The sequence below is a fragment of the Oncorhynchus clarkii genome, unplaced genomic scaffold, assembly GCF_045791955.1.
Source record: "Oncorhynchus clarkii lewisi isolate Uvic-CL-2024 unplaced genomic scaffold, UVic_Ocla_1.0 unplaced_contig_11735_pilon_pilon, whole genome shotgun sequence".
Lineage (NCBI taxonomy): Eukaryota > Metazoa > Chordata > Actinopteri > Salmoniformes > Salmonidae > Oncorhynchus > Oncorhynchus clarkii.
This window is the reverse complement of record NW_027258513.1, coordinates 5,836-70,019: the sequence shown is the minus strand read 5'-3', so window position 1 is coordinate 70,019 and position 64,184 is coordinate 5,836. Positions and strand designations below refer to the sequence as shown.

Sequence of the window (64,184 nt, the reverse complement as noted above, 5' to 3'; positions counted from 1 at the left end):
AGTTTAATCTTCCGCGTAGGTCATCTATTTTATTTTCCAAAGATTGCACGTTTGCTAGCAGAATGGTAGGCAGTCGGGGTTTATTCGATCGCCTACTAATTCTCAGAAGGCAGCCCACCCTTCCGGCCCCTTTTTCTCAGCCTTCTCTTCACGCAAATGACAGGGATCTGGGCCTGTTCCCGGGAAAGCAGTATGGCATTCACGTCGGGCTCGTCGGACTCGTTAAAGAAAAAAATCTGTCTGCCGTTTCGTGGTGAGTAATCGCAGTTCTGATGTCCAGAAGTTATTTTCGGTCATAAGAGACGGTAGTAGCAACAGTATATACAAAATAAGTTTTAAAAAAAAGTAACAAACAATACAAAGAAACAAACAAAAACACAATTGGATAGAAACACGTAAAATGTCAGCCTTCTTCTCCGGCGTCATCTTAACTCCTTTCCTATAGCATCTTATTCAAACCCCCCTTCCCTTTCTTTAGTCATCAGTGCACCCCAAATGGCACCCTATTCCCTACATGGTGCGCTACTTTTGACCAGGGCCATAGTGGACTATGAAGGGAATAGGGTGCCATTTGGGAGACACACAGATGGTCGGAGCATCTGACGTGCACCTGACCCAACAGCTGAACACGCTGTTCACCCATTTCTGCAGGGCAATCTTTATCTCTGGCAGCTAGTTAGTCTAATGATGGTTGATGTATACAGGAGTAATGATGGTTGATTTATACAGTAGTAATGATGGTTGATTTATACAGTAGTAATGATGATCAGGATGTCAGCTGGACTACTGGAGGTAGAACATTATAGACGTGAGAAATGATAGGGCCTCTATGCACTATGGAAAAGTGTTTTCAAAAGGGTACTAGTTTGATGAAGATTGGCAGAACTACCGTTATTTCCTGTATATTGCTCTATTTTTGACTGGTCAAAAGTAGTTGGGCCCGGGTCAAAAGTAGTTGGGCCCTGGTCAAAAGTAGTGCACTACATAGTGGATAGGGTACAATTTGGGACACAGTGTGGTTGTGAGAGTCCCTGTTACTTCCCCAGGTTAGAAGCCGGATCAGAGCTGCTCACCTGGCCTTTAGCAGAGAATCTAGATGTTACCTAGTGAAGACAATGGAGGAGGCAGTCATGCAGGAGGCAGCAGCAGACACAAGACGTCTCATCTGGTCCATTAACACCATGTCTGTTTCCTGACTATTACCATTGAGATTACGCTACATTAAAAGACCCAGAGGAGATCCTGAGCACTGAGGCGTACACCACGCTGCTCGGTGTGTGAGTGTGTGTGTGTGTGTGTGTGTTTGGGTTGACCTAGGGAACAGGCCTATGGGGGGTTGTTGCGGTGGGGGAAGGGAAGGGCTGGATTAGTTAGAGTGCACCACAGTTATTGGTCACCAGACACAAACAATGGGAGGACTAAAGAGGATTTGGTCTCTGTGGTCCCCCCTCCCCTCCTCTCCTCCCCATACCCCTGCTGTCCCTATAGCGATGGAGCACTGTGTGTGTGTCAGGCACCCTCTGGGGTAAGGACAGCCGTGTGTGTGCAGCTGGAAGATCTGCCATCCTGTCTAGCGAAGTGTCTCCCTGCCCCCCACTGTATGGCAGACCTAGACATTTAATGAACTACTAGCCTAGATGTTGAGCAATGACAACAACTAGCAGCATCAGACTAGCCTAGATGCTAACAGTGGGCTAAGTAGATGCAATCTCTGTTAAAACTGCATGGAGGGCTACTAGACATATGATGATGAACTGCTATGATCTAACACAAGTACGTTGATGCTGCTGCAACTCTTTCAATGACAGCCTCACAACTGCAAGACAAGTTCACACAGTGAAGTGAACACAGTAACTGGCCATTTACTTCTCAGAAGCCCTGTATGTCCTGTGAATTTCTAAACCAATTTAGCGATGCATTGTCATGCAATGTTACATTGGGACATCTTGGCCCACCGTATGAAGCCGGCGGGGCCACAGCGGACGGATGAAAGAGCCGTGTTGGGTTAGTGCTGAGGGTGATACTGACTGGAGCTGTACTAATAGACTTCCAGGCTGCTACGGAGCAGAAAGACTACATTGTTTGTGTTTCTAATGAGCCTCTGATAGACACACACTGTCGTGAGCTGCCTGTCTCCCAAGAGGTCCTCCCAGACACACACACACACACACACACACACACTCATTCAACAAGAGGTGCCATTGTGGAGTGGGATACACTCATAACTCCATATGAAAAAGTGTTTGTGGCATATTTGATCGAGTACTCCAGTCTGAGAAAACGTAGTAGTAGCTCATGCTATAGAATGGCACCAGTGCATCACTGTTGACTGTCCATAATCATGTCTTGCTTGTGTGTATGTTGCTGTGCATCATCCAACATGACAACACACAAAGCTTTCTCTTTCCTATCGCTAACTACTCCATGTCATGTTCTGCAGTGTGTACCATGACAACAGAGGCTAGCGCGGTGGGCGAGGCGGACACAGAGGGCAAGCCGAAGCCCAGTGTAGCAGAGGCAGAGAGAAGACCGGAGAACAAGCAGAGCTCGGAGGCAGAGATACAACTGGAGAACAAGCAGAGCCCAGAGCCAGAAACAGAGAGAGAACCGGAGAACAAGCCTAGCCCAGAGCCAGAAACAGAGAGAGAACCGGAGAACAAGCCGAGCCCAGAGGCAGCAGCACCGGAGCCAGAGAGGGAGAAGCCCAGCCAGAAGACCCAGGAGCAGGACTCAGAGCCTGGCTCCACAGAGAGCCCCATCTTCACCACCACCACTGAGGAGGAGCAGCTAGTGAAGCCCCGCCAGCGCACCTCAGCCAGCCGCGGCCTCTCACGCCTCTTCTCCTCCTTCCTCAAGCGGCGCTCGCAGTGCTCAGACGTAGAGTGGGCTGAGGTCGAGAAGGCGGAGAAGGACAGGAAAGCGAAGGCAGAGGCTGGAACAAAGGAGGAAAAGTTAGAGCAGGCCAAGGGGGAGGAGAAGAAAGAGGCAGAGGAAAGGGGGGAGAAGAAAGAGGAGGAAGAAGCAGCAAAGAAAGCAGAGAAGAAGAAAGAGGAGGAAGAAGCAGCAAAGAAAGCAGAGAAGAAAGAGGAAGAAGCAGCAAAGAAAGCAGAGAAGAAGAAAGAGGAGGAAGAAGAAGCAGCAAAGAAAGCAGAGAAGAAGAAGAAGAAAGAAGAGGAAGAAGCAGCAAAGAAAGAGGCAGTGAAGAAGAAGAAAGAAGAGAAAGAGGCAGCAAAGAAAGCAGAGAAGAAGAAGAAAGAGGAAGAAGAGGCAGCAAAGAAAGCAGAGAAGAAGAAGAAAGAGGAGGAAGAAGCAGCAAGGAAAGCGAAGAAGAAAGAGGAGGAAGAGGCAGCAAAGAAAGCAGAGAAGAAGAAAAAAGAAGAGGAAGGGGTAACGAAGAAAGAGGCAGAGCAGCAGAATCAAGAGGAAGAGGCAGCAAAAAAAGCAGAGGAGGAGGGAGAGGCAGCAAAGAAAGAGGAGAAGAAGAAAGAGGGAGAGGAAGCAAAGAAAGCAGAGGAGAAGAAAGAAGAGGAAGAGGCAGCAAAGAAAGCAGAGAAGAAGAAGAAAGAGGAGGAAGAGGCAGCAAAGAAAGCAGAGAAGAAGGAAGAGGAGGAAGAGGAAGCAAAGAAAGAGGAGGAAGAGGCAGCAAAGAAAGCAGAGAAGAAGAAGAAAGAGGAGGAAGCGAAGAAAGAGGAGAAGAAGAAGAAAGACGAAGAGGAGTCAGCAAAGAAAGAGGAGAAGAAGAAAGGGGAGGAAAAGACAACAAAAAAAACGCAAAAGGGGAAGAAGAAAGAGAAAGAAAATAAAGAGGAGGAGAAGGGGAAGAAGAACGAGGCGAATAAAGAGTTAAAGAAGAAAAAACGGAAGGGCAAAAAGAAAGCAGGGGAGGAGCACAAAGCAGGGGAGCAGTCCACAACAGAGGTGCAGGTGAAAGCCCCCATCGCGGCCCCGGAGCCAGAGCTCAGAGCAGAGGCGGAGGGGGAGGCTGAACAGGAGAGGCAGGAGGAGCCGGTAGAGGCCCAGGACCATCACTCCATCAGCAGTGCAGAGACACAGGTGAGTGAGGGAGACGGACACAGTGAACTTCTCACCTAGGGCATGGGTGCACAACTCTGTTCCTTGGGGAATGCTATCCTGCTGGGTTTTTTTTGTTCTGATTTAGATTGTGGGAGACAGCTTTTGCAGTGCGCAAAAAACAAAAATGCAGAATTATCATACCTACACTGAACAAAAATATAAACGCAACATGTGAAGTGTTGGTCCCATGTTTCATGAGCTGAAATAAAAGCTCCCAGAAATGTTCCATATGCACAGAATGCTTATTTTCTCTCAAATGGTATGCACAAATTGGTTTTACATCCCTGATAGTGAGCATTTCTCCTTTGTCAAGATAATTCATCCACCTGACAGGTGTGGTATAATCAAGAAGTTGATTAAAGAGCATGATCATTACACAGGTGCACCTTGTGCTAGGGACAATAAAAGGCCACTCTAAAATGTACAGTTTTGTCACACAACACAAAGCCACAGATGTCTCACGTGTTGAGGGAGTGTGCTGTTGCCATGCTGAATTGACTTTATTTTAATTGACTTTTTTACTTATATTAACTGTAACTGAAATTGCTGCGTTTATATTTTTGATCAGTATATTATTAAACGTGTCAATGAGTTGCCTTCCCATTTTTTAATATATTTTTTTCCAATGTTGTTATTATTTTGCACATTGAGGGGCTGCATTGCAGCAGACTGAAGATGTAGGCCAATGAGTCTCAAGTGAGAGACTGGAGTAAAAATAAGTGAAGTGAACATCAAGCACAGAAACTGAAGGAACATGTTACCCAGAGTCTGATCAACAACATAGCATTCAGAGAATAGCTACACTGAAGACACTCAGCGTAGAAGGAGAGAGAGGTACAGGACAGAACATCAACTAGTTTGGTGCTTGACTGGGGTGGGCTGCTGACTCAGTAGAACTGACCAGGCTGGTCTGTGCAGGTCTAGAGCCGCCTAGATCTAGTCTGTGTTAGGAAAAGTACCGCTTCAAGTTATTATTTAATAACTGAAGTAACATTGCTGTTACATAGTAATCTAGTACTACTAATCTAGAGGTGCTGAGCGAGGAAAAAAAACTTGATGCTCAGTTTGTGTGACGATGTAGTAGGGAGTTGAAGTTTCCAACAGACCAAAATTCAACATAGTTTACAGCAGAAATGTGGTAATTAACTACAATGAACGTAATCCATTGCTTGTCCGGTCTCGGTCTGTGTGGAGCAGAGAGGAGAGAACAAGAGAGAGGGATAGAGAGCAGTTGCTTCGCGAGGTATCTCTACCTGAAAATACATCATCTAAGTGATTGATAGTTGGTATTAACCATAAAAGTATGCCTTATTTACTTTGAAGAAATACTAAAATAGTGATTTTGTCAGACAGCATAGGCAGCAGCTCTGTACAGATGAGATGATGACTTGGAATGAAATAATAAAGTCATCAAATAAAACAAATATTTTATTAAAGTAAATTACTGTGAAGAAATGGTTAATAAGTGATAAGCAAAGGTCAGTCATTACCATCATGGGACTTTTTATTAATGGTTTGATTCTGTGTTGTTACAACCTTTAACCCACATAATGCATGCTGCATTTATTGTAAAAAAATGTTTTATAGAAACCGAAATCAAAAACTGAGATTATTTTTTAATAATCAAACCAAAACCGGACCGACTTAAAAAACAAAACAATTCTCAGCACTATAATCAAGGACATGAGTTGAAGTGTAGTTGGAAGAGAGAAGAGCATGGCGGTATGAAAGTTGTTTGTTATAACACAGAAGAAGGACTGCAGTGCGTGCCATGCTCTTCTCTCTAACAGCTACACTGAAAGTCACTTGTCCTTATTTCCTGAGGATAATGACTGCATTATATTTTGAGTCACTCTGTCTATTACATAAATGTAACTGTCTTTAATTAGAAATGAAACATCCTGACAACATGTCTGTCAAATGACCTTTCTGTGACCCCCAAGCCAGCACAGGCGGAGCAGAAGGTGAACGCCGAGGTAGAGAAGGAGGTGGTAGAGGGGGAAGAGAAGGAGGCGGGAGTAGAGGAGAAAGAGAAGAAAGAAGAAACAGAGGAAGAGCCAGCCGAGCAGATGGAGGAGGGAGAGGCGAACGGAGGGGAAGGGGAGAACACTAATGGAGAAGACAAGATGGCTTTAGCAGAGGAGGCCAAACCCTCCAAGCGTCTGCGGATCATGCAGTGTAAAGTCACCCTCCTGGACGACACTCTGTTTGAGTGTGAGCTCGGTGTAAGACACTTCTCAAATACACCGTTGTCTTTTCAGCCTTGTTCTAGTCTTTTCTACACTTCAAATAATTGCCCATCAACGCTGTTTCTGACTTAATCTTTTTGAATGCATAGCTGTGATCGTTTGTGAGTACAACCAGTAATATTTCTTCCTTACTGAACGCTTATTTGTGATCGTTTGTGAGTACAACCAGTAATATTTCTTCCTTACTGAATGCTTATTTGTGATCGTTTGTGAGTACCACCAGTAGTATTTCTTTCTTACTGAATGTTTGTGTGATTGGTCTCCTCCCTGTGTAGAAACATGCGACGGGCTCAGATCTGTTTGTGAAGGTGTGTGACCACCTCAACCTGCTGGAGAGAGACTACTGTGGCCTGGCCGTCTGGGATACCCCCACCTCCAGGGTAGAGTACACTTTGCCTGCTTTAAGAATGGGCTGCTCATCTAGGGTGAAGTGGGGAACAGTAATCTTAACCTTCCAAGTGAAAGGAGGGTAGATTGCATCTCATCTGTTGAGATTTCCTTTGGGAGAGAAAGATATATGTTCAGTGAGTGGGTTGTTTTGAGTGTAGTTTGACTGCATGTTCTTGCCCATTAGAGAAATAGTACCTATAGGATGGAAGGTGCAGTTTCACCACATAGGGCAAAATGACTTTCTTACAGTACGATGGCGTTCATTGAGTCTGTTCTCCCGCTGTCATTTACAGACATGGCTGGACGCCTCCAAAGAGATCCGGAAACAGGTGGCAGGTGGGTGATGTCAATACGATGACCTACAGTAAATACATGTTTCTAACTCAAATGACCAACAGTTCTCACACTGTATTTTCATCTCCAGATTATACATACGAGTTCACTTTCAACGTGAAGTTCTACCCTCCTGATCCAGCTCAGCTCACAGAAGACCTCACCAGGTTAATCTACACACACATCTAAATATCTGCCGGTAACTCAATTTCAGGGTGTCAGTGGTTAACTCTCATTCCCCTCCCTCTCTCTCTTCACTCTCTCTCTCTCTCTCTCCACCCTCGCCCCCCTCTCTCTCTCTTTTTCCCTTAACCCCCCCTTCCTCTTTCTCTCTCCCTCACTCCTCCACCCCCTCGCTCTCCCTCCCTCCCCCACCCCCTCGCTCTCCCTCCCTCCCTCCCTCCTCCACCCCCTCGCTCTCCCTCCCTCCCTCCCTCCTCCACCCCCTCGCGCTCCCTCCCTCCCTCCCTCCTCCACCCCCTCGCTCTCCCTCCCTCCCTCCCTCCTCCACCCCCTCGCTCTCCCTCCCTCCCTCCTCCACCCCCTCGCTCTCCCTCCCTCCCTCCTCCACCCCCTCGCTCTCCCTCCCTCCCTCCTCCACCCCCTCGCTCTCCCTCCCTCCCTCCTCCACCCCCTCGCTCTCCCTCCCTCCCTCCTCCACCCCCTCGCTCTCTCTCTCCCTCCCTCCTCGCTCTCTCTCTCCCTCCCTCCTCGCTCTCTCTCCCTCCCTCCTCCACCCCCTCGCTCTCTCTCTCTCCTCCACCCCCTCGCTCTCTCTCTCTCCCTCCTCCACCCCCTCTCTCTCCCTCCTCCACCCCCTCGCTCTCTCTCCCTCCCTCCTCTACCCCTCGCACTCTCTCCTTCCCTCCTCCACCCCCCCCGCTCTCTCTCCCTCCCTCCTCCACCCCCCCCGCTCTCTCTCTCTCCCTCCCTCCTCCACCCCGCTCTCTCTCTCTCTTCCTCCCTCCTCCACCCCCTCGCTCTCTCTCTCTCCCTCCCTCCTCCACCCCCTCGCTCTCTCTCTCTCTCTCCCTCCCTCCTCCACCCCCTCGCTCTCTCTCTCTCCCTCCCTCCTCCACCCCCTCGCTCTCTCTCTCTCCCTCCCTCCTCCACCCCCTCGCTCTCTCTCTCTCCCTCCCTCCTCCAACCCCTCGCTCGCTCTCTCCCTCCCTCCTCCAACCCCTCGCTCGCTCTCTCCCTCCCTCCTCCAACCCCTCGCTCTCTCTCTCTCCCTCTCGCAGGTACTACCTGTGTCTACAGCTGCGTAAAGACATACTGAGTGGCCTGCTGCCATGCTCCTTTGTAACTCTGGCCATGCTAGGCTCCTACACGGCCCAGTCTGAGCTGGGGGAGTATGATCCAGAGGTCCACGGCTCTCACTACACCAAGGAGCTGAGGCTGGCCCCGGGACAGGGCAAAGAGCTGGAGGACAAGGTCATGGAGTTGCACCGCACATACAGGTAAGAACCAAGGGAGGACTGACTATATACTGGAACTATCATGTAGAAAAGACCAGGGAGGACCAGACTCTATACTGGAGTAATGTAGAAATACCAGGGAGGACCAGACTCTATACTGGAACTATCATGTAGAAAAGACCAGGGAGGACCAGACTCTATACTGGAGTAATGTAGAAATACCAGGGAGGACCAGACTCTACTGGAACTATCATGTAGAAAAGACCAGGGAGGACCAGACTCTATACTGGAGTAATGTAGAAATACCAGGGAGGACCAGACTCTATACTGGAGTAATGTAGAAATACCAGGGAGGACCAGACTATATACTGGAACTATCATGTAGAAAAGACCAGGGAGGACCAGACTCTATACTGGAGTAATGTAGAAATACCAGGGAGGACCAGACTCTATACTGGAACTATCATGTAGAAAAGACCAGGGAGGACCAGACTCTATACTGGAGTAATGTAGAAATACCAGGGAGGACCAGACTCTACTGGAACTATCATGTAGAAAAGACCAGGGAGGACCAGACTCTATACTGGAGTAATGTAGAAATACCAGGGAGGACCAGACTCTATACTGGAGTAATGTAGAAATACCAGGGAGGACCAGACTATATACTGGAGTAATGTAGAAATACCAGGGAGGACCAGACTCTACTGGAACTATCATGTAGAAAAGACCAGGGAGGACCAGACTCTATACTGGAGTAATGTAGAAATACCAGGGAGGACCAGACTCTATACTGGAGTAATGTAGAAATACCAGGGAGGACCAGACTCTATACTGGAACTATCATGTAGAAAAGACCAGGGAGGACCAGACTATATACTGGAACTATCATGTAGAAATACCAGGGAGGACCAGACTATATACTGGAGTAATGTAGAAATACCAGGGAGGACCAGACTCTATACTGGAACTATCATGTAGAAAAGACCAGGGAGGACCAGACTCTATACTGGAGTAATGTAGAAATACCAGGGAGGACCAGACTCTATACTGGAACTATCATGTACAAAAGACCAGGGAGGACCAGACTATATACTGGAACTATGATGTACAAAAGACCAGGGAGGACCAGACTATATACTGGAGTAATGTAGAAATACCAGGGAGGACCAGACTCCATACTGGAACTATCATGTACAAAAGACCAGGGATGACCAGACTCTATACTGGAGTAATGTAGAAAATACCAGACTATATACTGGAGTAATGTAGAAAATACCAGACTATATACTGGAGTAATGTAGGAAAGACCAGGGAGGACCAGACTATATACTGGAGTAATGTAGAAAATACCAGACTATATACTGGAGTAATGTAGAAAAGACCAGGGAGGACCAGACTATATACTGGAGTAATGTAGAAAAGACCAGACTAAATACTTGAGCTATGATAAAGAATGGAGCGGCAGAATGTCACATACAGGTCAGATGTGTGGTTTTAGGAGGAAAGAGCAGCAGACTTTGCATATATGCTAGCTTTACACATGGCAAGCCTTGCATATATGCTAGTTTTACACATGGCAAGCCTTGCTGTACACGAGCACTGTATGCACAGATGACACACACCATAAACGTGTTATTATATAGGTGATAACTTGCACTTATGTAGTTGCTAACTTGCATCCTTACATGTTTACTTTTGAGTCATTTAGGAGACGCTCTTATCCAGAGAGACTTACAGTAGTTGTGAGTGCAAACATTATTGTAATTGTCCCCTGTGGGAATCGAACCCACAACCCTGGCGTTGCAAGCGCCATGCTCTACACCGGACCTGTTTACATTACCTCTTCTTCTCTGTAACCTTTATTTAACTAGGCAAGTCAGTTAAGAACAAATTCTTATTTACAATGACGGCCTACTGGGGAACAGTGGGTTAACTGCCTTGTTCAGGGGCAGAACAACAGACAACCTTGTCAGCTCGGGGATTCAATCCAGCAACCTTTCAGTTCCTGGCCCAACGCTCTGACCACTAGGATACCTGCTGTACCCATCTCTGTGTTTGTCTCCAGATCCATGAGTCCAGCCCAGGCAGACATGTTGTTTCTGGAGAATGCCAAGAAGCTGTCTATGTATGGAGTGGATCTGCACCAAGCCAAGGTACACTTTAGAATGTTCTGGAATCTAGGACTGGAACACTTCAATCTACAGAAGGAACATTTTTTATATATATATTTTTAAGAGCGGTCAGAAAAAGTAGAAAACTATCAAATCGAAGTGCATGACTTGGGAATAACAAGGTTAGGCAACTCTAGCAGCCACAGATTTTGAATTTCAAAATCGCTGTCATCATCAAACAAGAGATTAATCTGTGCTGCTGAAAGTGTAGCAGAGGCTGCCTCCTAGTGGCATGTTGAGGTAAATGCAGGAATAACAGTGACAGAAAGATGCCTATAGTGTATATGATGAGGGTGTATAGAACATATTGATCATCTTTACCGAATGTACTTTTTCTACATGCTCACAGGATCTTGAGGGTGTGGACATCACTCTAGGGGTGTGTTCTGGTGGTCTCATGGTATATAAGGACAAGCTGAGGATCAATCGTTTCCCCTGGCCCAAAGTCCTCAAGATCTCCTACAAGCGAAGCAGCTTCTTCATCAAGATCCGTCCCTCTGAACAAGAACAGTATGAGAGCACAATCGGCTTCAAGCTGCCCAACTACAAGGCCTCCAAGAAGCTGTGGAAGGCCTCAGTGGAACACCATACCTTCTTCAGGTGAGAAACTCACTATCCCTCAGTGATACAGTGGTGAATAAATAGCTGGTGGGTAAACTGTGATCGCCGTTCACGGTGAGTCAAATCATTTCCCTATACTTTAAGTTGAAGAAATGAATGGAACTCTATATTGAGACTGTTTAGGGGTTAAATACATGTAAAATAAAGTTTCCTGATCTATCTTCTATCTCTCAGATATAGAACAAACTTCCTTTAGATGTTCTGGGGGGGACTATCTGTTGCTCCATGCATCTGTTATTCTATGCGTTGTATGTGCTAATAGCAGTAAGGCCAAGTACACATTTTCACCAAATCATTCATTCATAATAATAAAAAGATGTATACTTCAAGGGTCTTAAAATTAAAAATCAAATAGCTAAATGATCCTAGGTATGATCTTCTTAAAACAATTCCATATAGCTTAGTAGACCCCCTCCCCCGGGTTAGACAGGGCTTCGACTGTAATGGTCTAATAATATTATCTTTGAGAACTAACAATCAGCAAAACAAAAACTAGATAGTCAGGGAGAATTGAAAAATCCCTAAACAATTCATTTAACAGTAGAGATTTTGTTATGTTTGAGCGAAAGAACACAGCATTAGCCATGGCAAAATGCATAGGATTGCAGGAAGTTAGCCTTACAATTGCAAAAATGTCTCTTAGCTCCATGGAGAAATTTGTATAATTTCAGGAAATTGGCTTATAGATGCAAACGTTTCTCTTCTTCTAAAATGTTCAGTCGAGCCAACGTGCATTTAACCTCCGCTACACCACTGCTCACCCTGCTTCCTACTAACAAGTTACCCTTAACCATAGATCTAGGATCAGATTATCCTACTCCCCAATCCTGACCTTAACCATTAGGACGTTAACAATATCTGATCCCATATCAACTTCTACCTACTCCACTTCCTGGATCATCTGCTCCATAGAGATACAATAAGTGTTCTATTTAATTCTGTCATCTGCCCCCATTACTGCCCGACAACAGGGGGCTATTCTCAGGTTACCAATCCCTTGTGCATTCTAATTGGCCCCTGCAGCATAACCTTTCTGAGAGTAACTCTATTAGCACCGGTGGTAGTTTAACTCTGCTACAGTGCTGTGAAAAATATTTGCCCCCTTACGGATTTTCTCTATTTGTGCATATTTTTGATACTGAATGTTATCAGATCTTCAACCAGATCTGGGGGGGTGGGGGATTGCTGCACAGAGACGTGAGACTGATCAACAACTATAGGAAGCATCTGGTTGGAGTCATTGCAGCTAAAGGTGGAAGAACCAGTTATTGAGTGTAAGGGGGCAATGACTTTTACACACAGACATTGGGTGTTGCATAACTTTGTTCATGAAATAAGTATGTAATTGTTGTGTTATTTGTTCACTCAGGTTACCTTTATCTAATATTATGTTTTGTTTGAAGATATGATACCATTCAGTATTAAAATATACAAAGTAGAGAATTAGGAAGGGGGCAAAACCTTTTCACAGGACTGTATGTGACAAGTCCGTCATACAGGAGGAGCTCTGGATTAAGATGGTTCAGGTAACATGAGGTTGGTCTAAATCACCTGGCCGTATGCCATTGGAGGAACATGACTAAGCTTTTACTAAAGCTGGAGTTCAGCTGGCCCAGTGATGTGATTTATTGATTCATCACATCACTGGGCAAGCTATTATGAACTATGAAACTAAATCATTATAATAAGCATGTCTATAAACTGTGAGTGACTGTGTGATTCTCCTCCCCCAGGGTGTCATCAGTGGAGCCCCCGTCGTCCCGCTCCCGGTTCCTGGCGCTGGGGTCAAAGTTCAGGTACAGTGGCCGTACCCAGGCCCAGACCCGCCAGGCCAGTTCCATGATCGCCCGGCCCGCCCCGCGCTTCACCCGGTCCGCCAGCAAGAGGCTGTCCCGCACCATCGACGAAGGTGTGGGTGTGTGTATGCGTGTATCACAGTATGTGCTTTTTTGTGTGTGGGAATGTGTGTGTTCGTGCCAGCGCGCACGACTTCAGGATCAGTCTCTCACCAACTTGTCCCACTCTTGTAGCTGGAGATGATGATCTCCAAGCCTCGCAGCTCTCTGCTAGTCCAAACAAGACCGAGGATGACGATTGGTTCTTCATTCTGGGATCTGACCAACCCCAGACTTTCTTTTCACCAGGTAGCCAATCAGGAACCATGTGGACCATCATTGAAGTTTTGGCTCAGCTTACAAAGAGCAACCTCAGTTCAGCCTTGCTAGAGAACTACATACTGTAGCTTTGAGTCAGCTTGATCTAACCCTGCGCTCTGTCAGTCCTCTCATCATCTCATTAGCTCCAACCCTTATGCTGAGGCCTAATCTCAGGCCAGCTTGGGTCAACGCTGGTGACTCACCAAGGGCAGCTCAGAATGACCTGCCAATCAATCACAGCTACAGTTACATTGATGCTCCATTCACTTCTAACAGCTTATGACTGACTAACAGCAGCTTCAGAGCTCTTGAGTCTTTGGTCTGTGTTGTGTTGCTTGTTAAAGAGAGCCTTCATTTCTTTGGTCTGTGTTGTGTTGCTTGTTAAAGAGAGCCTTCATTTCTTTGGTCTGTGTTGTGTTGCTTGTTAAAGAGAGCCTTCAGTTCTTTGGTCTGTGTTGTGTTGCTTGTTAAAGAGAGCCTTCAGTTCTTTGGTCTGTGTTGTGTTGCTTGTTAAAGAGAGCCTTCAGTTCTTTGGTCTGTGTTGTGTTGCTTGTTAAAGAGAGCCTTCAGTTCTTTGGTCTGTGTTGTGTTGCTTGCTTGTTAAAGAGAGCCTTCAGTTCTTTGGTCTGTGTTGTGTTGCTTGTTAAAGAGAGCCTTCAGTGCTTTGGTCTGTGTTGTGTTGCTTGTTAAAGAGAGCCTTCAGTTCTTTGGTCCGTGCTTGATGATGGACATCATTGTGTCCAGGCGACTGCCGTTCCTGTGCTTGGAACTAAACGTCTAGCTCTGCAGATCAGAGAATTGTGTGGTAGTCTCGTACTAAATTAATTTGCTATCTGCCTGCCAGATACATTGAATTCCATTTGCTTACTAAATCAGTGAGCTTTGCTCTGAAAGGCCCTGAAATGCAGAGCTGTGGAGGGGAGCTTTGCCTTACTCTCTCCTCCATCTAACTTCACCATTAACTCCTGCAGTAACACCATTACCTCATGTTCTATCAACAGCCAGAGGGGGGGAGACTTTCTCTGTGGAGACTTCTACTCAGAGCTGGGATGATGGCAAGTCTGTCCAGACAGTCAGACAGGCATGGCAGGAGACTGAGACAGGCCAGACGGTCAGTCAGACTGTCAGTCAGACATGGCAGGGACGAGTGTCTGATGAACAGCAGCAGGGGAGACTGGAGGAGGAGAAAGAGGAGGATTGGTCTGTCCTGCTGGGCAGACGACCCTCCCTTCCCTATGTCCCCTACCCCATGATGAAACCGCCAGGTATCTGTTGTTAACCTCATTCTGTACCTGGTGTAGCTGTCGCTGTGTGCATCCTCACTTTGACAATGAATCCTCCGTTGAGGTGTGCTTTAGAAGTTGACAGTGATGGAAGGTGAACCTGCTAAGCTCGCCACCGACCGTGATGACATCTTTAAAGATGTTGCTCTGTCATGTACTGGCTTATTTAATGTTGCTATCTTATCAATGGTGCTTGGCCCTCATTGATGTAGAGCTGTGATACTGTGGTAAGTATGCTTTGCTGATGATCCTCTGTTTGCAGTGTGCTCACGTGCTATGTTATTTTTCCATATGTAAGGGATCCGCTCTGTTCTAAATGTTTCTGTGATGTCCTCAGTCAAATACCGCTCTGCCCAGGTGGCAAAGGTGGCCACGGCCAACATTCTGGAGAGGCTGCTACAGCCAAGGCAGGAAAAAAGTGATGACTGGGTCATGCAGTTGGACCGCAGCTTTGAGTTTGCAGACACACCTCCATGTGAGTCGTCATACTATATACATTCACTAGCGGTTGTTCATTAGCACAGAAATAGAGTTTTGCAGAACAGACATGATTGTCTGTCTGGTAGAACAGGGAATCATCATTTCTGTCTGTAACATTCTGAACGTTTCACCACACTGAATAGGCTACACTCCTGTTCTTCCTATACTGATAACCCCAATCTGCCCCTCCTCAGTCTCTCCCCCAGTCTCCCTGGAGAAGGAGGAGACTAGGCAGGAGAGGAGGGAGGTGATCAAGAGGCTCCAGGAAGGGGTGTTCCTGGTGGAGAAGCTGAGGGAGGTAGAGGTGCTGGATGAGAGACTGAGGGAGGTGAAGGTTTTGGAAGAACGGCTGCAGGAGGTGGATGAGCTGGAGGAGAGGATACAGGAGGAGGTGGAAGCCAGGCAGCAGCAGGAGGAGGAGGAGGGAGGGGTAGAACAAGAGGAGGGGGAGGTAGAGGAGGAGGTGGTAGAGGCAGCGGAAGAGAATGTGGAGGAAGTAGATGAGTTGGAGGAGCAGATAAAGGAGGTGTTTCTCAAAGGATTGCTGCCAGATGAGTCAGGGGAAGATGAGGGACTAAAAGAGGAGAGTATGGAAGAGGCAGAGGAATCTGAAGAAGGGTGGTCAAATGTGGCGAGCACCTCCTCTGTGGTACGGAGAGTAGATTTGAGGACCCAGAATAGTGTGACAACAGTGAAAGAGATGAGGCAACAAGAAGGAGGAATGGAGGAGGAGATGCTGGAACAGGTGGCGGTTTCAGACGAGGGATTGAAAGAGGATGAAGGATGGTTAGAGGAGAGGAAGCATCAGGCTTTGGTGGAAGGGTTGCCAGAGGGGCTTGAGGAAAGGAGAGGAGAGATAAGAGTGGAAAGGAGGAGGAAGAAGGTGACTATAGTGACACAGGATGAGAGTCTTCCAGATGAACTAGAGAAGAAAGCATCTGAGAAGTTGTCAGAGGACCAGATAGGAGGCCATTTTTATAAAGAGGGACAACTTATGGTGAAATTCAATGAACTATTTGCGGCAGAGAAGTTAGGGTTACCGATAGTTACAATTCAGCAGGAGTGGCTCCAAGAACAGGAAAAGGTCAGGGAGGAGAAACAGGAGGAGAGAGTGGAACAGGTGAAGATTTCAGGCGAGGGATTGATAGAGGTGAAAGGAGGTCTAGAGGATAGGATGCGGCAGATGTCGGAGGAAAGGTTGCGAGAGGGAGAGCAGACTGTGGTGAAAACCAAGAAAACAGTGAGAATAGTGGAAGAAATGAGGAGAACACAGAAGACACTCGAGGAAAAGTCATCAGAGGACATTTTATCAGAGGAAAGGCTGGGAGATGGTTTTTATACAGAGGGGGAAGTTTTGGTGAAATTCAGAAAGGATGTGGAGAGGGTTCCACATAGAGTCAGACAAATGGAGAAGCCCCAAGAAGAAGAAGAAGAAGAAGAGGTAGTGGAAGTGAATATGCAGCCATCCCATCCAGAAGACAAGGACGATTGGGTTGTGCTGCTGGACAGCCTCCCACACAAGACTCTTTATAAGCCTCCAGGTACGTCCCATCAACCAATCAGCTTTGCTTCTCCCCTTTGAAACCGTTATGGAAACGCTTGCTTTACCACCACCCACACAATTACCGACAATTCCATCTCGAACATTCCCTCCGCAAAGCTAACCAGCTCTTGTGTGTTTTACAACAATTGCCATTTCAATTGAAAGATAAACCTTTGGTGCAGTATAGATTTGTGTGGCTGAGAGAACTGCTGTCTCTACTTTGTCAGTCATGCCAGCCGACTCCGCTCTGGTGCCTGTGGTCTCCACAAGATTCTCTGTGGTGTTAGTAGACACGGTCGAGCAGAGAGCACCAGAGAGGGAATGCATTGAAGTGGAGGCCACACAGCAACAGCCTGAAAGGGGATTGGTGGAAGGACGGAGATTGTGGCAAATGCAGGAAGATGATTGGTTTATGCTCTTGGACCTGGTTGATCGTGTTCCTTCAGGTGTACCAACCACACCAGTTTCAGGTATGAAGAGCTTTCATCAAGCCCTGCTGCTTGTGCTATGCCTCAATTATTGGTATTTTATGGATTGAAACAACTGGCCTACAATGACTGATTAATCATCGAGCTAGGCTTTGAACTTCATGTCTCTCACGGTTCATGGTGTCTTTATCTATCAGCTTCTTTGCAAGAGCAAGTTCAGGTGTACGTAGATGAAACCATCTCTTCCATGGTTAAAGTGATGACAGTGGTGCAGAGGGAGGAGACCAGGGTGACTGTAGTGGAGAAGATGGAGTTACAGGAAGACCAGAGCCGTCTGGAACAGAAACTGTCACAGAGAGAGATGGAAGATGACTGGTTTGTTCTGCTGGACATTGTTCCCAGAGAACCATCTGTGATTCCGTCAGGTACTTCCATGATTTTCATGCACTGCTTCCCAGTCCCACCACAATATTAACAACATCTCCCCTGAGCCTGTGCTTCATATGCTGCAGAAAACTTTCAAATAAGAATAACTAACAAGACATTTGACTATCCACCAAGAGAAGGGCTTCAGATACATTGCTTTGTGTAGTAATTTCAATTATCTTCCAGTATCTGAGGAATGTGTGTTTGTATCAGCTTCTGTGGAAGAGCGTATTCCGGTATACCCTGAGGAAAGCGTCTCCTCTGTGGTTGAGTTGACGACAGTAGAGCAGAGAGAGGAGAGAAGGGTGACTGTAATGGAAGAGGAGCGACGTCAAGAAGAAGTTATACTTCCACCACAGCCATCAAGAGAAATGGACGATGACTGGTTTGTGCAACTGGATGTCGTGCCCAGAGAAACATCCTATATACCACCAGGTACCCCATACAATTCAAGGCTTTGCGCCTCAGCCCCTGATTCCATCAAAAATATACCCAACTCAACTCACCTCACCAAACTCGCAGACTAACCGTAGTGCTTTTCCCATATGAACTTTGGAATGTTTATCTGGGAATATGATCTTTGATGACATGGCTTTTTGTGAGCCCACACATCTAGCTGAATCTGAAGGGTATGTACTATGTGTGTTTGTATCAGTCGCTCCAGCAGAGCCAACACCGGTTTATCCAGATGTGATCAGCCCTGTGGTTGAGGTAAAGGCTGAACAGCAGAAGCCAGTGGTGGTTCTGGTGGAGGAGACGAGGCCACAACAGGAATGGGAAGTAGAGGAGTGGCAGCGACAACCAGAGAGAGATGATGATTGGTTTACACTGTTTGCTGATGTCCGTGAGGAGCCGATCATTGTACCACCAGGTACCGTTCCTGCTTAATTGCCACAATCTTTGTACAGTTGCAGATGTGTATATTTCCCAGCTTTGACTGAGAATAAACTATGTTTTTTGTAACTTTGGAGAACATGGTAAAGTCCCTAAACTAAAGGACTTTCCCCTGTCTGTATCAGTTGCTCTTGGTGAGCATACTCCGGTATATCCAGATTTAAGCCAGACCACCTCTGTAGTTGATGTGACGACCATAGAAAGAATAATTAAGAAGAGGATGACTATTGTTGAAGAGAGGTGGGGACAGCAAGAGGAGATCCTCCAGTCAGAGATGATCATCCCAGAGCAGAGACCACCAGCAGAGAGAGAGGAGGGAAATGGACGGTTTGTTCTGTTGGATGCCGTCCGTGAAGAACGTGCTGGGGTTCCACCAGGTACCTCAGACATACAGTACTGCCAACAAGCTAACTAACCACCAGGTACCTCGGACATACAGTACTGCCAACAAGCTAACTAACCACCAGGTACCTCAGACGTACAGTACTGCCAACAAGCTAACTAACCACCAGGTACCTCAGACGTACAGTACTGCCAACAAGCTAACTAACCACCAGGTACCTCAGACATACAGTACTGCCAACAAGCTTACTAACCACCAGGTACCTCAGACGTACAGTACAGCCAACAAGCTAACTAACCACCAGGTACCTCAGATGTACAGTACAGCCAACAAGCTAACTAACCACCAGGTACCTCAGATATACAGTACTGCCAACAAGCTAACTAACCACCAGGTACCTCAGACGTACAGTACTGCCAACAAGCTAACTAACCACCAGGTACCTCAGACATACAGTACTGCCAACAAGATAACTAACCACCAGGTACCTCGGACATACAGTACTGCCAACAAGCTAACTAACCACCAGGTACCTCAGACGTACAGTACTGCCAACAAGCTAACTAACCACCAGGTACCTCAGACGTACAGTACTGCCAACAAGCTAACTAACCACCAGGTACCTCAGACGTACAGTACAGCCAACAAGCTAACTAACCACCAGGTACCTCAGATATACAATACTGCCAACAAGCTAACTAACCACCAGGTACCTCAGACATACAGTACTGCCAACAAGCTAACTAACCAAACCTACGCGTTTTTCTTGTGTGAATTAGGAACATGATATCTCTTGGGTTATGACTGGTCAATCATCAACAGGACCCTCAAATAGTAGTTGTGGTATATCAAGCTCTCTGTGTGTCTTTTTGCTCCAGTTTCTCTGGCTGTTAGCGATAGGGTATACCCAGAGGTTGTGCCAGCCAAACATCTGACCATTGAGCCTGAACCAAGAGTGTTTGTGGTGGAAGCAGTCCGATCACTTCCTGAAGACGTTGCCCTGGAGGGTAAGGCAACACAACCGCAGAGAGAGCAGGATGATGATTGGTTTTTGCAGCTGGATGTTGCCCCTAAAGTAGCAGGTACTTTGACCATTCTAAGCTTGCTGTTGGCCACTCGAAATACAAATACCAACCCTTCTCTTGCATCCAAAAGCTCTCAATTGTTGTGTGAGCCTATTGACTATCCACAAAAGCTTTTGGCAAGGATTACACTATTATATTTACATGTTCTAGTAAAAGACTTGATCCCTTGTGGACTGTTGGGCTGTGTTTCTGTCTCTATCAGCTGCACCAGTGGTGGTGATTTACTCTGGTGTGAGCACCACAGCTGTTACGGTGGTGAAGGAGGCAGTGGAACAGAAACCACCAAAGACCGTGAGGATCATGGAAGAGACTGTTAAGATGGAGGAGGGGCCTGTGGTAACACCTAAAGAAGTGGATGATGATTGGTTTGTGCTCTGGGACCGCGCTCCCTCCAAGATACTGACCACACCCAAGGGTATTGCTGCTTGACCACCGTCTGCCCCTTTTTGTTTGGTAAAACGCTGAACCCAGATTGTGTATTACTTGGCATTGATAAGCCTGTTATCCTTGTTTTATTTCAGCGTTCCATGTAGACAGAGAGGTTATAGAGCTGGTACCCCGGAGAACAGTGATTGTGGTGGAGGAAACTAGGAAACCACATAGAGTGGTGGAGGACAGACGTCAACCGGAGGTTGAACTGGTGAAAACACTGCCTCCCCAAGAGAGAGGGGAGGGTGATGATTGGTTCACGCTCTTTGAAGCCTCTCGCCAAGAGCCTGTGAAAATGCCAACAGGTACCCACTGACCGCATCATCCTGAGCTCGGTTGTGCTTCACATTACCCTATATATTTTATAATGATGTGTCGTAAAGGGTCTCTAAGCAGATATGTGCAGCTTTGGCCACAATCAGATTCTGTGTTATAATTTGTGAATGGTAAGAGTATCATAGTCGAGTCTCCTGGGTACTCTGTGTCTGTCTGTATCAGTTGCTGTGGTAACTAGACCTGCCCCTGTGGTTGACGTGATGGTGACGAGCACAGAGCAGAGAACCCAGAAAAGGGTGACGATAGTGGAGGAGAGGTGGAGAGAGGAGAGGACCCTGCAGCAGAGACTGCCTCAGAGACAGAGAGAGGTGGACGATGACTGGTTTGTCCTGCTGGATGCTGCCCCTAAAGAATTAGGTACCCCCCCATCTCTTCATTTCCCTATTACCCCTGCTTTTCCTGCTCATTTTAGCTGCAGACTGAGACTACCAAAAGACTGAAACTACCGAAAACATCAGTTCATTTTGTCCGGCATATCTATTTGGAATTCAATTCAATCGCAGATTGAGATCACTATTGCTTGTTTTGATTTTTTTGAGAATTGCAAAATGGTCTTCTACTGATACTTTAACGATGCATGTAAGCTGTGTCTTAGATAAGAGCTCTGTTTGTGTGTTTGTATCAGTTGCTCTCCGTGAGCGTCTCCAGGTCTATACTGACATAACTGTGGTCAAAGGTCCAGCCGCTCAGCCCAAACCCAGAGTGGTGGTTGAGGAGGAGAAGAGACCAGCACAACCCCAGAGAGATGTGGATGACCATTGGTTTGTGTTGCGGGATAAAAAATCGGTTGCAGGTACTTTGCGTCTTGAGTTTTTGCGTGCTGCCCTAAAACAATATGTTGATCTCACACCCGCTCTCCAACCTCAACTTACCAGAAAAGCTGACTAACATTCGTCCAACACTTTTACAACGTGGTTGTGCTTTGTCATGGGATTTTCCCCTGAAAAATACGTTGTTTGACGAACCAATGGTTGGTTATGCTTTGCTTTATAGAAGAAATACAAATTTAGTTTTCCTTCTAACGGCTTTAGGAATACTATACCACAGTGAGGCGTGAGCTCAGTAACCCCATGAGTCAGGACAACTTCTAACGGCTTTAGGAATACTATACCACAGTGAGGCGTGAGCTCAGTAACCCCATGAGTCAGGACAACTTCTAACGGCTTTAGGAATACTATACCACAGTGAGGCGTGAGCTCAGTAACCCCATGAGTCAGGACAACTTCTAACGGCTTTAGGAATACTATACCACAGTGAGGCGTGAGCTCAGTAACCCCATGAGTCAGGACAACTTCTAACGGCTTTAGGAATACTATACCACAGTGAGGCGTGAGCTCAGTAACCCCATGAGTGAGGACAACTTCTAACGGCTTTAGGAATACTATACCACAGTGAGGCGTGAGCTCAGTAACCCCATGAGTCAGGACAACTTCTGCTATTTACATCGTTGGTTATTAACCCCATGAGTCAGGACAACTTCTGCTGTTTGCATCGTTGGTTATTAACCCCATGAGTCAGGACAACTTCTGCTATTTGCATCATTGGTTATTAACCCCATGAGTCAGGACAACTTCTGCTATTTACATCGTTGGTTATTAACCCCATGAGTCAGGACAACTTCTGCTATTTGCATCGTTGGTTATTAACCCCATGAGTCAGGACAACTTCTGCTATTTACATCGTTGGTTATTAACCCCATGAGTCAGGACAACTTCTGCTATTTGCATCGTTGGTTATTAACCCCATGAGTCAGGACAACTTCTGCTATTTGCATCGTTGGTTATTAACTCAATGAGTCAGGACAACTTCTGCTATTTGCATCGTTGGTTATTAACTCAATGAGTCAGGACAACTTCTGCTATTTGCATCGTTGGTTATTAACCCCATGAGTCAGGACAACTTCTGCTATTTGCATCGTTGGTTATTAACCCCATGAGTCAGGACAACTTCTGCTATTTGCATCGTTGGTTATTAACTCAATGAGTCAGGACAACTTCTGCTATTTGCATCGTTGGTTATTAACTCAATGAGTCAGGACAACTTCTGCTATTTGCATCGTTGGTTATTAACTCAATGAGTCAGGACAACTTCTGCTATTTACATCGTTGGTTATTAACTCAATGAGTCAGGACAACTTCTGCTATTTGCATCGTTGGTTATTAACTCAATGAGTCAGGACAACTTCTGCTATTTGCATCGTTGGTTATTAACTCCATGAGTCAGGACAACTTCTGCTATTTGCATCGTTGGTTATTAACTCAATGAGTCAGGACAACTTCTGCTATTTGCATCGTTGGTTATTAACTCAATGAGTCAGGACAACTTCTGCTATTTGCATCGTTGGCTACGGTTGAGATGTAATGGCCATGCTTTGCTGCCTGTTCTATATTGTGAACAGTTGCTTCCTACAACTCATCCAAGCTTTTCCCCTTGCTAGTCTCATTCTAGGCTAGACTGAGCTGGCTCGTGAAGGTACAGTGTGTACCTGAAGTCTGTGTGTGCCCTGGCCTCTGTGTGTGTGTGTGTGTGTGTGTGTGTGTGTGTGTGTGTGTGTGTGTGTGTGGAGTTGATTATAAGTTTGTTTTGTATATGTGGATGTTCAAGATGTTCTTCTGCGTTCTGTCAGTGTGTTTACCTCTCACTACACCGGGTTTGATGGTCTCAAAGCACGCAGACCGTCTCTCTCCTGCCCTATATACAAAACCACTATCTAAATACTAACACTCCCTCTGTCCTGTCTCTCTCTTGCCAGTGGTGGCCACCCACAAGGCCGCCCGTCCGGTCAGCGCCCCAGTCTTCTCCCAGGCAGCACTGATGGAGGCAGGGATCCCCATGGCCCCCCTGGACCTCCAGCAGCCCCAGACCTCCACCCCCATCAGGCTGCCAGCCCGCCAGGACGACAGGAAGCTGCAGGTCACCGTGGAGGCAGTGGACGAGGGCTCAGCCGAGGTCAAGGTACTGCATCTAGGAACTACAACTCCCACAATCCCCTGCCGTACAGGGATCATCATTCACCCCTCACACACAGATATACTGGTCATAGAAATTACAGATAGACTGGTCTCAGCAGCGATATTGCTATATTCATCACATAGTATTATTTATAAGAGAAGTATAAAATGCTGATTTTTCTATAGTTATAAATAGAATAGCTGTGCATCATCATTTCTGCCCTCCATTGGTCACAGTAATGATAGTGTAACAAAGACACACCTCAGATCACAAGTTCCTCAGATGGCTCTGCTATGGACGGGGACGAGGCTCCTAGTGGAGGATTCTAACGTCATTATGCCTTCTCTCCTCCTCCATGCCTGGGGTAACTCCAGTCTGAGCAGACGGACACTGAGGAGCCGGTTCAAATGAGGAAGGTCAGACCTTTGACCTTGTCCCGACTCCTGCTTGTGCATTATATTAGTATTGTAGTCACACCACTCCCATTCTAACTTACACCACTGCCAAGTCTCCCATCCATAAGACTAACTTCACCCTCTCCTCGTTTTATTCTCCTGGTTTCATTTGAATACTGCTCACAAACTACAAGGTCTTTGAGTTGACCTCATGTTCAAGTCAGACATTGTATTGGTCATGTGCACAGACTGAGATGACGTATATGAGATACATTACATATGCTTTTGGTTTGTACATCAGTCCAGACAGGAAGAAAAGTTAGGGCCTTTGAAGAATGAATGTTGAAAGAAGATTCCTCATTGGCTGCTGCATCTACATGCATGACACAGGACTAGGTTTTCATGATGACTAGTGTTTCTATTGAGTACTGTATCCCTGCCTGACCCTTCACCTTTACCCCCCCACCCCTTCAAGACACCCACTCTAATAGCCCTGTCTTAGGTCCCCTGCTTTGCACATCTGGGATTCCAGGGCCCTTGTGGCCCCCAGAGGCTCCAGGCCACTCTGCATGCAGACCCCTCCCCATGCAACAATGCATGTCCACGTTGTGACGTCTGCTATGATGTCATGTGGAACCTGTGTAACCCACACCTTTCTCCTTTTTTGTTCCTTCACAGAAAAGATCTAAGAGAACTGAGGGTGACTCAATTTATATCAGACATAGTCTTTTAATGTTGGAGGTTTGTTTCCCTGTCTTCTGGAGATCTGTCTCTGTACACTGCTTTCTTGCTCTTTGGCTACTGGCTGCTATAATACAACAGGCTGCTTTGCATGTGACATTACTGATTCACATCTTGTGTATTACATAGGCGTCTTTGCTTTTGCTAGTAGATGATTTTGACTGTGTAACCTCTAATTTGCTTTGTGTGTGGCGATATTAACTCAACACAACTAGCTACTTGTTTCAGGGGAATGTTGTTGAGTACTTGATATCTCCTGATTGCTTCTCGCAAAGTATATGATTGGGATTGTGGTCTCTTCTCCCCAGACATCACACCATTCACGTTCCATGAAAGGGAGCCAGGAGGGTTTCATTTGTGGTGTTTGTAGATACCGTTACTGATCGGCCACGTTATGCAGCTGAGATGTTGTTCCGTCTCCTAGCTCGGCCATTTGAGTGTTAGTAGAAGCATTACCATTACATTCCTGACATTCCTGTTTCAGCTTCGTCTCTCCTCGGTATACAGTAGAAAAGTGCTTCATCTCCATACTCCATATAGGGCAGGCCACCACCAACCTTCCCTCTCTACCACTCTGCCATCTCCATACTCCATATAGGGCAGGCCACCACTCTGCCATCTCCATACTCCATATAGGGCAGGCCACCACCAACCTTGCCACTCTGCCATCTCCATACTCCATATAGGGCAGGCCACCACCAACCTTCCCTCTCCACCACTCTGCCATCTCCATACTCCATATAGGGCAGGCCACCACCAACCTTCCCTCTCCACCACTCTACCATCTCCATACTCCATATAGGGCAGGCCACCACTCTGCCATCTCCATACTCCATATAGGGCAGGCCCCCACCAACCTTCCCTCTCCACCACTGCCATCTCCATACTCCATATAGGGCAGGCCCCCACCAACCTTCCCTCTCTACCACTCTGCCATCTCCATACTCCATATAGGGCAGGCCACTACTCTGCCATCTCCATACTCCATATAGGGCAGGCCACCACTCTGCCATCTCCATACTCCATATAGGGCAGGCCACCACTCTGCCATCTCCATACTCCATATAGGGCAGGCCACCACTCTGCCATCTCCATACTCCATATAGGGCAGGCCACCACTCTGCCATCTCCATACTCCATATAGGGCAGGCCACAACTCTGCCATCTCCATACTCCATATAGGGCAGGCCACCACTCTGCCATCTCCATACTCCATATAGGGCAGGCCACCACTCTGCCATCTCCATACTCCATATAGGGCAGGCCCCCACCAACCTTCCCTCTCTACCACTCTGCCATCTCCATACTCCATATAGGGCAGACCACCACCAACCTTCCCTCTCTACTATCTCCATACTCCATATAGGGCAGGCCCCCACCAACCTTCCCTCTCCACCACTCTGCCATCTCCATACTCCATATAGGGCAGGCCCCCACCAACCTTCCCTCTCCACCACTCTGCCATCTCCATACTCCATATAGGGCAGGCCCCCACCAACCTTCCCTCTCCACCACTCTGCCATCACATATCTTTCCACTCACCAGCTCGTCCACTAGTTTATGATGTATTCCCAGTCATATATTGATGTCATTGTGAATAAATGACATCTAAGAGTTCCACTGCTCTCATCACCATAAGATTCATCCAGCCACAGATACAGGATGCTGCTGTCGCTGCATAGTGACCACCTGCGTCTGTGACCTAAAGTAATGTGTGCTAACATCACCTCGCTCTCATCCGCTGTGATTTGTAACCTGATCAGATTCTATGTAGTGCTGCTCACTAATTGATAAATCAACCCGTTCAATGAGAGCTCAGAGAATCCATTTGATTTTGAATGGATCTGATGAACTGAGTTCCTGCCTGCTTTAACGCTGAAGCTTTGAGTTAAATAGAACAGCAAAAGTCACCTGCTGCTTGGTTGACATTGTTTATGATCTAAACATGTTCATATGAGTGACATTGTTTATTATCTAAACATGTTCATATGAGTGACATTGTTTCTGACACACCTGCTTTCTCTCTCCACCTTCTACACATCTACTCTGTCACTCCTCTTCTCCACACCTATTTTCCAAACCAAATGTTTGTCATTTTCCACTTTACCTCTCTCTCCACCTCTCTCTCTCTCTCTACCTCTCACTCTACCTCTCTCTCTCTCTCTCTCTCTCTACCTCTCACTCTACCTCTCTCTCTCTCTCTCTATACCTCTCACTCTACCTCTCTCTCTCTCTCTCTCTCTCTCTCTCTCTCTCTCTCTCTCTCTCTCTCTCTCACACTCTACCTCTCTCTCTCACACTCTACCTCTCTCTCTCACACTCTACCTCTCTCTCTCTCACTCTACCTCTCTCTTTTTCTCACTCTCTCTCTACCCTCTTCTCCCTCCCTCTCTCTTCTCTCTCTCCCCCCTTCTCCCTCCCTCTCTCTCTCTCTCTCCCTCCCTCTCTCTCTCTCTCTCTCTACCTCTCACTCTACCTCTCTCTCTCTCTCTCTCTCTACCTCTCACTCTACCTCTCTCTCTCTCTATACCTCTCACTCTACCTCTCTCTCTCTCTCTCTCTCTCTCTCTCTCTCTCTCTCTCTCTCTCTCTCTCTCTCACTCTACCTCTCTCACTCTACCTCTCTCTCTCTCACTCTACCTCTCTCTCTCTCACTCTACCTCTCTCTTTTTCTCACTCTCTCTCTCCCCTCTTCTCCCTCCCTCTCTCTTCTCTCTCTCCCCCCTTCTCCCTCCCTCTCTCTTCTCTTCCCCTCCCTTTTCCTCCCTCTCTCTCCTCTCTCCCTACCTCTCTCCCACTCCCCCTCTCCTTCCTCCCTCCCTCTCCACTTCTCCCTCCCTCCAGGACTTTGAGAAGCCCCAGGAGGATCTCATCAGGCATCATACTAGTATCAGTGAGCTGAAGAGGAACTTCATGGCATCTGTCCCAGAGTCCCGGGGGCCCAGCGAATGGGACAAGCGCCTGTCCACTCACTCCCCCTTCCGCAGCCTGGGCATCAACGGACAGCCTTTACCTGATGCCGACGGGGTGAGTACCATCTCAGACCAGACACTGTGCCGTACCCCACCACACACCCCTCCCCTCAGTTCTCTGTAGTTCACGCCAGCTTCCCAGCTCTCCCATTCCACAGAGAAGGAATGGATGTTAGCACACACTGTCGGGGTCAGTTCCATTTCAATGCAAGTCAATTTGGGAGATGAGGAGAAATTGAAATGTGTGAATATATTCCTGAATTGACTGAATGGAAGTAGCCCACCACACGTTTCCCTCTGTATGGCTGTCTGTTGTGTTCTCTGAGTTGATGTGTTGGGGTGGAGAACCACAACACCATCCTGTGGTTTTACTTTTTGTTCCTCTTGGTTTGTGTTGATGCGATGCAAACACTTATTGCATGTCTTTGAACAAGTCTTTTTGTCTTTAACCGGACCCATCTAGTCTATGAAAGGCTTTCTGTCATTACTAACCTACTAAAATGGAACGATTTCTGTTTGCATGGGCCAACTGAAGAACACCTTGTCCAGACTGATTGGAACAGATCAGTCTGTTCACCTTGTGGCCCAGTCTGTCTGAATGTTCAGCTGTTTGTTGTGGGGAAGGGACTTAAGGTTTGGGCATGTGGTGTCTGAGCCTATTGGTCAGGTTTCTAAGCCCAGCTCTGTCTTTACCTCCTCATTCATTGGCTGTCCCTCCCCTCAGTGCATGACAACCAGACCTGATTGGACAGAGAAACTGCATGACCCTGTGACTTGAAGATCATGACCTTGGAGTAGAAGAGTTGACCTGTGTGCTCGTCCTCCTGTCTCCTCTTTCCCTCAGTGATGTGCTTGTTTTCTGCTTCATGTCCTCCATCCTTCCTCCTTCTCCCAAATACTGCCCCTCTTTCCCTAACTCTGCTTTCCCACACTTCCTTTTTCTCACTTTGCTCTGTTATTCCGTGTACTGATACTCCTGTCCCCAAGCCCACAACTGAAGTCTGAAGGCCCACAGGTTACCCATAACCACCTAGTCCAACTCAGACATGCATTCTCCATTCTTCCTCTCTTAGACCATGACACAGCTTTGCATAGCCTTCCTATCCATTACCCTACATCAGACATTTCAACATCCCCTACCTCTCTCATCTCTCTTCCCCTCTCCACCCTCACCCTTCTCCCCTCAGTTCGCCATCCGCCTTCCGCGTGGCCCCCTGCAAGACTTCTACTCTAAACGCAGCTGAGGTGGCATCCTAGGGGCCCCTCGAGCCAGCCCAGAGGGAGAGGACCAGAGAGAGGGATGTGTGTAGGCAGGCCATCAACCTCTAGCTCCTTCTTCTTCTCTTCTTCATCACAGCTCTTCATCATCATCTTCTTCTACTTCAGAAGCTGCTTCCTGTCATGTGACTCTTACTTCCTGTGTATCTTGCTCAGCCCCCCCCTCCCCAACTCTTCCTGACTGTTCCTACAGACTGTTGCTCCTTCCTAAACAGTTTTCTAGACTTGACGATGCCCCCTCTTCTGTTTTTGTACATCTGATTATCTGGACTAGACGAGGTGCGTCTGACAGTAGGAACACTTTTGATATGTGCAGGTTCCACTAATGGAAGGTGTTTTTGTACACATCCAGACAGACATCAATGTTGTCATATGTCATCGTAGGATTAGTTAGTGGCGTGTTGTGGTATTTCATGTATGAAGTCTTCTATAGAAGCACATTAACCCAGCACTAGTGGACAGCTACAGTGTATTTTTGAGTATACAGTGTATACCTCATCACAATTCACTGTTATTTTATCTAACACTGACGAGGTAACTTTGGGGCAGCTTGATCAAATGTTATAGTATACATGACCTACGTTTCGTTCACTGGTATTTGGTAAAACACTTGTCAACTGCAATATATTTTGTCCTGCTGCATGCCCCTTTGACAATCAAAATGCAATAAATTCTTGCTGAACATGTTTGATGGTGGAAAACATTGTTTCATTCCCTGCTGTTGTTCACACAGTGGATATATGTGTGCTGTGTCTTTCCTCTAGAGTGTGTGTATTACTCCTATAAGGGAAGAGCTGGACACTAAGGCAGCGCTACAACAGGACGAGTCCAGCAGCACTGTAAGACCATCGGGGGGGCCCAGCCCCAGCCCTGCTAGCACAGAAACTGGGCCTGATAGGGTTGACTCCAAATCCCATGATGCACCTGGGGTGGCAGGGCCATGTGTTCAGGATGATGAGCATGTTAGCTCTGGGACCACCACTAGCCACGTACCTGTCGTTGAGGTGGAGAGGGCACAGCTGCCCCACTCCTATCAGCTCCAGGGTACAGTGCTGGAGGAGGAGGAGCCGGCAGACCCAGGGTCAAGGGGGGAGCAGTCTGGGAGGATAACTGGAGCCTCCCACACCTCCTATTTCGTGAGCGGTGTTCCCCATGTCATACGCTGTTTCCAGGTAGCCCTCCCTCTGCCCTGACCAGCTCCTGTTGATTGACTCCTCTGCCTGTCCTCTACCTGTACTCTGCCTGTCCTCTGCTCTGTCTGGGTGATTCCATGGGGGACAGTGTACACTCACCCTTCTGCAGCATGGCTACAAGGAATCCAAACTGTAAACACTGAATCTGTACTGTAGTCATACTGGATGGATGGTTGAGTTCTGCTAGAGCTGGCTGCAGAGGTGGTGCACAGTGATGGTGTTTTCTCTGGTGTTTTCTCTGGTGTTGGGGGCGATGGGAAGGACCGTGTCGCTATTCTTCTCTTTCAAGCGCTCTCTCTGACACAAGATGAATTGTCTTTCTCTCTCTGACACAAGATGAATTGTCTTTCTCTCTCTGACACACACTAGATGAATTGTCTTTCTCTCTCTGACACACTAGATGAATTGTCTTTCTCTCTCTGACACAAGATGAATTGTCTTTCTCTCTGACACAAAATTAATTGTCTTTCTCTCTCTGACACAAGATTAATTGTCTTTCTCTCTCTGACACACTAGATGAATTGTCTTTCTCTCTCTGACACACTAGATGAATTGTCTTTCTCTCTCTGACACACTAGATGAATTGTCTTTCTCTCTCTGACACACTAGATTAATTATCTTTCTCTCTCTGACACACTAGATTAATTGTCTTTCTCTCTCTGACACACACTAGACGAATTGTCTTTCTCTTTCTGACACACTAGATGAATCGTCTTTCTCTCTCTGACACACTAGATGAATCGTCTTTCTCTCTGACACACTAGATGAATCATCTTTCTCTCTCTGACACACTAGATGAATCGTCTTTCTCTCTCTGACACACTAGATTAATCGTCTTTCTCTCTCTGACACACTAGATGAATCGTCTTTCTCTCTGACACACTAGATTAATCGTCTTTCTCTCTGACACACTAGATTAATTGTCTTTCTTTCTCTGACACACTAGATGAATTGTCTTTCTCTCTGACACACTAGATGCATTGTCTTTCTCTCTCTGACACACTAGATGAATTGTCTTTCTCTGACACACTAGATTAATTGTCTTTCTCTCTCTGACTCACGCTAGATGAATTGTCTTTCTCTCTGACACACTAGGTGAATCGTCTTTCTTTCTCTGACACACTAGATGCATCGTCTTTCTCTCTCTGACACACTAGATGAATTGTCTTTCTCTTTCTGACACACTAGGTGAATCGTCTTTCTCTCTCTGACCTCGTGGTGGTGGGAAGGACATCTTGGTAAAACTAGGGGAGTGGGAACGAGGGACCCAATCAGTTGTGAATGAAAAGAGGGGTGTGGTTTGAGGGGCGTGGTTGATGAAACATTGGAAAGTTACAGCTGTGCAATGTTCAATTGGGCACAACCAATAATGTATATAAACACTGGACACAACATCATGTAAGGTTCAGATATAATGATGTGATATAGAGCCTATATGTCTGTTTGCCATGTATAGAAGAAAGGAACCATGTCGGCTCTTCTCATGTTGATGTGCAACGTTCAGTCAAACTGACTGGAGTGTGTTCTCCTCCCACCCCAGCCCCCTCTGGTGCAGACCCAGACAGTCACCATCACAGACGTGTCCAACTCCCTCCCTACTGACGTCTCCACTAAGGATGTCCCTATCGTTCAAACCCAGACTATCAGCTACGAGTCTGCAGAGGTAGCCACCCCATGATCATATAGATGATGCTACAGCTGGGGAACTCTTGTGGTTCCACCTCCACAGGGTACAATCAGGGCCGTGTTCAGGGATCTATACATGGCATTTCTTTCTGAAACGTTCAGTACAGTGCACCGATGACTGAGGTGTTACCATGGAGCCATTATTTCTGTTTGTTTCCTCTCAGGTGTCAGTTGGTGGGACAGACGGGGGGAAAGAGGCCACAGCACTGAGCAGCATTCAGTCCATTACCTCAGAGAGCAGCAGGGAAACCAGTGGCACCTCCATTACTACCACCACCACTCACATCTCCAAGGTAAGGGCACACCATAGACCGCACACACACCTCAGCTGTGTCATGGCCTCTGACTATTTCTCTTGTCCCAGGTGGTGAAAGGAGGAGCGTCAGAGACCAGAGTGGAGAAGAGGATCGTCATCACTGCCGACTCAGAGGATGACCAGGTACAGTACGGTGTCTATGACGGCTCCTTCTACACACACCAAGGCCTGGTCAAACACAATGCTTCTCTGTGACACATTTTTGTCATAAGGTGTACAGCCAGCTAGGTGGAGGTTAACTGAAGCTTTGTCTCCTGCAGGGAAGCGACGGCGGAGCAACAGCAATGTGATTCAGCTCAACACACAGTCAGGGAGCCCTATGGATCTGATGCTCAACACACAGTCAGGGAGCCCTATGGATCTGATGCTCAACACACAGTCAGGGAGCCCTATGGATCTGATGCTCAACACACAGTCAGGGAGCCCTATGGATCTGATGCTCAACACACAGTCAGGGAGCCCTATGGATCTGATGCTCAAGACACCAGAGCTTTGTAGTACAGACTAACCTCCCTGTCCCAGAGCCACCCCCACCTCCTCAACCCATACGGACATTGTCCCCTCCAGAACCACTGTGGTTACATCTCTTGACCAGAGTCCTGGTTAAAAGTAGTGCATTATAAAGGGAATACGGTGCCATTTGGGATGCATCCTGGTGTCTCCCTGCCCAGTGGGATATGAACAGGCCAGGGAGAAAGCCTATTGTGTCCTCTCTTTCCATACTGCTGTTCTGACTGTATGTTGGCTTCATTTTGGTCTATTCCACTCAAACCTCATATTTCGCCAAATTACTCTTTTTTTTTTGTATTATGATAGTAGGAAAGATGAACCTTTTCAGTTCTAAGAGCATTTAGGTCATTTGCGTTTAAATGTTTATTTACAACATATTTTTCTGTCGTTTGTATTGCTACTACTGTGTCATTGAGTTTAAGTGTGGACTCAGCAAGAAGTAAACTGCAGAAAGTACTGCAGAAAGTAAACAGTGTAGTGGGTCAATTTCAGCCAAACAACTAAGAACGTTGAAGCGAGAGGCTCGACTTCTCCGCTGTTTTGGTGCCATGGTTCCAACGCTGTGAACAGAGTGATGTGAACCCGTGCACATGCGCAGATACTGTGTGAGAGCCAAGTCTTGCATCTGGCTCATCTCAGTATCTGCGGTGCTGGTCGAGGCAACGGCATTGTACTGAGTCTCCCTTTAACATGCTCATTTTGACAGAAATGCACTGTTTTCAACTGGGCTTTAAGTAATAACATTATCAGACTTTTTCAATCAGATTAAGATGCCGGACAGAAACTAGACATATTTTTGGAAAGGGATAACTCCTTTGAGTTTGTTTATGTTTATAATTGAGGAATATTCTTTTTTTTTGATTGAATATTCAAATTGAAATGACATACCTCACTTAAAAGTATTGAACAAAGATATTGCATACTCCAACAACCATGCCTGTTTTGGATTTGTTCTCTGCTCAGGTAAACTCTCTCTTTCTTAACCAGCCAAGTTAACATGTGTAATACTACTAGGTCAGGCCACGATGACCCTCGGTATAAACTTTGACGTGATGACAACTATCTGTTTTGAAATGTTTACTCTATTTTATAGCATTACTGCTTTTATAGTATTTGTACAAAATGAGGTGTTTAAGTTATTGAAGTTCATATCCTACTCAATGGTAGCTTCTCATATCAATATTGTCTTTTGGTTTTTTTTACAGCTTGAATTTGGGAGTGCCCCCATGTTTCCCAGTACATATTCACCATTGTTTTTCTTCCTCTTTTAACGCACCATTGACCTCTAGGACTGCCCCATGCAGTCTGACGTGAGAGCAATGGACAGTCCCGCTGTGTTTTGTCCCTTAAAATGATTTTAGATAGAAATGTGGTTGATGAAACAATGCTTTAGTCTGTTTCTCAGGTTTTATGTCTTTATCAATACTGCAGGACAAAACCTCTCTGTATATGATTGTATGAAGAATGTTCAGTCTTAATGTACATTCTAGCCCTGCAGATGGGTCCAAATGATTCTCAGCTCTTAAACACAGTAGTACCTGTGCAAGGTGTATTTATCACTATCAAAAGGCAGCTGTCCCAGTGTATGTGGCTTTTCTTTCATACAGGGGAACATATTTAGTCCTTTTGTACATGTTCTACCATCATTTCTTTGTAAAGTAGAGACTGTTTCATGTGATTCTTTGTACTGGGATGTTTTTTAAAACATGAGCCTGTTCGCAGGCTTTTAGACACAGAAGTCACATTCATAATCATCTAGTTTGTAAATCTTTCTTACCACCTGTTTTAGAGTAGATTCCTCTACCAGTTGGTGTACCCTGTCCTTTTGTAGATCAGATAAAGATACTTGTATGAGAACCCCTTTAGAGAATGACAATTGGTAGCAGACCTTTCTTCCCCTCTGAAGAAGTTTGTGAAGGTGGCACAAACTATTAGCTAGAAGGATCTTGAGGGCATAAACTAGAATCTCAGCGGAACCCTTCGTTTTTAGATATGTAAACATATTGCTTTTGTGACATATCCCTGTCTTTAAAATTAAATAAAATCAGGATGAATTATCAAGTGGTGTGTAGTGTCTGTCTGAGCATGATTTCAGTCACAATAAGAACATTTTTTAATAAAAGGTGACCAATAGAATTGTAAGAAATACAATTTTATTAAAAATTCTTAATTCCAGATGCTTGCATACAGACTTCAGAAAATCAATAATAGCATTACCACTGGAATTGTAGACTGAAAGAAAAACATCTTTAATGTAAAATGTAGTACCATAATGTAAACTGGTTGTAGCTGTAGGTTATCAACATGAAACATGACCTGTGTGTTCAATACCACTTCATATTGTAACAGACCAATGCAAGAGAAACCATGTGTCTCAGTGTCCAGTCAAGAGAAACCATGTGTCTCAGAGTCCAGTCAAGAGAAACCATGTGTCTCAGTGTCCAGTCAAGAGAAACCATGCGTCTCAGTGTCCAGTCAAGAGAAACCATGCGTCTCAGTGTCCAGTCAAGAGAAACCATGTGTCTCAGTGTCCAGTCAAGAGAAACCATGTGTCTCAGTGTCCAGTCAAGAGAAACCATGTGTCTCAGTCTCCAGTCAAGAGAAACCATGCGTCTCAGTGTCCAGTCAAGAGAAACCATGTGTCTCAGTGTCCAGTCAAGAGAAACCATGCGTCTCAGAGTCCAGTCAAGAGAAACCATGTGTCTCAGTGTCCAGTCAAGAGAAACCATGCGTCTCAGTGTCCAGTCAAGAGAAACCATGTGTCTCAGTGTCCAGTCAAGAGAAACCATGTGTCTCAGTGTCCAGTCAAGAGAAACCATGTGTCTCAGTGTCCAGTCAAGAGAAACCATGCGTCTCAGTGTCCAGTCAAGAGAAACCATGCGTCTCAGTGTCCAGTCAAGAGAAACCATGCGTCTCAGTGTCCAGTCAAGAGAAACCATGCGTCTCAGTGTCCAGTCAAGAGAAACCATGCGTCTCAGTGTCCAGTCAAGAGACAACTCTGCTCTGTCATGGACATGTTCACAACTAATGATGGCTTAAGTGGCCCGAACATTTTCACTTTGGGACAGTGAGTGTTCCAGCACTGGTGTTTTATGTCAGCACAAAGCAAACCCATGTTGCCCTTCACCCTGAGAACACATCTTATACATCTAATAAACTCTGTCTTAAATTCAATTTGTGCAGCATCCATTCTCTAGGGAATCTATCATACATATCAAACTGGTTGTTAATTGGATTCTCAGCCAATCATCTGGATATGAACAATCATTGAAGATCGTTTTATTTCAGCCTTTTCACACTGCTAAGTTACGTGTCCACCCTCGGTAATGGAGCCATGCGGGAAAGGAAACCATGTAGAGAATGTATCTGAGCCAGCCCAATACTTTGCAGGTCAGCATGATAGTGTGACAACAGGTATTAGGATGTGCTCACACAGGCTGCCCAACTCTGACCAATCACATCAGCTCTTTTGACAATACGTGGGCAAAAGATCAGAATTGGGCAAAAAACAAAAGGTGCACCTGGGGGGGGCCTCAGGACTGAGTTTGGAAAACCCTGCCTTAGCGAGCCAAACTGAAAAAAGGTTTGAAAGATTGGGTCCTGTCAAGGAGAGGGGAAGAGTTGCACGATTGTAGTCAGTAGGGTTATGATAGGCTAAAGCACAGAGGGAGCCAATCACCAAAGAGCATCCTGTGTAACAGATGATGGCCTGGTCCGGACGTCTACATCTAACTACATCAGGGATGGTCAACTCCTGTCCTTCTGGGGCCTGATTGGTGTCATATTTTTGCTGCAGCTAACACACCTGACTCCAATAATTAACTAATCATGATCCTCAGTTTAGAATACAATGTGTCAGCTGTGTTTGCTATGAATGGGGTAATACTGCGACCTACGATGACTGGAGTTTCCCATCCCTGATCTACATGTATGTATTGTATCTGTCATAATGTGTTTTTAACAAGCCTTTATTGAGCTACATAATCCACTGCTTTCAATCCAACCAAGTCAAAATGTCTCTTTCCCAGCCGGGTGTGTAAGTTCTAGCGAATAGCCTTCACAGGACTCTTGAAGCTGGAGGCAGCCTGGAGTTGGAGTTGATAAGCCATGGGGTGGATCTTGAAGCCATATAGCCTGAGAAAAAACAACAACTAAATATTACAACACAATAACAGTGTGGATTGTAGAAGGCTGCCATTATGCTAACATGTCTCAATCTCCTTACCGAGGGAAAAAAATGTTATCTTCAAATCAAGCAAATGGTTTTTGTTACAGTTCCCAGCTGAACATGAATTATGTAATAACACAAACAAATCAAATGGGGCAAACAGATCATCTTGATGAATTTGCAAAGATAATTATAGAAATAAACCTTGGCACAAACTGGTTGGCAGGTCGTTTTGGCCGGTACTCTGGGTGCACCATAAATAGCATGTGGGGGAAGCCTGTCCCGAAGTAGGCCCCGTCCGTGTGGTGGTGCCGGGAGGACTTGGGGGTGTACACATCCATGCACTTTGGACAATACAGCTTCACCATCGCCTCACCTGGGATGTCTGACAGACCTATGGGAGAGGAGAGATCAACATCTATGTAACACCGCTGAGGGCACAGACGTCTATTCTGGTGTCAGCTGGCAATTAAATATTGATCAAATATATTTACTGTACAAGCAAGAGTAATCTTTTTGACGATTCCCTCAGACCTGTGTGAAATACTGCTGACAATCTGTGATATAGTTCAAAATGTGACTGGAGAGAAATGGTTCAATTCCATGAAAAGAGAAGAGGTATGTTATGTAAGTGAACAGGAGTATGAATACATTGAAGTCAAACTCACCAATAGGAAGCATGGGTTGATTCTCACAGTACACTCTTGGGCAATAGCCAAAGTCCCCTTGTTGGTACTTATCCAGCTGCAAACCAAAAACTATTTCAGTGTGTAACATGGTCACACAGCTAGTCCAAGAAGGCCAAACTAACTACATAAACGGACAGGTAGAACTTAGAACAGGGGTCTCCAACCTTTTCTAGCACGAGCTACTTAAAACAAAAAAAATGAAGCATGTCACGAACTACATTTTTATTTTATAGCTTTCAAATAGTTGTTTTGTCAATATACCTGGTAAAATAAGTTAATAGACAACTAAGTGGGCCCCATAAAATTATATTTCACATTTTCCTGAATTCTCTTTTCACTGTTTTATTTCTCCTGGTTTGGGATTTTTTTTATTTTAATTTAACATTTGTTCAATATTACAATTCTTCATAGAGAAAGACTGAAAATGGATGTTCTGAGTCCATGTCAAAGCTTTAAATCGCATGAGAAGACCATTTTTGAGGTCTAAGAAAAAAACGAACACATTTTAATTTGAGTGTAATGTACTTTCAGAATTGATTGGCGAGCTACTCCTAGGTGGGCTGCGAGCTACTGGTAGCTCACAGTCTACCTGTTGGAGACCACTGATAAAGAGATTATCCAGACTCCAGAACAATATATACAGATCTAGGGTTTATTACCATCTGAGCGATGCCTCTGTTGGTGAGGATGTAGCGTGCGTGGATCAGCCCGTACAGCATCTCTGCTGCCTGCTCTATCAGGTCACTCTGGTTGGGGTTGTCTTCCAACTCCTCATCTGACAGACAGACATGACCGTGAGGCTTTCAGATCAACACACAAGGTACACAGAAGCCTATAGTGACATGGTGCATGAATAAAGCACTGGGAGGCAGCATTATAGCGTCTGCATGTCTTTCCTGTCTTTATACACACATATGTGAGGCTTTCAGATCAACACAAGGTAGACTTCCACCTATAGATGCACTGAATCAAAGTATGTAGTCACAGTACTGTGTCCTTGTGTCTTTTTGAAAGGCACTTGTAAATACAAACAGAACTGATAAATTAGCCTATAGGAAGTGTCAGTGTGAAGTCATGCCAGACGGTGTAGTGATGAGCTCACCTGGCTCCAGGTCCAGGATCATGTCAAGGGCCTGGCGGTAGTGAGGCACCTGCTCATTGAGCCCTGTCAGGTTAAACTTGTCCTGAATGTAGTCCTCATCAACCTGATAAAGTGGAATGGATCAACATGGTTAGTAGCTTTCAGCTGCCAAACAATGTCTACCACTTTTTATGAATTGGCCACGGTTGGTCAATTGCATAACAGGTTAAAGGGATTACTTCAGTATTGGCAATTAAGACAAGCAGAATAGTTAAAGGTAGAATTAAGCAAAGTAGCCTACACGGTGCACTGTGTTGGAATATCTGAATCTACCACCACGCCATAACAAGCTTATGTCACGGTTACACACTATGGCACCAATACAAAACCACCCCACGACTTTAAACACTGTATTTTGGTCCTCTTTCACATGGAATTCTCCATCGGTGTTTTGGGTATATTTGGCTGGTAGTTGTAACAGTTCATTCTGTATTTCAAAGGATCAACTAGCTTCACAAACAGTTGGCTAAGTCAGAGCAATAGTATTTCCCCTGTCTGTCCTTCTCATTCTTTGATGCTCTGACATAACTAGCTATCTACTCACCTCACAGAAAAACTCATTCCCCCTCAGGCCACAGAACCAGGAGATCCATGACACCTCCTCCGAGCTGCTCATCTTCTGAACAAGTGGGGGGTGATGGTGCAACGGCATGCAAAAATTACATGTATTTCAGAATTTCCATTGTAGCACTAGAATATAAAGCTAGCTGGGCTAAGCATTTCGCTACACTCGCAATAACATCTGCTAACCATGTGTATGTGACCAATAAAATGTGATATTAGCTAGTGGTGTATTCCATTCTGATCCAGGGACCTGAAGTATGTGTACACAGCAGGCTTTATTTCTGCCCCAGATGTTAGCTAGCTAATTCATCAAATCATCAAGCCCAGATGTGTTAGTACTGGGCTAGAACAAAAACCTATTGTTATTAGTCAAATTCTGCATAAAGAACTCTAGCTAGCTAACGTTAGCTACATAGATAACACTAGCTAACCCCGTGTTTTCTCGCTAGTTACATTGGTTTAATAACGTTAGCTAGGTAACGGACATTTTCCACACGCATGAAAAAACATAGTGATTTGAAAGTAAACAATGAATTTAGTACTGTGTAAAACCAAATGTGTTGTGTCAGCACACGTTTACTCACCCTCTTTTATGTTAGCTAGATATATCTACCGGTAGCTACTTTGCTAACTAGCTAACCCTTTAGCTAACTGCTGTAAACAGGAATACTACTTCCTGTGGAATCTTCGGCTTCTCGGACCTCAAATCAAATCAAATTGTATTTGTCACATACACATGGTTAGCAGATGTTAATGCGAGTGTAGCGAAATGCTTGTGCTTCTAGTTCCGACAATGCAGTAATAACCAACAAGTAATCTAGCTAACAATTCCAAAACTACTACCTTATAGACAGACACAAGTGTAAGGGGATAAAGAATATGTACATAAAGATATATGAATGAGTGATGGTACAGAGCGGCATAGGCAAGATACAGTAGATGGTATTGAGTACAGTATATACATATGAGATGAGTATGTAAACAAAGTGGCATAGTTTAAAGTGGCTAGTGATACATGTATTACATAAAGATGCAGTAGATGATATAGAGTACAGTATATACGTATACATATGAGATTAATAATGTAGGGTATGTAAACATTATATTAGGTAGCATTGTTTAAAGTGGCTAGTGATATATTTTACATAATTTCCCATCAATTCCCATTATTAAAGTGGCTGGAGTTGAGTCAGTGTGTTGGCAACTCAATGTTAGTGGTGGCTGTTTAACAGTCTGATGGCCTTGAGATATAAGCTGTTTGTCAGTCTCTCGGTCCCAGCTTTGATGCACCTGTACTGACCTCGCCTTCTGGATGATAGCGGGGTGAACAGGCAGTGGCTCGGGTGGTTGTTGTCCTTGATGATCTTTATGGCCTTCCTGTGACATCGGGTGGTGTAGGTGTCCTGGAGGGCAGGTAGTTTGCCCCCGGTGATGCGTTGTGCAGACTTCACTACCCTCTGGAGAGCCTTACGGTTGTGGGCGGAGCAGTTGCCGTACCAGGCGGTGATACAGCCCGACAGGATGCTCTCGATTGTGCATCTGTAGAAGTTTGTGAGTGCTTTTGGTGACAAGCCAAATTTCTTCAGCCTCCTGAGGTTGAAGAGGCGCTGCTGCGCCTTCTTCACGATGCTGTCTGTGTGGGTGGACCAATTCAGTTTGTCTGTGATGTGTACGCCGAGGAACTTAAAACTTGCTACCCTCTCCACTACTGTTCCATCGATGTGGATAGGGGGGGTGTTCCCTCTGCTGTTTCCTGAAGTCCACAATAATCTCCTTAGTTTTGTTGACGTTGAGTGTGAGGTTATTTTCCTGACACCACACTCCGAGGGCCCTCACCTCCTCCCTGTAGGCCGTCTCGTCGTTGTTGGTAATCAAGCCTACCACTGTTGTGTCGTCCGCAAACTTGATGATTGAGTTGGAGGCGTGCGTGGCCACACAGTCGTGGGTGAACAGGGAGTACAGGAGAGGGCTCAGAACGCACCCTTGTGGGGCCCCAGTGTTGAGGATCAGCAGGGTGGAGATGTTGTTGCCTACCCTCTGGGTCTCGAGCTTGATGACGAGCTTGGAGGGCACTATGGTGTTAAATGCCGAGCTGTAGTCGATGAACAGCATTCTCACATAGGTATTCCTCTTGTCCAGATGGGTTAGGGCAGTGTGCAGTGTGGTTGAGATTGCATCGTCTGTAGACCTATTTGGGTGGTAAGCAAATTGGAGTGGGTCTAGGGTGTCAGGTAGGGTGGAGGTGATATTGTCCTTGACTAGTCTCTCAAAGCACTTCGTGATGACGGAAGTGAGTGCTACCGGGCGGTAGTCGTTTAGCTCAGTTACCTGTGTTGATGAACAGTTTGTTGTTCCAGTCAAACCGCGGAGTATTAGTGATGGGTCGTTCGCGAACGAGTCGGCTCTAAGAGCATATCAGAAGAGCCCAATCTATTTATAAAAATATTTTTAAAATAAGATATTAATAATCCAAAGATTTAAATTAATAGAATTAACTAATTCAAATAACCATTTATTTTTATTTTTATTATATAGGCCTAAAATCTCAAGCGCATACTTTCGTTCTGACTGTGCTAAGACTAACAGCCTCACCTGTTGTTCCTGTCAATCAGACACGTAGTGTCAACCAATGAACCAAAGATGCGTGAGGGAGGGCCGAGCCAACTCAATTCAATTCAATTCAAGGGGCTTTATTGGCATGGGAAACATGTCTTAACATTGCCAAAGCAATTGAGGTAGATAATAAACAAAAGTGAAATAAACAATAAAAATCAACAGTAAACATTAAACATACAGAAGTTTCAAAAGAATGAAGACATTACAAATGTCATATTATGTATATGGGAGTTTATCAAAATTGGGTTTGGTTTCGAATTCTTTGTGGATCTGTGTAATCTGAGGGAAATATGTGTCTCTAATATGGTCATACATTGGGCAGAAGGTTAGGAAGTGCAGCTCAGATTCCACCTCATTTTGTGGGCAGTGTGCACATAGCCTGTCTTCTCTTGAGAGCCATGTCTGCCTACGGCGCCTTTCTCAATAGCAAGGCTATGCTCACTGAGTCTGTACATAGTCAAAGCTTTCCTTAAGTTTGTGTCAGTCACGGTGGTCAGGTATTCTGCCACTGGGTACTCTGTTTAGGGCCAAATAGCATTCTAGTTTGCTCTGTTTTTTTGTTAATTCTTTCCAATGTGTCAAGTAGTTATCTTTTTGTTTTCTCGTGATTATGTTGGGTCTAATTGTGTTGCTGTCCTGGGGCTCTGTGGGGTCTGTTTGTGAACAGAGCACCAGGACCAGCTTGCTTAGGGGACTCTTCTCCAGGTTCATCTCTCTGTAGGTGATGGCTGGATTTCTGGATTTTGATAATAAGTGGGTATCGGCCTAAATGCATGCAGAGCAGAATATTTGGTGTTCTACATTGTACACAGAGGATATTTTTGCAGAATCTGCATGCAGAGTCTCAATTTGGTGTTTGTCCCATTTATTGAAATCTTGGGCAAAGGGTTCTATGACTGATTCAAGTATTTTTAGCCAGTTCATAATTGGTATGTTGAATTTTATGTTCCTTTTGATGGCATAGAATGCCCTTCTTGCCTTGTCTCTCAGATCGTTCACAGCTTTGTGGAAGTTACCTGTGGCGCTGATGTTTAGGCCAAGGTATGTATAGTTTTTTTGTGTGCTCTAGGGCAACGGTGTCTAGATGGAATTTTTATTTGTGGTCCTGGTGACTGGACCATTTTTGGAACACCATTATTTTGGTCTTACTGAGATTTACTGTCAGGGCTGGCAGTATCTGTGCAGAATATCTACAGTGCCTTGCGAAAGTATTCGGCCCCCTTGAACTTTGCGACCTTTTGCCACATTTCAGGCTTCAAACATAAAGATATAAAACTGTATTTTTTTGTGAAGAATCAACAACAAGTGGGACACAATCATGAAGTGGAACGACATTTATTGGATATTTCAAACTTTTTTAACAAATCAAAAACTGAAAAATTGGGCGTGCAAAATTATTCAGCCCCCTTAAGTTAATACTTTGTAGCGCCACCTTTTGCTGCGATTACAGATGCAAGTCGCTTGGGGTATGTCTCTATCAGTTTTGCACATCGAGAGACTGAAATTTTTTCCCATTCCTCCTTGCAAAACAGCTCGAGCTCAGTGAGGTTGGATGGAGAGCATTTGTGAACAGCAGTTTTCAGTTCTTTCCACAGATTCTCGATTGGATTCAGGTCTGGACTTTGACTTGGCCATTCTAACACCTGGATATGTTTATTTTTGAACCATTCCATTGTAGATTTTGCTTTATGTTTTGGATCATTGTCTTGTTGGAAGACAAATCTCCGTCCCAGTCTCAGGTCTTTTGCAGACTCCATCAGGTTTTCTTCCAGAATGGTCCTGTATTTGGCTCCATCCATCTTCCCATCAATTTTAACCATCTTCCCTGTCCCTGCTGAAGAAAAGCAGGCCCAAACCATGATGCTGCCACCACCATGTTTGACAGTGGGGATGGTGTGTTCAGGGTGATGAGCTGTGTTGCTTTTACGCTAAACATAACGTTTTGCATTGTTGCCAAAAAGTTCAATTTTGGTTTCATCTGACCAGAGCACCTTCTTCCACATGTTTGGTGTGTCTCCCAGGTGGCTTGTGGCAAACTTTAAACTACACTTTTTATGGATATCTTTAAGAAATGGCTTTCTTCTTGTCACTCTTCCATAAAGGCCAGATTTGTGCAATATACGACTGATTGTTGTCCTATGGACAGAGTCTCCCACCTCAGCTGTAGATCTCTGCAGTTCATCCAGAGTGATCATGGGCCTCTTGGCTGCATCTCTGAGCAGTCTTCTCCTTGTATGAGCTGAAAGTTTAGAGGGACGGCCAGGTCTTGGTAGATTTGCAGTGGTCTGATACTCCTTCCATTTCAATATTATCGCTTGCACAGTGCTCCTTGGAATGTTTAAAGCTTGGGAAATCTTTTTGTATCCAAATCCGGCTTTAAACTTCTTCACAACAGTATCTCGGACCTGCCTGGTGTGTTCCTTGTTCTTCATGATGCTCTCTGCGCTTTTAACGGACCTCTGAGACTATCACAGTGCAGGTGCATTTATACGGAGACTTGATTACACACAGGTGGATTGTATTTATCATCATTAGTCATTTAGGTCAACATTGGATCATTCAGAGATCCTCACTGAACTTCTGGAGAGAGTTTGCTGCACTGAAAGTAAAGGGGCTGAATAATTTTGCACGCCCAATTTTTCAGTTTTTGATTTGTTAAAAAAGTTTGAAATATCCAATAAATGTCGTTCCACTTCATGACTGTGTCCCACTTGTTGTTGATTCTTCACAAAAAAATACAGTTTTATATCTTTATGTTTGAAGCCTGAAATGTGGCAAAAGGTCGCAAAGTTCAAGGGGGCCGAATACTTTCGCAAGGCACTGTAGGTGCTGCTGTAGGCCCTCCTTGGTTGGTGACAGAAGCACCAGATCATCAGCAAACAGTAGACATTTGACTTCAGATTCTAGTTGGGTGAGACCGGGTGCTGCAGACTTTTCTAGTGCCCGCGCCAATTCGTTGATATATATGTTGAAGAGGGTGGGGCTTAAACTGCATCCCTGTCTCACCCCACGGCCCTGTGGCAAGAAATGTGTGTGTTTTTTGCCTAATTTAACCGCACACTTGTTGTTTGTCTACATGGATTTTATAATGTTGTATGTTTTACCCCCAACACCACTTTCCATCAATTTGTATAGCAGACCCTCATGCCAAATTGAGTCGAAGGCTTTTTTGAAATCAACAAAGCATGAGAAGACTTTGCCTTTGTTTTGGTTTGTTTGATAGTCAATTAGGGTGTGCAGGGTGAGTACATGGTCTGTTGTACGGTAATTTGGTAAAAAGCCAATTTGACATTTGCTCAGTACATTGAGGAAATGTACGAGTCTGCTGTTAATGATAATGCAGAGGATTTTCCCAAGGTTGCTGTTGACGCACATCCCATGGTAGCTATTGAGGTCAAATTTGTCTCCACTTTTGTGGATTGGTGTGATCAGTCCTTGGTTCCAAATATTGGGGAAGATGCCAGAGCTAAGGATGATGTTAAAGAGTTTTAGTATAGCCAATTGGAATTTGTTGTGTGATTATTTGATCAATTCATTCAGGATACCATCAACACCACATGGCTTTTTGGGTTGGAAGGTTTTTATTTTGTCTTGTAGCTCATTCAAGGTAATTGGAGAATCCAGTGGGTTCTGGTAGTCTTTAATAGTTGATTCTAAGATTTGTATTTTATCATGTATTTGTTTTTGCTGTTTGTTCTTTGTTATAGAGCCAAAAAGATTGGAGAAGTGGTTTACCCATACATCTCCATTTGGATAGATAATTATTTGTGTTGTTGTTTGTTTGGTGTTTTCCAATTTTCCCAGAAGTGGTTCGAGTCTATGGATTCTTCAATTACATTGAGCTGATTTCTGACGTGCTGTTCCTTCTTTTTTAGTGATTCACCATAGTGAAGGCGTAGTAGACTCATTGTTTTTTGGTAGGTTTTCAAACTGCATTCCTTCTATCTATAGCATTTCTTAATGTTACTCAGTTCCTTTGGCTTTGATGCCTCAAAGGACAGCTGTGAAAACAACAGCTGGAAAATGAGTCAGAAGCACAGTAGCAGTTGGATGCATTTTAATAATGTTGACAATGTTAGAGCACAGTGTAGAATTTGCCCCCAAAAATCTCATATAAAGCAGGTTCTACGCACAACCTACCACGGCATATGCGAACTGTGCACCCAACTGTGAAGCTAGCTGTAGCGGAGCTTTGAGAAACTAACAGGCCTGCTAGTGATAGTGGTTGATAATTGTTAGATTTATATGCACTTTGCTTATATACATTAAAAAGTTCTACTTTAAATGCAAAAGTTTAATAGCATTCTTTTTCACAACAAACCAATGCATTTTTAAATACATTGTGTTTAGGGTAGAGTGTGATTTAATTTAATAATTTAATTAGAATTGTTTTAACTATCGCAAACTGTTTGACTTGAAAAAATACAAAACATATTTTTTTTAAAGAGCCGTTTGAGAGCCCAAGGCTCACTGAAAAGAGAATGCCCATCACTACATGAGTTCCAGTCGGCTCCGGAAGCCCATGTGCTTTGAAGGTATGAAGACTTCTGCATCACCTGTTTTGAAAGGTCTTCTGCTAGAGAGGAATCCACGCCAGTGGAAGAGGCGAGAGGTTTCTTTCTCACCAAAATCTGTCGTAAATTAGCCCAATGCGTTTCTATAGGCTTATTTTGGACCTAAACTTGTCGCCTACCTTCAGCCATTGGGACAACGATTCGACTTGTTAGGGTGGAGACTTCTTCTTCAATGAAGTTTAACGGTGGTTGGCATCCAATATGTTGCATTACCGCCACCTACTAGACTGGAATAGAACTCCCTATACTTTGCTTTAAAACAATTATTACAAAAATACCCTACCATATAACACTACTGACAAAAAAAAGAATTACAATCTAAATAACACCACCCTACTCCACTATTTAAATCTATTTAATCCTACCTCATGCCAACAACCTGAAAGGATGGGACATCACCACATAACACACCCTGTAACTCTTCTGATGTTAAGCCTCGCACACCCATATACCTCTCTGCAGCTGCCACCACAACCTCAATTTTCTGCGACTTACATTCCATCCCTGCAGTACAGTTGGTTACCATTGCTATAAATGCTAAAAATTCAATCTTACTGAAACATATATCACTTGTTGGCCTATCCCTCTGTACTGGTACATATCTACTACTCCCACCACTCCTCTCTGGATCCCTCCATCTGTACTGGTACAGATCTACTACTCACACCACTCCTCTCAGGATCCCTCCATCTGTACTGGTACATATCTACTACTCCCACCACTCCTCTCTGGATCCCTCCATCTGTACTGGTACAGATCTACCACTCACACCACTCCTCTCAGGATCCCTCCATCTGTACTGGTACATATCTACTACTCCCACCACTCCTCTCAGGATCCCTCCATCTGTACTGGTACAGATCTACTACTCAAACCACTCCTCTCAGGATCCCTCCATCTGTACTGGTACATATATACTACTCCCACTACTCCTCTCAGGATCCCTCCATCTGTACTGGTACATATCTACTACTCCCACCACTCCTCTCAGGATCCCTCCATCTGTACTGGTACATATCTACTACTCCCACCACTCCTCTCAGGATCCCTCCATCTGTACTGGTACATATCTACTACTCCCACCACTCCTCTCCGGATCCCTCCATCTGTACTGGTACATATCTACTACTCCCACCACTCCTCTCTGGATCCCTCCATCTGTACTGGTACAGATCTACTACTCACACCACTCCTCTCAGGATCCCTCCATCTGTACTGGTACAGATCTACTACTCACACCACTCCTCTCAGGATCCCTCCATCTGTACTGGTACAGATCTACTACTCACACCACTCCTCTCAGGATCCCTCCATCTGTACTGGTACAGATATACTACTCACACCACTCCTCTCAGGATCACTCCCTCTGTACTGGTACAGATATACAACTCACACCACTCCTCTCAGGATCCCTCCATCTGTTCTGGTACAGATCTACTACTCACACCACTCCTCTCAGGATCCCTCCATCTGTACTGGTACATATCTACTACTCACACCACTCCTCTCAGGATCCCTCCATCTGTACTGGTACAGATCTACTACTCACACCACTCCTCTCAGGATCCCTCCATCTGTACTGGTACAGATCTACTACTCACACCACTCCTCTCAGGATCCCTCCATCTGTACTGGTACAGATCTACTACTCACACCACTTCTCTCAGGATCCCTCCATCTGTACTGGTACAGATATACAACTCACACCACTCCTCTCAGGATCTCTCCCTCTGTACTGGTACAGATCTACTACTCACACCACTCCTCTCAGGATCTCTCCCTCTGTTCTGGTACAGATCTACTACTCACACCACTCCTCTCAGGATCCCTCCATCTGTACTGGTACATATCTACTACTCACACCACTCCTCTCAGGATCCCTCCGTCTGTACTGGTACAGATCTACTACTCACACCACTCCTCTCAGGATCTCTCCCTCTGTACTGGTACAGATCTACTACTCACACCACTCCTCTCAGGATCCCTCCATCTGTACTGGTACAGATCTACTACTCACACCACTCCTCTCAGGATCCCTCCATCTGTACTGGTACAGATCTACTACTCACACCACTCCTCTCAGGATCCCTCCATCTGTACTGGTACAGATCTACTACTCACACCACTTCTCTCAGGATCCATCCCTCTGTACTAGTACAGATCTACTACTCACACCACTCCTCTCAGGATCCCTCCATCTGTACTGGTGCAGATATACTACTCACACCACTCCTCTCAGGAGCCCTCCCTCTGTACTGGTACACATCTACCACTCCTCTCAGGAGCCCTCCCTCTGTACTGGTACACATCTACCACTCCTCTCAGGAGCCCTCCCTCTGTACTGGTACAGATCTACTACTCACACCACTCCTCTCAGGATCCCTCCATCTGTACTGGTACAGATATACTACTCACACCACTCCTCTCAGGATCCCTCCATCTGTACTGGTACAGATCTACTACTCACACCACTCCTCTCAGGATCCCTCCATCTGTACTGGTACAGATATACTACTCACACCACTCCTCTCAGGATCCCTCCATCTGTACTGGTACAGATATACTACTCACACCACTCCTCTCAGGATCCCTCCATCTGTATTGGTACAGATATACTACTCACTCCACTCCTCTCAGGATCCCTCCATCTGTACTGGTACAGATATACTACTCACACCACTCCTCTCAGGATCCCTCCATCTGTACTGGTACAGATATACTACTCACACCACTCCTCTCAGGATCCCTCCATCTGTACTGGTACAGATATACTACTCACACCACTCCTCTCAGGATCCCTCCATCTGTTCTGGTACAGATCTACTACTCACACCACTCCTCTCAGGATCCCTCCATCTGTACTGGTACATATCTACTACTCCCACCACTCCTCTCAGGATCCCTCCATCTGTACTGGTACAGATATACTACTCACACCACTCCTCTCAGGATCCCTCCATCTGTACTGGTACAGATATACTACTCACACCACTCCTCTCAGGATCCCTCCATCTGTACTGGTACAGATATACTACTCACACCACTCCTCTCAGGATCCCTCCATCTGTACTGGTACAGATATACAACTCACACCACTCCTCTCAGGATCCCTCCATCTGTACTCCCCTTGACCCATCTTCCTCTACTTTCTTCACTGCCTCAGCATATGAAGAGTTCTGCACTATTCTAACCCTGGAAAACTCAACCTGCCTCTCTCGCACGGGACATTTCTGATCCCCAGCCACATGAGCACCCCTACAATTAACACACACCACTACTTTCACCAATGCTACACAGTCCTTTGTCTCGTGCCATTCTGCACACTTCTCACACCTAGGAACCTCCCTCATACACACTGCTGCCACATGCCCATCTGCACACTTCTCACACCTAGGAACCTCCCTCATACACACTGCTGCCACATGCCCATAAGCTTGACACCTGTAACGACGCAATGTATTTGGTATAAAAGCTTGTACAGGATAACTTATACATCCTAACATCACTTTGTCGGGCAAATACTCAATATCAAAACTCAAAAGAGCAGACAATGATTCTTCTGTTTCACCACTCTTGTCACGCTGTCTGCATCGCACCAAACGACGAGCATCACAAACACCGGGAATCTTCACTTTCAGTTGGTTAACTTTTAAAAATACTGCTACCCCAGTAATCACTCCTTTCAATGGCGCCCTATTCTTGAGAGCGAAACGATTCACATTTCTTGCCCCCATTCGTTTAACGCAGAGTGCCTTCTCCCTCTGACCAGCAGAAACACAAATAATTATCACAAGACTACTGTACTTCTGGTTACCGTCATCGATTCCACAGTACCCAACTCTGTTTTCACCCATCCTGAAACCACTAATGGATCAGCCAAAGGCACCGGTCCACTTTTTCCAAAACGCCACTGCTACTGTCACAGACTCATCTTTATCTTGACCCTCAGTGCCAGCCTCGGGCTTTGAGAACTTCACCACACCTACCACCTCTGATACTTCGACCTCATTCACTTCCATTTCTGAATAAGAATGTACAGTTGTGGCCAAAAGTTTTGAGAATGACACAAATATTAATTTCCACAAAGTTTGCTGCTTCAGTGTCTTTAGATATTTTTCTCAGATGTTACTATGGAATACTGAAGTATAATTACAAGCATTTCATAAGTGTTAAAAGCTTTTGAGAATTACATGAAGTTGATGCAAAGAGTCAATATTTGTACTATTGACCATTCTCTTTCAAGACCTCTGCAATCCACCCTGGCATGCTGTCAATGGCATCCTATTCTTGCATAATCAATGCTTGGAGTTTGTCAGAATTTGTGGGTTTTTGTTTGTCCACCCGCCTCTTGAGGATTGACCACAAGTTCTCAATGGGATTAAGGTCTGGGGAGTTTCCTGACCTTGGACCCAAAATATCAATGTTTTGTTCCCCGAGCCACTTAGTTATCACTTTTGCCTTATGGCAAGGTGCTCCATCATGCTGGAAAGAGCATTGTTCATCACCAAACTGTTCCTGGATGGTTGGGAGAAGTTGCTCTCGGAGGATGTGTTGGTACCATTCTTTATTCATGGTTGTGTTCTTAGGCAAAATTGTGAGTGAGTCCACTCCCTTGGCTGAGAAGCAACCCCACACATGAATGGTCTCAGGATGCTTTACTGTTGGCATGACACAGGACTGATGGTAAGCGCTCACCTTGTCTTCTCCGGACAAGCTTTTTTCTGGATGCCCCAAACAATCGGTAAGGGGATTCATCAGAGAAAATGACTTTACCCCAGTCTTATATCAGTTGGTCCCTGATGTTTTTCTTGGAGAGAAGTGGCTTCTTTGCTGCCATTCTTGACACCAGGCTATCCTCCAAAATTCTTTGCCTCACTGTGCGTGCAGATGCACTCACACCTGCCTGCTGCCATTCCTGAGCAAGCTCTGTGCTGGTGGTGCCCCGATCGTGCAGCTGAATCAACTTTAGGAGGCGGTCCTGGCGCTTGCTGGACTTTCTCGGGCGCCCTGAAGCCTTCTTCACAACAATTGAACCGCTCTCCTTGAACTGCTCACCTTGAAGTTCTTGATGATGATCCGATTAATGGTTGATTTAAGTGAAATCTTACTGGCAGCAATATCCTTGCCTGTGAAGCCCTTTTTTGTGCAAAGCAATGATGACGGCACGTCTTTGGAAGTAACCATGGTTGACAGAGGAAGAACAATGATTCCAAGCACCACCCTCCTTTTGAAGCTTCCAGTCTGTTATTTGAACTCAATTAGCATGACAGAGTGATCTCCAGCCTTGTCCTCGTCAACACTCACACCTGTGTTAACGAGAGAATCACTGACATGATGTCAGCTGGTCCTTTTGTAGCAGGGCTAAAATGCAGAGGAAATGTTTTTGGGGGGATTCAGTTCATTTGCATGGCAAAGAGGGACTTTGCAATTAATTGCAATTCATCTGATCACTCTTCATAACATTCTGGAGTATATGCAAATTGCCATCATACAAACTGAGGCAGCAGACTTTGGGAAAATTAATATGTGTCGTTCTCAAAACTTTTGGCCACAACTGTACTAGCAAATACTCACCTTTAACCTGTAGCTTGACCTCAAAGCAGCGTTCATTTTGTCCCATCTGCAACCTACATCTGTACCATTGGCTGTGACTGTACTCCACCATGGAGAGAGCCAAAGATGCATCTCCTGAACTGAGATTCCCTCCAAAGCTCACCCTTTTTCCTAGGAATGTTTGGTTGGAGATATCTGTAGGGTATTGAAGTATTTGGATCTCACTGTCTCCCTTGATCTCTGCCCAGGCCACTGATGATATTTGAGTATTTCCTGTTGTCATGTTCAACAGGCAAGGCAGGGTAGCTATCCCGTTGGGTGCTGCCATAACTGAATGTAGAATTTTGCATTCTTTGGAGGAGAGGAGAGGCTTAGTCAAACAAGGTTTACTCTATTTTTATTTGACACTTACATAGAAAGAAATGGAATATATAATTTTACCTTTCACTTTGAGTGATGTTTTTCACCATTACACAAACACTCAAATCTGTTATGGGATTCTATCATTTTATCAGAAATGCTGACAATTGATATACTTTAAGTATATTCGATCAAGAGCTTGATATGAGGTTCTGCAGCTGCACACACGTTTTTCACCAACAAATGGACAAGCCTATGGATCAATCAAACCTTTCTTTATTCCTTACAATGAAACCTGTATAACCCAGTTCATTTGACATTCAGTTTTTACATGAACAGATTGGATCCATAACGTAATTGCCTTCAGGGCAGATCTGAAAAAGTCTTGCGTTGCGGTGGTCCACTCTCTTTGGGCTCCTGGTCTTTCCCTTTCTCCTCAAACATCAAGATCCTTCAGCAGAGAAAAATAAAATAACAAATTATTACACAAGTCATGTAGCAAAAAGACATATAACCTTAAAGGAAATACAGTGGATTACAAAAGTTCAGAATCGTATTCAGAAAATTCATTTCAGGTCGAAGGTAATGCCTTCATTAATGTAGTGTCAGTTTCCTTCTAACTTACAGTCGGAGTATGGAATTCCTCTTCCCTAGCATCATATTGAGAAAGTCTGTGTAACAGAACGTGTCTCGTGCAGCACCGCCAACCACATCTGACATCATCTTTTTCAGCTCCAAGTGAGTCTTTGCCACACCCAGCTTCTCCAACATGCGCTTCAGCCCCATCATGTCTGTGACACAGAGATAGAGAGAGTGTCACGTTCGTCATATGAATGAGACCAAGGCGCAGCGTGGTATGCATACATTCTTTAACAATATAAGAATGAACACTGAACAAACTAACAAAGAACAAACCGTGAAGCTAATACGGATAATGCAGACAGGCAACTAAACATAGAATAAGAACCCACAAACACAAAAGGGAAATGGCTACCTAAATATGATCCCCAATCAGAGACAACGATAAACAGCTGCCTCTGATTGGGAACCATACCAGGCCACCATAGACATATAAATACCTAGACCTACAAAACCCCTAGACATACAAAAAGCCTAGACAATACAAAAACTAGCATACCCACCCTGACCTAACCAAAATATAAAGAAAACAGAGATATTAAAGGTCAGAGCATGACAGAGAGAGAGAGAGAGAGGCTGTGACAAAGATTGAGCCATCCATGTGAACTATGTTGTCCTCATGATTAGCCTAATCTTGTTATTCATCATGATTGTCATAAAAAAAGAAGGCAATTTTACCAATGTCTCCTTGGTCATTGAGATCAAATTCCATGTATTTGTCTGTAAAACAATATAGAACACATTACAATGATTATGTTATTGTTGATTCATTCAATAAGGAAACATAACTGTCTGATCAATGTGCAATTAAAAGACTTGAAATCTCACTTTTAAACATTTCCAGTTTTGAGCTGAGGTCCTCCTCCTCTGCATATTTAGGATCTGTGAGAAAAACCTTAAGAATAGAATACCACAAGGCAGACATTGAGATTAGATCGTGTCAGTGGTGACCTGTCATTCAGCCACACATTTTTAGCAAAAAAACAAACATATTTTGCATGTTACTTTGGCATTAGTATGTGTCACATATCAGTTTGCAAACAATGGAAATTTGATTTATTTCACCTTTACTTAACCAGGTAAGCTAGTTGAGAACAAGTTCTCATTTACAACTGCGACCTGGCCAAGAAAAAGCAAAGCAGTGCGACACAAACAACAACACAGAGTTACACATGGAATAAACAAGCGTACAGTCAACAACACAATAGAAAAAAAAGAATGATGATGATGTGCAAGTAGAGATACTTGTGTGCAGAAGAGCACAAAAGTAAATAAACACAATATGGGGATGAGGTACTGTAGGTAGATTGGGTGGGCTATTTACAGACTATGTACAGCTGCAGCGATCTGTTAGCTGCTCAGATAGCTGATGTTTAAAGTTAGTGAAGGAAATATAAGTCTCCAACTTCAGCGATTTTTGCAATTCGTTCCAATTACTGGCAGCAGAAAACTAGAAGGAAAGGCGGCTAAAGGAGGTGTTGGCTTTGGGGATGACCAGTGAGATATACCTGCTGGAGCGTGTGCTATGGGTGGGTGTTGTTATCGTGACCAGTGAGCTGAGAGAAGGCAGAGCTTTACCTAGCAGAGACTTGTAGATGACCTGGAGCCAGTGGGTCTGGCGACGAATATGTAGCGAGGGCCAGCCGACTAGAGCATACAGGTCGCAGGGGCTTTGGTAACAAAACGGATGGCACTGTGATAGACTGCATCCAGTTTGCTGAGTAGTATATGGGAAGCTATTTTGTAGATGACATCGCCGAAGTCGAGGATCGGTAGGATAGTCAGTTTTACTAGGGTAAGTTTGGCAGCGTGTGTGAAGGAGGTTTTGTTGCAAAATAGAAAGCCGATTCTAGATTTGATTTTGGATTGGAGATGTTTAATATGAGTCTGGAAGGAGAGATTACAGTCTAGCCAGACACCTAGGTATTTGTAGTTGTCCACATATTCTAGGTCAGAACCGTCCAGAGTAGTGATGCTAGTCGGGCGGGCGGGTGTGGGCAGCGAACGGTTGAAAAGCATGCATTTGGTTTTTACTAGCGTTTAAGAGCAGTTGGAGGCCACGGAAGGAGTGTTGTATGGCATTGAAGCTTGTTTGGAGGTTTGTTAACATAGTGTCCAAAGAAGGGCCAGATGTATACAGAATGGTGTCGTCTGCGTAGAGGTGGATCAGGGAATCACTCGCAGCAAGAGCGACATCATTGATATATACAGAGAAAAGAGTCGGCCAAAGAATTGAACCCTGTGGTACCCCCATAGAGACTGCCAGAGGTTCGGACAACAGGCCCTCCGATTTGAACCAGGCGAGGCAGTCATTTGAGAAACCAAGGCTATTGAGTGTGCCAATAAGAATATGGTGATTGACAGAGTCGAGCCTTGGCCCGGTCGATGAAGACGGCTGCACAGTGTTGTCTTTTATCGATGGCGGTTATGATATCGTTTAGTACCTTGAGCGTGGTTGAGGTGCACCAGTGACCAGCTCGGAAACCGGATTGCACAGCTGAGAAGGTGGGATTCAAAATGGTCAGTGACTGTTTATTAACTTGGCTTTCAAAGACTTTAGAGAGGCAGGGCAGGATGGATATAGGTCTATATCCGTTTGGGTCTAGAGTGTCACCCCCTTTGACGAGGGGGATGACCGCAGCAGCTTTTCAATCTTTAGGGATCTCGGACGATACGAAAGAGAGGTTGAACAGACTGGTAATAGGGCTTGCAACAGTGGCGGCAGATAGTTTTAGAAATAGAGGTTCCAGATTGTCTAGCCCAGCTGATTTGTACGGGTCCATGTTTTGCAGCTCTTTCAGAACATCTGCGATCTGGATTTGGGTGAAGGAGAAGCTGGGGAGGCTCAGGCAAGTAACTGCGGGGGGTGGGCGGAGCTGTTGGCCGGGGCTGGGGTAGCCAGGAGGAAAGCATGGCCAGCCGTAGAGAAATGCTTATTGAAATTTTCGATTATCATGGATTTATCGGTGGTGACATTGCTACCTAGCCTCAGTGCATTGGGCAGCTGGGAGGAGGTGCTCTTGTTCTCCATGGACTTTACAGGGTCCCAAAACTTTTTGGAGTTAGAGCTACAGGATGCAAATTTCTGCCTGAAGAAGCTGGCCTTTGCTTTCCTGACTGACTTTGTGTATTGGTTCCTGACTTTCCTGAAAAGTTGCATATCAAGGGGACTATTCGATGCTAGTGCAGTCCGCCACAGGATGTTTTTGTGCTGGTCAAGGACAGTCAGGTCTGGAGTGAACCAGGGGCTATATCCGTTCTTAGTTCTACATTTTTTGAAAGGTGCATGCTTATTTAAGATGGTGAGGAAATTACTTTTAAAGAACGACCAGGCATCCTCGACGGATGGGATGAGGTCAATGTCCTTCCAGGATACCCGGGCCAGGTCGATTAGAAAGGCCTACTCGCAGAAGTGTATAGATATATAAGATATATCATGGAGTTAATAAACATGGTCTCTTTTTTGTTTTCTTGAGAAAGACAGCTCCAAAATGTAGATGTTTCAGCCTATCTCAGTGCTTTCTGTGGTGGTTGGACAAGCCAGCAGAAAATATGAAGCGTTGCACCATGATTAGTTCAGTGTTCTGTTACTCATGGGGACACTACATTAAGTCTAAAGGTAGAGCTAGTAAATTCAAGCCACTTGGGTGCTGCCATTGAGTTACATTAGATGTACCCATCCAAGAATTGATCAATTTGTTCCCCATAATGACAAAGTGAAAACAGGTTTTTAGAAATGTTTGCAAAAAAAACAAAACAGAAATACATTATTTACCTAAGTATTCAGAACCTTTGCTATGAGACTCTAAATTGAGCTCAGGTGTGTCCTGTTTCCATTGATCATCCTTGAGATGTTTCTACAACTTGATTGGAGTCCGTCTGTGGTAAATTAAATTGATTGGACATGATTTGGAGCTGCGCCCCACCTGTTTTGAGACCCACATTTTTAGCACCCAAAAAAATTGGGGGGCTTGCCTGTTTCGCATGTTATGTTATTTTGGCATTAATACGTGTCACATATCAGTTTGCAAACAATGTAAAAAAATATATATATAATTTAAAGTCGCATACAAACATGGTCTTCTTTTGGTTTTCTTGAGTAAGGCAGCTCCAAAATGCAGGTGTTTCAGCCTATTTCAGTGATTTCTGTGGTGGTGGGGCAGCCAGCATAAAATATAGAGCATGATTGGCTCAGTGTTCTGTCACTCATGGGTACACTACGTCACGGCCAAGTCTAAGGGTAAAGCTCGAAAATTCAAGCCCCTTGGGTGCTGCCATAGAGTTACATTAGAAGTGCCCATCCAAGTAGGCTCACGGTCATTGGCCACAGATAACATGACGTCAAATCACGTTATATCTACAGTAGCTTTGATTGGACTGATCATATCAACATCGTACTTTCAAAATCTTAGCTAGCAGTCATCGTCATGAATCAAGTCGGCAATCTACTGGCAAATCCTTTTTAATCCTTGTCTTGTGAAGAGAAATAATGAAGAGAAATTATAGATAAAATGTATCAGTACTCATCGGCCATTGGACATAAACATTACACAACAAGTTGGGGATCGCAAATTCAACAATGAGTGTTTTGGAAGGAATCAGTGGCTAACTGCAAGCATTCCAAACCAATCATTGTCAAATAAATCATCGTGCCGCGCTCAAAACTGTTAACTTGGAACTGCAAAACCTGACTTTGGTGAGTTCAAAACAACTGGGAAATTGGGAAAAACAAGCTACGACTGGGAAAATACGTTTTGAACTTTCATCCAACTCAGAATTGTAAATCGGGAACTCAGCCCTCTTTCTAGAGCTACGACCTGAAGATCACTGTTGTCATCATGATTTTCCCAAGTTCCCAGTTGTCTTGAAAGAACCATAAATTCAGAGAATGCCAGACTTTGATGACAAAGTTTGATAACAAAATATGTCCACAAAGGACCGCTGGGCCACATTCCTGTTCAGGTGAGCACAGCACAACAAGGTGAGTCCAAAAATGTCTTGTATGCTGCTGAAAAGATTATGTGCCAGGGAGATATGTATACTGTAGCTAAGAAAGTTATACTAAGTGTATGTTATGTAGTAAGATCTTAGTAGCCCATGTACCTCACCCTAATAATTTAAAACATTTTGCCTACTGTTCTGACTTGGTGGTGCACATGTAGCCTATAACCTGTTTTTGATAAATGTTATCATCGATTACATTTATGCCTCTTTTTATCCTACGGTTCTGACTTGGTGTACATGGAGAGCACTGTAAGAACGGCCCATGTTCTGATTTCTGTCACTGTACAATTAAAAAGTGCTGAACAAATATTTATATCGACTACATCCATCCTAGCTCACTCATTAATGTCTTAATCAAAATTACGGACTGCCTCTTATCAACTTGTCGTCCCTTTATGCCATAGTTTGTACATCTCAATTGACAGTAGAAACCACATTTGTTAAAGCAAGTCAGCCATACATAGATCTTTTTTTAAAGACAGTAAATGAGGCTGAATGTACTGTTTCGCTGCCAGACAAGGCTCAGCTGATAGCCTGGTGTAGCTGTGATATTGTGCAATTAATGTATTGTTTAGTGTTGTGTATTGGCTTTGCTGGCATGCATCCCACAATTTTATTTTCCTCTACCAAGATTTACATGCTAAAATCGCCACTGGATAGTGTACATAGATAATAAGATGCTAATAATACTATAGCTAGATAATACTACCATAATAACATTTATAGACAGATGAACAACAGACCTCATTGATGGAGTTCAGTTTCACATCCTGCTGAGACTTGAGGAATCCAAATGCTTTCCCTCCTGAAATGATATGAGGATCAACTCAGAAATCGTGTTACCACTCACTTCCTTATTGGTGATCTATCCACACAACCCTCACACATTCACAGGATCTAACTAAAGATAACAGATTTGATTTCATTGATTGATTTAGCTAAAACACTTTATTTCTTTAATCAATTGTTTATAAAATCTGTGGAGTGCATATCGACAGACAGACGGACTGACAGCGTGAGATGAGACATATGACACAGAGACTTACCTTGCAAATGTTTGTCCATGTCAATCTGCTGTTATTTGGTGGATCATAGAGTAGTAAAAGGGACCAGGGGTGGATGAGCGTTGTGTCATGAACACTGAAAGTGTAAAGTATGTATCTGTATTTTGTGACAGAAGAGGAAGTGTGGGGAGTTAAAGTTAGAGTGTGGTCATTTGCTAAGTTCCCCTCTCACATCCACTCACAGCCGACGGAACAGACAGAGAACAAAGAGAGTCTATGGAGGGGACAATGAACTAAGGGGTTTGCATTTGACATATGCTAGACTAGGCTACCACAAACACTGCACACTACATTATTGTCTACATATGTTTTTTTAACTATTCAAGTTCTTTCAGCAAAACATGCAATCACTTTTCATGTCTTTTTTTATTTATTTAACTAGGCAAGTCATCAAATCCAATGTATTTATATGGCCCTTCTTACATCAGCTGATACAGTGCCTTGCGAAAGTATTCGGCCCCCTTGTTGTTGATTCTTCACAAAAAAATACAGGTTTATATCTTTATGTTTGAAGCCTGAAATGTGGCAAAAGGTCGCAAAGTTCAAGGAGGCCGAATACTTTCGCAAGGCAATGTATCTCAAAGTGCTGTACAGAAACCCAGCCTAAAACCCCAAACAGCAAGCAATGCAGGTGTAGAAGCACGGTGGCTAGGAAAAACTCCCTAGAAAGGCCAAAACCTAGGAAGAAACCAGGTTATTAGGGCTGGCCAGAACAAATTCTTATTTTCAATGACGGCCTAGGAACAGTGGGTTAACTGCCTGTTCAGGGGCAGAACGATAGATTTGTACCTTGTCAGCTCGGGGATTTGAACTTGCAACCTTTCAGTTACTAGTCCAACCACTAGGCTACCCCATATAGATTTAGGTACAAGAAAGGAATGCATATAATTATTTTTACTTAACTAGGCAAGTCAGTTAAGAACAAATTCTTATTTACAATGACGGCCTACCTCGGCCAATTGTGTGCAGCCGGATGTGATGCAGCCTGGATTTGAGCCAGATACTGCAGTGATGCCTCTTGCACTGTCTTAGACCACTGCGCCACTCGGGATGTAACATGTAACAGTACGGTTAGGCTAAGTATTGTAGAACTAATTGGATAAATGTGAAAATTACAGGGCTCCTGAGTGGCGCAGGGTCTAAGGCATTGCATCTCAGTGAATGAGGCGTCACTACAGTCCCTGGTTCGAATCCAGGTTGTATCACATCTGGCAGTGATTGGGAGTCCGTCATTGTAAATAAGAATTTGTTCTTAACTGGCTTGTCTGTTTAAATATATGTATATTATTTTAAGCAAATAACTTGTTCTCAGTCCTTGACACTAGATGGCACTGTTAAGCATATAATCTTCAAAACAACATTCTTTTTATGTGAGAAGTCAATAAATGTTTCCCCGCAAATGTGTATTCATGACCCATATAGAAACTAGGCCTTGGAGAACTGAGATTGGACTCTGAGATGAGAGACTAACTTGATAAGGAACTTCACACACTCACATGGATAATGGCACTGTTTCAGTCACACGGGTTATCAATACTTCTGTTGATCATCAGAACACAGTTTGCTGGTGAGTAGTCATTTTTTATTAAATTGCACTTGATTTAATTGTCTGAAAGTAATTTTTAGAGCAGTATGCATATTTAAAAAGTTAATATGCTAATTTGATCTATTTTTTTCCCATAATTTCCCAGGTGCTGAGTCTTGTTCTCATGTAGATGCGCCACAATTCATCACAGCTACTCAGGAAGAGGTAGCTGTCCTCCCCTGTTTCACATCAATCCACAAAGCAACCAGAGTGAAATGGACAAAACTTTCACCTAAACCTGAGGACATCTTGGTGTGGCCTGATAATCCATCTGTGGCCCATAAATCAGAACGTGTGGCCTTCGAGTCGGGAGCGGATGTTGTGGTGGCTGGAAACCTGTCCCTGTCTCTAAGAGATGTAAGGAAATCTGACGAAGGGCTTTATAGTTGCAATGTCTGGTTGGGATGGAGTTGTGTTCATGTGAAAAACATCACTCTAAAAGTGAAAGGTAAAATTATATATTCCATTTATTTCTATGTAAGTGTCAAATAAAAATAGAGTAAACCTTGTTTGACTAAGCCTCTCCTCTCCTCCAAAGAATGCAAAATTCTACATTCAGTTATGGCAGCACCCAACGGGATAGCTACCCTGCCTTGCCTGTTGAACATGACAACAGGAAATACTCAAATATCATCAGTGGCCTGGGCAGAGATCAAGGGAGACAGTGAGATCCAAATACTTCAATACCCTACAGATATCTCCAACCAAACATTCCTAGGAAAAAGGGTGAGCTTTGGAGGGAATCTCAGTTCAGGAGATGCATCTTTGGCTCTCTCCATGGTGGAGTACAGTCACAGCCAATGGTACAGATGTAGGTTGCAGATGGGACAAAATGAACGCTGCTTTGAGGTCAAGCTGCAGGTTAAAGGTGAGTATGTGCTAGTACATTCTTATTCAGAATATACAGTGCATTCGGAAAGTATTCAGACCCCTTGACTTTTCCCACATTTTGTTACATTACAGCCTTATTCTAAAATTGATCAAATTGTTTTGTTTCCTCATCAATCTACACACAATTCTCCATAATGACAAAGCGAAAACAGGTTTTTAGAATTTTTTGCAAATGTATAATAAAAAACATAAACATAAATACATTATTTACATAAGTATTCAGACCCTTGGCTATGAGACCCAAAATTGAGCTCAGGTGTATCCTGTTTCCATTGATCATCCTTGAGATGTTTCTACAACTTGATTGCAGTCCACCTGTGGTAAATTAAATTGATTGTACATGATTTGGAAAGCACACACCTGTCTATATAAAGTCCCCAGTGGTAAATTAAATTGATTGGACATGATGTGGAAAGCACACACCTGTCTATATAAAGTCCCCAGTGGTAAATTAAATTGATTGGACATGATTTGGAAAGCACACACCTGTCTATATAAAGTCTGCAGTGGCTACCAGTCATTCATTTTAATCCTTGTCATATGAAGAAAAATAATGAAGGGAAATTATAGATAAAACATATCAGTACTCATCGGCCATTGGAAATAAACATTACACAACAAGTTGGAAATCGCAAATTCAACAATGAGTGGTTTGGAAAGAATCAGTGGTTAACTGCAAGCATTGGAAAACAATCATTAGCCTGCTATTCAGTGGAGTGGCTGTGGGGTGCCAAGTCTAATATTAATGGTCTCTTTGCCTAGTTTAAAATTATAAACGTTCAACATTGGCCATGCTGTCAATGAAGCATGATTTGTGCCGTGCTCAAAACAACTGTTAACTCGGAACTGCAAAATCTGACTTTAGTGAGTTCAAAACAACTGTTAAGTCGGAACTGAAAAATCTGACTTTAGTGAGTTCAAAACAACTGTTAAGTCGGAACTGAAAAATCTGACTTTAGTGAGTTCAAAACAACTGTTAAGTCGGAACTGCAAAATCTGACTTTAGTGAGTTCAAAACAACTGTTAAGTCGGAACTGCAAAATCTGTTGAAGACTCTGGGAAAACAAGCTATGACTGTATGTCCACGAAGGACCGCTGGGCCACCTTCCTCTTCAGGTGACCAAGAACCCTATGGTCACTTTGAAAGATCTCCAGAGTTCCTCTGTGGGGATGGCAGCATCATTCTGTGGGGATATTTTTCAGCGGCAGGGACTGGGAGACTAGTCAGGATCGAGGGAAAGATGAACAGAGCAAAGTACAGGGAGATCCTTGTTGAAAGCCTGCTCCAGAGCGCTCAGGACCTCAGACTGGGGTGAAGATTCACCTTCCAACAGGACAACGACCCTAAGCACACAGCCAATAGAACACAGGAGTGGCTTTGGGACAAGTCTCAGAATGTCCTTGAGTGGCACAGCCAGAGCCCGGACTTGAACCCGATCGAACATCTCTGGAGAGACCTGAAAATAGCTGTGCAGCTACGCTCCCCATCCAACCTGACAGCTTGAGAGGATTTGCAGAGAAGAATGGGAGAAACTCCCCAAATACAGATGTGCCAAGCTTGTTGCGCCATACCAAAGACTCAAGGCTGTAGTTGCTGCCAAAGGTGCTTCCACAAAGTACTGAGTAAAGCGTCTGAATACTGATGTAAATGTGATGTTTCAGTTTTTTTTATTTTTTATGAATTTGCAAACATTTCTAAAAAATGTTTTTTGCTTTGTCCTAATGGGACAACTTGTGTGTAGATTGATGAGGGGGAAAAAACAATTTGATACATTTTAGAATAAGGCTGTAACGTAACAAAATGTGGAAAACGACAAGGGGTCTGAATAATCTCCGAATGCACTGTATCTATATTTGTCAACCATTGCATTGGCAATTTGATGTTCTATAATGATCATTTTCTACCATTGAATCAGAACAGGAGGAGAACCTGGTTGTTCGGACTTTCACCACAACTGAGCTAACAGACCCTGGTAGGTGTACAATGTTTTTCTCTTATTTGTGTCTTTTATTTATTTAAAATAACAAATCTACTGAATATATTTGTGGACATATTTATCACCACTGGGTTTAGAGGACAAGAGACACACGACAGGCTTTACACTCAGTTCAATCAAATGAGACCATGAATGACTGTCATCATATTATATTGATGCTCTACTCAGCAGTTACCTCCAGGGGGAGTCCAGAAAGAGTTGCGACGGCTACAGTTGGAACGGCTACTATAGTGGCTTCATCCATGTGTGTGATTGTCATAATGGCTCTTACGCTGGGATTGATCATTTGCCTCAGGCGCCGCAGACACTCAGGTATGTACGGACACTACTCTGGTTTATATTGACCTGGTAAAGTCAGGCTAAATGTTTTGAAACACACAGTATTATTGTATTGTGAATCTGCCTCTCTCTCTTTCTCAGATGGAGATGAGTCTGACTGGAATGCTTATGAAGATGTACAAGACCCAGGTAAGCCTGTTGATTATGTCTCATCCTGAATGTGCTCATAGGGCTCCTGGTCCACCTAAATAACGTCTTCATCTATTTTTTTCACAGCAACGGGACCCAATTGTCTGTATTCACTTGCAGATTTTGACCAGAAGGACAACCTACACACTTGTGAGTTTTTTCCACAATA

The 64,184-nt window shown here is 44.6% G+C and overlaps 3 protein-coding genes and 1 long non-coding RNA gene across 4 annotated transcripts; 2 read left to right on the top strand and 2 right to left on the bottom strand.

The window, feature by feature from the left end:
* Positions 1 to 3,724: 3,724 nt before the first annotated feature.
* On the top strand, positions 3,725 to 34,763 carry LOC139397145 (uncharacterized). Its single transcript, XM_071144017.1, has 31 exons — positions 3,725 to 4,053; positions 6,018 to 6,299; positions 6,599 to 6,703; positions 7,007 to 7,049; positions 7,138 to 7,213; positions 8,288 to 8,506; positions 10,530 to 10,617; positions 10,985 to 11,235; positions 12,990 to 13,165; positions 13,287 to 13,400; positions 14,414 to 14,677; positions 15,033 to 15,170; positions 15,370 to 16,716; positions 16,946 to 17,188; positions 17,344 to 17,571; positions 17,786 to 18,007; positions 18,228 to 18,443; positions 18,592 to 18,843; positions 19,688 to 19,891; positions 20,097 to 20,309; positions 20,416 to 20,628; positions 20,822 to 21,016; positions 21,285 to 21,452; positions 23,412 to 23,614; positions 23,986 to 24,027; positions 24,685 to 24,747; positions 27,592 to 27,774; positions 31,731 to 31,853; positions 32,041 to 32,169; positions 32,241 to 32,315; positions 32,453 to 34,763. The coding sequence occupies exons 2-31, from the start codon at positions 6,144 to 6,146 to the stop codon at positions 32,480 to 32,482; spliced, it is 5,979 nt and encodes a 1,992-aa protein (XP_071000118.1). The 5' UTR covers positions 3,725 to 4,053; positions 6,018 to 6,143; the 3' UTR covers positions 32,483 to 34,763.
* A 75-nt stretch (positions 34,764 to 34,838) lies between these two features.
* Positions 34,839 to 39,922, bottom strand: LOC139397147 (casein kinase II subunit beta-like). Its single transcript, XM_071144020.1, has 8 exons — positions 39,849 to 39,922; positions 39,245 to 39,319; positions 38,662 to 38,764; positions 38,219 to 38,334; positions 37,539 to 37,614; positions 37,075 to 37,264; positions 35,314 to 36,836; positions 34,839 to 35,165 (listed from the first exon to the last, which is right to left on the bottom strand). Exons 2-7 carry the CDS (start codon positions 39,314 to 39,316, stop codon positions 36,746 to 36,748), a joined length of 648 nt encoding a protein of 215 aa, XP_071000121.1. The 5' UTR covers positions 39,317 to 39,319; positions 39,849 to 39,922; the 3' UTR covers positions 34,839 to 35,165; positions 35,314 to 36,745.
* Positions 39,923 to 52,623: 12,701 nt separating this feature from the next.
* Positions 52,624 to 59,184, bottom strand: LOC139397146 (allograft inflammatory factor 1-like). Its single transcript, XM_071144018.1, has 6 exons — positions 59,057 to 59,184; positions 58,754 to 58,815; positions 53,835 to 53,901; positions 53,685 to 53,726; positions 52,993 to 53,158; positions 52,624 to 52,818 (listed from the first exon to the last, which is right to left on the bottom strand). The coding sequence occupies exons 1-6, from the start codon at positions 59,073 to 59,075 to the stop codon at positions 52,731 to 52,733; spliced, it is 444 nt and encodes a 147-aa protein (XP_071000119.1). The 5' UTR covers positions 59,076 to 59,184; the 3' UTR covers positions 52,624 to 52,730.
* A 1,324-nt stretch (positions 59,185 to 60,508) lies between these two features.
* On the top strand, positions 60,509 to 63,523 carry LOC139397148 (uncharacterized). The gene is made up of 4 exons (XR_011630895.1): positions 60,509 to 60,641; positions 60,766 to 61,107; positions 61,198 to 61,527; positions 63,467 to 63,523. It is a non-coding gene; the product is annotated as an uncharacterized lncRNA (long non-coding RNA).
* The last annotated feature ends 661 nt before the right edge of the window (positions 63,524 to 64,184 follow it).

Excerpts from the sequence above, each read along its gene's own strand:
- LOC139397147 (XM_071144020.1), bottom strand. The coding sequence starts at position 39,316 with ATGAGCAGCTCGGAGGAGGTGTCATGGATCTCCTGGTTCTGTGGCCTG. Across the intron at positions 38,335-38,661 it reads GATCCTGGACCTGGAGCCAG|ATGAGGAGTTGGAAGACAAC; the intron begins GTGAGCTCATCA and ends TCTGTCTGTCAG. Across the intron at positions 37,265-37,538 it reads TCAACCCATGCTTCCTATTG|GTCTGTCAGACATCCCAGGT; the intron begins GTGAGTTTGACT and ends CCTCTCCCATAG.
- LOC139397145 (XM_071144017.1), top strand. The coding sequence starts at position 6,144 with ATGGAGGAGGGAGAGGCGAACGGAGGGGAAGGGGAGAACACTAATGGA. Across the intron at positions 15,171-15,369 it reads GTTTGCAGACACACCTCCAT|TCTCTCCCCCAGTCTCCCTG; the intron begins GTGAGTCGTCAT and ends GCCCCTCCTCAG. Across the intron at positions 23,615-23,985 it reads AGGGCTCAGCCGAGGTCAAG|TCTGAGCAGACGGACACTGA; the intron begins GTACTGCATCTA and ends GGGTAACTCCAG.
- LOC139397146 (XM_071144018.1), bottom strand. Across the intron at positions 53,727-53,834 it reads AAAACTGGAAATGTTTAAAA|ACAAATACATGGAATTTGAT; the intron begins GTGAGATTTCAA and ends ATTGTTTTACAG. Across the intron at positions 53,159-53,684 it reads CAATGACCAAGGAGACATTG|ACATGATGGGGCTGAAGCGC; the intron begins GTAAAATTGCCT and ends TCTGTGTCACAG.